The sequence below is a fragment of the Rhinolophus sinicus genome, chromosome 18, assembly GCF_057876585.1.
Source record: "Rhinolophus sinicus isolate RSI-liver-muscle chromosome 18, RSI-T2T, whole genome shotgun sequence".
Lineage (NCBI taxonomy): Eukaryota > Metazoa > Chordata > Mammalia > Chiroptera > Rhinolophidae > Rhinolophus > Rhinolophus sinicus.
Genome location: NC_142518.1, coordinates 106,762,214 through 106,823,161, shown reverse-complemented (window position 1 = coordinate 106,823,161; position 60,948 = coordinate 106,762,214). Strand labels below are relative to the sequence as shown.

The 60,948-nt window shown below is 38.8% G+C and overlaps 1 protein-coding gene across 19 annotated transcripts; it reads right to left on the bottom strand.

The window, feature by feature from the left end:
* Positions 1-894: 894 nt before the first annotated feature.
* On the bottom strand, positions 895-38,957 carry FMR1 (fragile X messenger ribonucleoprotein 1). 19 transcript variants are annotated; one of them, XM_019757330.3, is made up of 17 exons: positions 38,653-38,957; positions 28,567-28,619; positions 25,187-25,280; positions 22,645-22,716; positions 22,222-22,370; positions 20,176-20,269; positions 19,974-20,090; positions 17,585-17,755; positions 17,387-17,465; positions 14,309-14,418; positions 13,372-13,506; positions 12,804-12,866; positions 10,394-10,480; positions 7,716-7,911; positions 5,990-6,172; positions 5,565-5,647; positions 895-3,382 (listed from the first exon to the last, which is right to left on the bottom strand). In XM_019757330.3, the coding sequence occupies exons 1-17, from the start codon at positions 38,701-38,703 to the stop codon at positions 3,221-3,223; spliced, it is 1,899 nt and encodes a 632-aa protein (XP_019612889.1). In that variant the 5' UTR covers positions 38,704-38,957; the 3' UTR covers positions 895-3,220. The 19 variants fall into 19 exon arrangements, with proteins under 19 accessions (XP_019612889.1, XP_019612891.1, XP_019612890.1 ...); XM_019757332.3 differs by having other exon boundaries at positions 895-3,331; XM_019757331.3 differs by having other exon boundaries at positions 5,990-6,136.
* Between the last annotated feature and the right edge of the window lie 21,991 nt (positions 38,958-60,948).

Genomic DNA, 60,948 nt, shown 5'->3' with positions numbered 1-60,948 from the left:
CAGTCATGAAACAAACTGGCTTATTGGGATTCACTTTCGTATACTGACTCTAAAAAGGCACTGGATTCCCAGCCACCACGCACTCTAAGCTCATGATCACATGAGGGAAATGCCTGAGGAGCCAAGTCGAGTCAGCAGCCCGCTGCTGCCAACAAAGGCTGTTCATGCGCAGCACTGAAAACTAGTGTGAAACCAGGAAAACGCAAGCAAGTCTCCTGAGGACTGTTTACCTACCACCTCTAACAGACTGCGTTCAGCTCTTCTGGCTCTACAAGAGCCCAGAACTAGGCAGAAGGGGCAGCAAAGAAGCAGGAAAATGCCAGAATGAAAAACTAGACAAGCAGAAAACAAGGACAAATTGTTCTGGAAAAAAACCCAACATATCAATATAGATGAGACTGCCCTGCATCTCTGGATCATTTGGGATTCTAATAGCAGGTAAAATGTTCAAGCTCGTCTCTCCATTTCTACCCTTTTCTCCAGGCTGTATCAGAGTTCCTCGAAGTGACCACAGCAGCCAATTCAGGCACATCCACCCATAAACCTGTCATTGATTTTATTGCTGAGATATTGACATCAAAGCTGTTTTTTTTAAACTACATAGACACACTTAATATTTTCCAAACGGCAGGGTATGTTCATATGTGGACAAAAGTATGTGTTTAATATTGTTTAGTGGTAGTCTATGTAATGAATGTGCTGAAATCTCGTAACTGGGAATATGGAGAATTATATTGTCAAATATCAACGTCTTTGCCTTTTAAGGGCACATCAAAGATTATTTGCAAGGCATATATGCTTTTGCATGATAAATAACTTTCCCCCTATATATTGTTCATTTTTTTTCGTTACATTTAGAAATTTAAGACCAGGAGCAAACATCTGTCAGACTAATTTTTTGCTTTTTCATAAGTGCAACTTTTTAATAAAAATTTACATCTAGATAAACAATCTTCAGATTTTTGAAACTTTAATAAGATTTTTAAAAACATCATGACTTTGAACTGAAAAACATACACGTTTAGCACACAAATATTGTATTATGAATCAACTCCAACTCCATTTGAAAACATGTGAATCAAAGTACAGTTTTAGAAGTTAGTAATTCACAAATTAAGCTAGCGCTTTGCCGAACTCGGCCTCTGTAAAGAGACTTGGTGTATATTATAATGGCACAATGTGCTTTTGTACCATTTTGTTGGTTTTTTTCACCTTATTAAATAAGATCCACTTCTTGCAAGTTGGTAGATAACGGCTAACTTTCTATAATGTGAAATTTCCAGTGGTAACAGTTACATTTTGTAACAGAACACTTTCTATAGATTTCTTCTCCTATCTTAAAATTTTAAAAGCAATCATTTGTAAGGATTGCATCAACATCAATTTAGCAGAGAAAGATCAAACTTTATTGAAACTGCTTGCATACAAAATATATTGCACTATAACCAAACAAATGTCAACATAAAATCTGTTGTTGCTAATATGTACAGAGAATATTGCCCAAGAGCAGTTACATTACAAGGTCATTCTACCTTGGTTAATTATCTACAGTATTTTAAACCAAACAGCTTACAGATGATGTGTGCAAGGTACCAATTTCTGTTTTCAAATACTATACATTCCCAGAATAAATAACTAGAAATCAACATTAATGTTTGGCAATACTTTTAAGACTTTTTAATATTCTTGAAATCATGTGCAGTTTGTTGCCATTTTATATGCTTATTTGTATGCAAGGAAAAGTAACTGTAAAATGAAAATTCAAAGAAACAAACTCACAAAATACATCAGAGGCAGAACTTCGGTTTGTACGGCTCTGTACAGATTCAGTGGTACCCCGACTTGGAGTTATTTTTTAAGAAAAATATAACATCTTAGAGCGAAGGTCCTTCACATATTTTTCCTCAGTAAATTTCATTCATTAAAAAAAAAAACAACAACAAAAAACCTCAAAGCAAAACCTAAACCCAACACGTCAGGAAGGAAAAAAAAAAAATCTAAAGAAAAGAAGTATTGTTTGTTAACCAATCCTACTCTGTTCCAATTCTGCTTATATGTTAGACCTAATATTTCAAAGTATACAAAACATTTAACCTGCCTCCAATATTTCTTAGACAAAGTACCTGTACGTCACAGGATTATGCACAAATGGAAATGATCTTTCTATCTCCCCGAAAGAAGCTTCAAATTAAAATACGAAAAAGTTCACAAAACAGGGGGGACGACAAAATAAAAAAAAAAAGGCTCTAAGTTAAAACTGGTCATCAGGCCAAAGAGCAGGCAATGTCCTACCAACTTTCGACCAAAAAGATTTGTTCCTAGCTGAAAGCATTTTAGCCTCTCTCAAATGAAAAGATAGTTATTTCTTCTCCTGTCAATACAGAAAACAATTACACATCCCTCTCAATAACACTATTTGTCAAACTTCAGTGCAACAAAACATAAACAAAAACAAGTCCTATTCTTTATACTGCCTAACCTGATGTTTATGCAAGGAAAAAAATATGGAAAGCATGCATATTCTTCTATAAAGTACTAATGTTTGACAGGGTTTGCTACATCTTTAACATTTAGTGTTTCCAACTTATCTTCCCTGAACTCTGCATCCAAATATAATAATCCTACCTGCCAAGATATAAAAAAGGCACAGATCATACAACTTTTGTTTTTTTTTGCTAATGAAAATGACAAACGTCACATCACACACATTTCAGGGTCCACTAAAATACTGGAAAAGTGGACCAAAACATAAACTCACACAGGACATGAAATGACAGTATTTGAATGAGACTGAAAAGAGAAGTCTAATATGATTACTATAAGTGCTATTTATTTTAAAAAAAACAAAAAAACAAAAAAACAAAAAACTGAAATGTACCAGTGAGTTATCACCCAATGCAGGAAAATGATCCAAATGAACAAAGAATATCATTTCTCAGTACTTTAAAAAATAAACCCAACTAAAACCCTGTCTTGAAGTGGTAAGTATACTTAAAAGCAGTGCTCCAAAATTTCAAGGTATCTTTTTGTGCAAATCTGAAAATTGTTGCTTATGGCCAATACCAAAAAAAAATAAAATAAAATTCTTAAACAGAATTTGTGTTCATTTCATGCCCTGTGCCATCTTGCCTACTATTTGTCTTTGGCCTAACAAAGTTTTCTAATATGGAATAAGAATGATGGAAATGGTATAGGAAATGTAACTTCAGAATTATGCAGTTTAGGGTACTCCATTCACAAGTGGTTGTTGACCATCCATGCTGTCTGGCTTTTCCTTCTTCTGGTTACGATCTTTACCCGTGCGCAGCCGATTACCTTCACTGGAGGTATTCTGTAATGTTTTAGTGTGGACACTCCTTTCATTATTGCAGTCAACTCTGATCTAAAACAAGTTATAGTTGTTATATACACAGACCACATCCTATTGTAATCTGTAATTGGCCTGACAAGAAATTTAAGCCTGCAGTGTAAATTCCACATGTTAAAGGGGAAAGAGACTGGGGTGAGAATACAAGTGCAAGAACTGAGGTCAGTAGGATCTTTATTTGGTTTATGATTTTAAAATACTCTTCTTCTTTAACTGGAACACACTGGTCATCTCAATGCATCCAAAGTTAGATAAAAACTCACAATCCTACTGTGTCTTCTTCTAAGCAGAATAAAACAGTGAGAAACAAATAGTTAAAATGAATTACTCTTACTGATTATAATATATACATGGCTATAATACTAGAGTTCAAAAGAACGGATTATTCTTCAAAGATTATGAAACCCAGGAGAAGAGAGACAAATTCATGTCTTACTATTCCAATTTTACCAGGATAATAACTCAGCTAACTCACTTAGTAACTAGCCCTCAGTTCACACCTTTATATCTATCATGGGTGTGATTAAGTTGCTCTATGTTCAGGGCCCCCATTGTCCTACAGTAGAAGAATATGAGCAGTGCTTTCTGGTAGCTTGTATTTCAGTGAGGCAAGTCAGATGGTCATATAACTTGAACTCTGTCTGAAGAGTAAGAGTGGTTTAGGGAAATTTGAAGACACTAATGTGTGGAGGAACTGGAATCCCAGGAAGAGTGTAAAGATGAATGCAATTTAAAAATAATATTCTAAGATTTATGCAATATTTTAAGTGCCAACACTGAACACTTAAAAGAAATACAATTCTAGATGCTATACAAAAGGAAGATAATATTGACTCATGGGCCTAAAACAACTACAGATATTGATCTGCTTCAAGTACAAATACTACATATATCCCAAAATGGTTCACTGTAATTTCAAAGTGTGTTTAAGTGTTGGGCCTGGGTGTGCATTTTAAAGGCTTTGTTGTCAAGGGTTCTGTGCTTTTAGATTTATTTTCATACTTACATAGAAAATACCTTTCTTCCGATAGTCCGTTTTAATTATAAATATAAATATGCATCCTTTTAACAATGGAATTGGATTGCCAATTTCATTGAACATGGCAGTTTAAGTAGGGAATTACAAAATTGGCCCATATAAATGTCTTACATCTTTGTAAAGCACATGTACGTACATTATTTCATCTATCGTTTTATCTAGGTTTAAGGTCTTTTCTATGCTGGTCCCAAAAAACCCATTAGAAGTTTACACCTACTTACAACTGCTATTAAATGTAAAGAACCTTCTGTCATGAAGTTTCTGCTCTTAAAAAATTATCTCTCACTAATCTCAGGTGCTGGTCCCAAACCATTCCATAGTCAAGGAGGGACCCTAACGAGTTGGATTAAGAATTAAGAGTCAAAGAAGTAGAAGAAGAGAACATGGGTTCTGGGAATCAGACACCGGGGTTGGAATATCCCTGCACCGTATGCAAACTTTGTGACCTTGGGCAAAGGACTGAAACTTTTAGTAAAACTTCAGTTTACTCACCCATAAGACAGAATAATCAAACTCATTACCTCAGGGGGCTGCTGTAAGGTTTAATTAGCTAACACACACAGAACATCTAGCAAAGGTGTCTGGACACGCTCAGGGGTAATTTTCAAATGATTTCACAGTGGGTTCAGCACATGTGATGACCAACTGAGATGAGAGTCTCCGAGGAGCGGCCGGCTGCAAACCAACAGGTGACTCGCTCCGCGGTTCTAGCTGAGTATGATCAGCTCCTGTCTATCACAATTGTTATCCATGAGACAAACACCTTCTTTTCCTTACTTTCCCCTTAAAGAGGACACTCGGTCCCTGCTAGCCAGGGGAGGAGGGACCAACAGGGCTTACTCAGGTCTCTCTCTCTCTCAGTACAGTCCGGGATATCCTTTCCTTGGAGGAATGGGAGGGACCACCCATGTGTATTGAAGTCATAATGTGGCCGCCAATGTCTTTACAAATACTCAGACTGCATAGGCTCCAGAGAAATTTTTGCATACTTGCCTGAAGGACTAAGATGGCTCACAACTGTAAGGTTGAAAGAAAATGATTTCTCACAAATCAAATTGGCCATCTTTGAACATGGTTAAACACAAAGTAAAATGAACTCGTAAATCTCATACTACCACGATTCAAACAATTGAGGTGAAAAGAGGCGCACGAGTTTACCTGGAGGGATCCATCTGCTGTCCTTCCTTTAGCCTCTCTGGGGTTACGCGGACGATTATCTGTTCGGGAGTGATCATCATTTCCTGCGGAGACATTTGAAAAGGTTCGACAGTTACTGATTCTAAGAGGCTGATTGGAAGCTCTTTATTCCCATACCCTCCATTTACTTAGACCAACTACAGACTCTAACAGATATTATGGTTAGAATTGCCAGGGCAGCTGAACTCATTATCAGTGTTTACTCATATATTCTACATAAATCAGAGGGAAGGTTGTCGAATGTTCTGTGAACTAATATATGAAGGAAAGGCTGAGAAATGGCACCTTGGTAATCCACCATTTGGTCATGGTGCTTCTTCACACAACTTCAGACAGTTCTTACAATTCACCGTTATTTCTTGACAGATGGAAACCTCTGTCTGTACCTTTGAAGCCGCCTCCGCGTCCCCTTCCTCCCTGTCCTCTTCCTCCGCCGCCGCGCCGGCGCCCGTCTCCTCTGCGCAGGTAGTTCTCCCTCTCTTCCTCTGTTGGAGCTAATGACCAATCACTGAGTTCGTCTCTGTGGTCAGATTCTGTTTCAGAAGCATTTGATGCTTCAGAATTAGTTCCTATCGAGAGTTAAAAGTTATATACCATTGTCTGACTTTAAAAAAAAAAGTTAGGTTAACAGAAGCTTCCAGAGACGTTTCAGGGGTAATCCAATACTCTTCCTAATTTATCGGCCCACCTTCCCTTTTGTAAAACAAATGATCTCAAATTCAAAATGAAGGGTTTTCCAATATTTGAGGTAATTTTGGTTTCAAACGTTTTTGGTGCTTATTTAAAAAAAATAAATGGTACTTTATTAGCCATCTAAGTTCAAACCTGAGTCTGTCATATCATTTAACAGCTGTGCTCCTTTAAACATCTGTGCTCTCTGGAGGAAAAGTTGTCTACAAGAGTGAAATGCAACACCTTCATAAACAAAACCTCTATAGAGTTCCTTTTAACAAAGTTTGGCTAAGGGACAGAGGGGAATGCCCACATTTTGGTCCCCTCTGAGAGGGTGACAAGAAGGCCACCAGGTCAACGGTCTCATGGAAGGGTCTCTTGTGGAATCAGGAACTGGACCTAGCTGAACCGGGATATGCTTATTTGATGCTTGGTCCACAATCTTCCCTCCCTCCCATTCCCACTGGAATCATTTATCATCAATAAAGGAATTATCATCATAAACTCGTTATGCCTCAGGGGTGGCTTCACGACCTAAGGGATGGTAGTGGGGGGGGGAGGGGAAGAGCTCCATCCTGAGCTGGGGCCTCAACGGCAAAGATAACGGCTTTCTGGGAGAGGGGTTCGGGGTTCGGGTCAGGGTTGGTCTTAGGAGTAGGTACGTCTCTCCCCAACTCCAGAACACCAGCTCTACTACCTCTCTCTCTTCCTCTGTTGGAGCTAATGACCAATTATAGCTTCACCATTATAGCTTCATTCCTGTGGATCTTGAAGGCTTTTCCATCTTAAAGAGTTCCCTTTTGAAATGCAAATATTTGTGAGATGGATTATACCTTATACTGTAATTAGCAAGTTACATAGTAGATACACAGTTGAGCGAGAAAGACAGTAGGCACTGGCGGGTGGGGACAGCGTTCAGTGAGAGGTACTGGGAGAGAAGAAAGCAGCACTGACAGAAGAGCTGGGGAGGCAAAGACAAACTTCGCCTGCTTCTTGACTGTGCCTAGGGCTGACCTTGGCCATGCCATTCAAAATCACCTTAGCAGCCACAGGATGCAGACCCCTGATTTACACAGTCCATCCAGCAAGTATGACCAGCACATGCCTGACAAAAAATGAGCCACAGTACACAAATGAAAGAAAGGTTTGGCTATACAGTAATAAAATCAGGAAAGGCCTTATAGAAAGTCATCAACACACAAGGGCTTAAGCAGATTTATCCCCAGTCAGAAAGTGGACAGAACTCATACCTGCCCTGTGAACTCTATGTGTTGTTATCAGGTTTTTACTCTATGTCTCTTGCAACACAATTGGACCCACTGTCAATCGGAAACCATGTAGTGAGAAATTGTTATAACGGGGTTCTAATGAATATTAGAGATTAGCAGCTATTAAGTCTAGGAACAGATAAAGTTACTGAGGAAAATGCTTAGTTTGTACCTGAAGTATATCCAGGACCGCGTCTGCCGTGCCCCCTATTTCTGTAAGGTCTACTACCTCGACCCATTCCTTGACCATCATCAGTCACATAGCCTTTTTCCTTATCTGTACGATTTGGTGGTGGTCTAGAACTAGCTCCAATCTGTCGCAACTGCTCATCAATTTGTAATCTCTCCAAACGCAACTGGTCTACTTCCTATTTAAAATATACAAGATAACAGTAAAAATAATTTGACATTTTACTTAATAATACCTTTCTCCTTTTCATCAGATAAAAAGAACACTGGAAATATTTCAATTTCAGTTCTAAATTTACAGTAAACACTGTTACACAGAATTATCAGGAAACTGAACGATCTCCTTAACAAGAAAATTACTCGAGATAACAGATTATTGATGTCCAGAATTAGAGATACAACAAAAATACTCAGCATTAATAGAATTTCAAGTTGTTTCATCTGGCACTATTAGCCAATGGAATCTGCTAACACATGGATATGCTAATTTGGGTACTGCTTGATAGGACATTAAATAAAACAACTCTAAAATGTATGAATATAGAAAAGTGACATTTACGGTTTAACCAGCTAACCCTAAAAAAAAAAAATCACACATTGTATGTAATCTGAATTGAAACAGATTCGCCAGTTATTCTCTTCATTTACAAAGCCTTGAGTTTGGGCCATCTTCTGTTTTCAAAGAACATATACTACAGTAGGTCTTTGGATGTGATTATACAATTGAAGAACGATTATTTTCAATGAACTGAAAATGTTCATATTCTTTATGTGGGGAAGGGGAGAAAACTAATAACTGATGAAGAAAGTTAGGTCTTACATCATGCCTTGAAAACCTCTTAAAGACTACAACTCTGCTAGAACAAGTATGACGAACAGTATAAATTCAGTTGATCAAAATAAATACCTGGGGTCCACTGACAGACCCTTACACACACTGCTTTCAATATGTTGGATTCTGTCAAATCCATATACAGCCTCAATTATAACCCCTGTCCTTCCAATCTACCCACAAACATCTCATTTATAAGCCATCGGGAGCCAGACCCATAACTATAGTAGTCCCGGGCATTTTAGTCTAGTTGAAGCCATCAGAGGGACTGGACTATCTATATGAATAGTCACTGGAGAAGCCCCTGAAAAGCTAAGTTCCTAAAATCTTGGTTGTGGCAACTTCTGGAAGAAAAAGGGCAGTTGAGGATCTAGGTGGGTTTGACTTGTGCTCTGAGCTAGAATTTGTTTCACCAAGGACTTGAGCAAAGGAGAGATTGCAGCTGAGTGAGTGGCTTACTCCAAAAGTATAGCGATAGCTCATGGAATGGGTGTATCTTGCAAAACGTAATGGTAGTCCAGGTAATCTCACTGGGGCAAAGCAGTCACCTTTTGGTGAGAGATGCCAGGCCCAATCAAGAGAAGATCTGGTGATGGAAATAATGGTAACAGGACAGCTGCTGACAACCAAAAAAGATATTCAATTGTGAAGAATAAAGCAAAATATCTAAAAAAGAACATTAGTCAAAGGAACAAGGGATTGATACAATGCAACCCTATCTCTCCAGGTCTTCATAATTAATTTAAGCTAAGAATATGAAGAAAAACACACGCACATAAAACAGACTTGAAAACAAAAACAAATAAGCAAATCAATGGGGAATCCTACCTACGCAAGCCTTACTGGATAAAACCTTCCCACTTTCAAGTATTAACTAACTACCAGAAGAATGAATGACATGCCTAGCTATTACAATTTTTCTTCCTTATTTGCATACAAGTAGAAATTGTTTAATTTTATTTCTTTAAGAAATCAGCAAAGAAATCTTTAAGATAGCATCATAAAAGAGAGTTGGACTACTTTTTAAGTCTTATTTAGTACCAGTTATATTATAATTGATACACATGGATATAAAAAATACAAACGTGACATGAATGAAATTCCATTTCATTGATTTAGAGAACATTTTGGCCAAGATAAATTTTAAACAGCATCTTGTCTAGGGGAAGTGACTTGCCTTAAGTCACAGGGCTAGTTCATGGCAGAAGAAAATAGAAGCAAATCACTGGACTGCCAATCCTGTGCTCTTTCTATTACACCTTCCAGCCTGCTGCTTCCTGCTTTCTTGTTTGCAATCTACAGGAGGCATTAACTGCTACTAACATTAACATTTACAAGACACAAATCATTTCTATTTTGTGTAAAGAGTACAGAGAAAAATACAAAGGGTAAGCATTTAAAAAGACGACTTCACGAAGCGCTGGGATTTCCTTGATAAATGACATAAAAGGGACAACAAAGGCAAGTGTTACACACACAAAATTTGGCCCGGAAAAAACTCACAAAGGCTAGAAAGGATCAATTGAATGAGAAAGCTATGTACAGGATTACCTAAGTCGAGTGTAAGGGATCAACAGAAGAATACTGGAAAATAGGGGAATTTATCGAGAACTGGGATACTGTTTCTTAAATTTATAATAACGACGAAAATTTACTTGTGTTTTCAGGACTATAATAAGCTAAACCAAGTATTTCCTCTATTACTTTTTACAGGTGGTTCATTGTAATGTACAGAATGAATCTTAACTGCTGAAAGGTTTCCTATAGAGTTTTTACATTTTAGTGCAAAAAAAAAAAGGATTAGAAGTTAAAGCTCTTTCTCTTCTCACCTTTAAATAGTTCAGGTGATAATCCAAGAGAACAGTGGCATTAGCGATGCTGTCCTTTGTTCCCACAAAAACAAATGGTACCATACCCTGAAAAAGAAATGGCAACAATGATGATCCTATAAAATTAATGATGGATTAATCTGAAAAAATGCAAATAATGACAATGACAGGGTCTGACAAACAGTAGGTACATAAATATTTATTGAAAATATAAATAAATGCATGAAAACAAAAGTAGTTGGTATATTTTTACACATCTACTGTGAATAAGGACAGATCAATATAGCAACCCTTTAAGTGTATCTGGTTATTATATTTTAATCACTACTATTAAATATTGGCAAAGTCACAAATAATATAATTTGAAACAATACAAGCTTTAACATGAGATGTGTAAACAAAATGAATACTTTAGAATACTCTTAATTCATCTACTATAGGTTTTATTGAGATCAAATTCTTTTTAAAAATCATTGAAAATTAAATACGAGGGTCCAAAAGTAAAAACTAAACCAACTTTGCTAAACAAGTCAACAGAGTACCAAAAAACAAAAAAAAACAAAAAAAAAACACACAAAACAAAATTAGAATACACTAAAATGCACTACTTATTCTGTGAGGGGGAAAAAAAACTTGGCATATCCTCGAGCATAAAATTTAGCATTTCAATAATGTGCTCTGAAAACTGTGAAAGGCTGAATCATCAGGAAAGTTTCATATTCTCTCTATGGTACTACTTTAATATAAGGATAGATTTTTAAAAGGGAGTATACTGAAAATTTGTATTTCCAGCCCATCAGTCAATACAAACGAGCAAAATATCTATTTCTTGTCACAAGTTGCAGGGAAGCCTAGGCCAGTTTTGCAAACAAACAGCTGGCAATTATGTCATTCGAAGTTGAGAATAGTTCAATATTTTGCTGCTGAAGACATACACATGGTTCCTGATATTCACAAGTGACTAAAGGAAAGCATCTTTGATGTGGATATATTATAATTTTCTAGGCGAAGTTTCTAAGGCTTAGAAGCCAAGAAGCTGTCTCTGTAGAAGTATCACTCTTTTAAAAAGAGCATTCATTTCATAGGTGTGGCTACTGCTGGGCTGCTTTTGCTTCCTTGCATTCAGTACACAGCATCTTAAACGCATGTGAGGCTGGAACAGGTTTTTTTCTTTTTCCTTTCACATGAACGTGGCTGTTAATGGGGAAGAAAACTGAACAATTAGGAAATACAGCTTTCAGACTGACCTTCATCTAGTAGGCAAGAAACTGCTTAGTAGTGACAAGCACCTGAAGACTCAGGCACCACGGAAAACCCATGCGCTTCATATGGAATTGTTTTGCATCGAATAACATATGAAGCGTGGAAATAATCAGGCCTATGAATTTGATCTCTTTTACTCTAAAATATTTTTGACTATTGAGTTGTTTCCCCAACCAAGTCTGTTACAAAGCGGTTAGCCATATTATTTTCCAAAATGTCATATGATGAAATGCTATACTCTTCCCTCGGGATCACGTACAACCACAATAAGCTTTGAAACCCTACGTCACAGATTTAATTGGCTCGACTCTGAAACAAATAATTTTAAAACATTTTCTCTTTCACCATGTCCAAACTGTCGGTGTACCTAAGCGTCACTAATTTCAGCACATCGCTAGTGGACTAGAATAGCAAACTAAAATGGAAACCGGTGAGAGTCGAATGGTGGCCTTTCTGTATGGATACCAGGAAAAAGGGATTCCCTGTTCTGGGATGAGAACGGGGATGTCCAGCAGAGATTGATTTCTCTTTGGAAAAATGGCATTTTGGCTTCGAATCTCTTGGGCGTCATCACATTTTCCCCATAAACTCTTCTCACAGGCCACGTAGGGGTCCCTGCACTCAACCTAACTCACAATGTGCCTGAGGAGATGGACAAGTGAATGTCTATGTAGGAAGTAGTATGATTGGGTGAGCACGGTGGAGCATGGGAAGGGGAAAGGCTCTTGGGCCAGTCAGGGGGAGGGGACTGTGGCAAGTGCACACACAACGCTGCAGAAGGAGTAAGGTCAAAGCGGGAGGTCGCAGGAGGGAGAGTGCTCTAGGTGGAGAAAACATTCACATCTGTCTGGAAGCAACAGAGGGTATAACAGTGTTCAGAGAACTCGAAGTACTTCAGTATGGTTCCAGCCTCTCTGGCGAGCAAGGGGGAGAAGTTGTTGACAGATGCTACTAGACAGGTGACCATGAAAGAAAGGCCTTATGAGCAAGAGGGAGCTGAGCTTTCTCCTCAGGACAATGGATCCAGATATCCCCAAACACTCCACCAGCCTCCAACCCTAATGATCATTTGTCGTCTTTTCTTAACAAGGGGAATACACATTCAAATAGAAAATTAAAATGTATGTTTCAAGGAATGTTTTCCTACCTGCCAAGCCTTGAGTTCAGGTTTCTGGGATTCCCCTGCTACAATTGATGAAACCACTAACACCTAAAGCAGTATAAGGAATGCAAGTGATGTCATTAACTATAACAAATGATACACAGAAGCCTGAACGCAGGACTTTCACTGCAGGACTTCTAAACCCAGTTCTAAATAGTTAGGTTCGTTCAGCTAGTGAAAACCAGTCTCTAAAATACGGCTTTACGTAGTAACTAATGCATCTAACAGAAGGTACATTCTGAGCTATGACAACCTCCAAAATTTCAAGAGATACAGCACGAACAAAATTAAAGTCCACCCTCAAAAGAAAAGTGTGACCATTAAATGCAACCCCATATTTTATGTTTATAGCGTAAGATTTGTCACTGTGAATAAACTGCAAAGTAGGTATCCCTTTGATCTGTAGTATCTCATAAGCTAGCAATCAGATTTGAAAAAAAAAAAAAAAAGTAGCCTATAAGCCTAACCAGAGAAAACACCCAAAACACCAACTGTAATATCTGGGTTGAAGAAATTACTTTTAGTGTAATTCAAAGTGATGAATGTAGCTTACCCTCTGGACTTTTGTACTGTTAGGTTGAGAAAAATGTGCGCTGTTTTCCTTTATATCTATATGTTTTTTTTCTTCCGAGGGGGTAGGTCCAACCCTTGAGCTACTGGAAGGTAGGGAATTTGGTGGCATAATTTCCTTGGTAAAAAAATACAAAACACCAAAGAGAACAAAGAATCAATTTTTAAGACTTTATTTAGCTCCATAATTGTATCAGTGATCGCACTTTAAGAATATAAATTATCATGAACAGTTTTGGTAAAGAAAATAAAATACAAAAAGCATGCAGTAAAAACCCCAAAAGATTTAATTAACTTTAGCCAAAAGAACCTTTCACAAAAGAAGGTTAGACAATATGTGAAAATTATGGCAATTTGGGGAGATTTTATTTTAAACAGGACCATTCATTGCACAGAGAGCATGCCCTCACTTCCCCCACCCCACAAAAATACTTTAAAAATTGCTACCGAAAAGCATATATTCAACGAAGATAAAAGTTAGGGTTATAAATTTTAAAGACTGGGGAGAGATGTTATATCCAGATAAAAATTTAAAATATACAAAATAAACACACACAAACTAAAAAAGCCAAAGTGTGAAAGCCAGAAAACCTAAATGGTGTCCCCATTTTGTCTTACTAATATTAAGTAATATTTGAAAAGTGCTTTTACACTTTTTGTTTTACATTTACGACTACCCATTTTCAAGATCAAGAAATAAGACTAAAAGGGGTTAAAGTGACCAATCCAAAGTCACAGCATTAGCGAATAGACAGAGGCCGTTATTTACAACTGTAACATTAACTGGCATGTCTGATAATCAGAATTTTTACACCCACATTACATGCATATTACAGAGGCCTCTAAATTATTATGTCAAATAAAACAAGAAAAAACTTTTACTCTTATTAGGCAAACCAGAAACATGCACTAGAACATACCTCCTCTTGTGGAACATTTTTCTCATTTTCGGCCTCAATTCTCACCCTCACAACTCCTGACTTGTCCACAATCTCCTGAATCAGTTTTCCATTTTTTCCTATTACTTTGCCTAAGTTAAGAAATGAATAATTCACGTTTGGTTTTAAGAACACATACCTCAAACCAGTAGGTATACCCCACTGTAAACTATCACATTATTTTACATAAAATGTCAAAACGAAAACAGACTCTCCAAAAAGACAGTTAAACTGGCTTTCCATTTTATTAGGTCACCATTGTTTAAACTCCATTGGTGAGGTATTAGAGTTGATTAACACTCGTGAACTGATTGCATAATTTTGAATTTTTAAGGCTGTAAAAGATGGGCTATTTTTCACAAAAGGGTGCTTTTGAAACTTGCTGGTCCAGTGGCATGTATTGCAGGTTCTGCCAATTTCTATAAAAGGAATTAAGGGAAAGGATAGATTTCGCTTACTTATTTGACAATCTCAATTCTCTCTGCACCTCATTTAAACGTGCTTCTTCGCCCATGGTAAATGCAGTCATGTGCCACCCAATGATGGGGATATGCTCTGAGAAATGGGGAGCTATGCGGTTTTGTCACTGTGCAAACATCAGAGTGCACGTACACAAACCTACATGGTCTAGCCGGCTGCACACTCAGGCTATACGGTGCAGACTATTGCTCCTAGGCCACCAACCTATACAGTATGTTAGTATACAAACCAACATGCGATTAAATCGAGCACAAAAATGATGCAATCAACAGAGGCAGTAAACACGAGATGTACGAGGCTGCTGCTGGTGTAAGACGGCATATTGTTTACGGCAAACTTTTTTCCTTGTAAGTAGAAAGAGGACACTCTAACACAATGATAAAAGTATAGCACAGTAAATACATAAACTTGTAACAGTCGTTTTATCATTATCAAGTATTGTGCACTGTACATAACTGTATGTGCTAGACTTTACATGACTGGCAGTGCAGTGGGTTTGTGGATATCAGCATCATCACAAACACGTGAGGAAAGCATGGTGCTGTGATGTCACGATGTCACTAGGTGAGAGGAATGTTTCAGCTCCATTATAATCTTATGGGACCACCACATATATGCAGTCTGTTGTTGACCGAAACGTCATTATGCAGTGCATGACTGTATTTTTAGGATTTTATATGGCACGTTTATAAAAGATACTCTTTAAGTTTTCAAGTGGCTTAAGCAGCTATACATTTATGTAAAAAAAGAAGTGCACATTCTTCAAGCCAATGTGTTAACAAAATATTTCTCCTGTGCATTACTCACAAATTGTATCAGTATATTAAAAAGTGAAGGGGTAAGTCACAGAGTAAAAGATTAAGAAATCACACTTTAAGATAACTCAAAACCACAGTGAAAAAGCTCAAAGTCAGTTCAAGATTCAGTCTTACTCCATAACAACTGTTAAAACTCCCAAGACTTCAAATACCAGTAACAAACAGGTACTGGATCCTTACTCTTTTATAAAATTCAGTCGTATGATTAACTGGAAAATGACTGCTTTCATAGCTATCATCACGCATTAATGTCAAGTGACACATTACAAATGTAAGAACTACTGATTCCAGAAATCTACATGCAAATTACATCTGATTCCAAGGGCTCTCCCTAGGTACCTAAAGCACCCTTGTTTGTACAGACCATGTTCATCATGTGCTTGCCCCACCATCTCATCTGAGGTAGAGATGGGGGAAAAACTGGAAGCCAAAATTTGTTTTGAGCCAATCCTAGGTAAGAGCCCAGGGAAAGCCTTCTCAAACAGGATCTTGTGGCTTTCGTATCAGCACTGCCCTGGCACTCTGGCTCTGTGTGGCAGCCTCACTCACCCTCATTACCTCTTTTGACTGGTCAGTGGTCAGGGAACAGAACTGACACTGCTAAATCAGGACACCTGATCTAGGTGCTTTCACCAATTATTTCTGCTCTTCTCTTTAAATGTAAACGAGTGGGAGAAGTTACATGGAGTCTTCCTATAGTTTGCTTTTAATCTATAAAAAATTTAAAATGGAACTACTATACAACCAAGCAATCCCACTTCTGGGTGTTTATCCGAAGAAATCCATAACACTTATTTGAAAAGATATGTGCATCCCTATGCTCATTGCACCTTATTTACAATGGCCAAGATATGGAAGCAACCCAAGTGCCCATCAAGAGACAGTTGGATAAAGAAAATGTTGTATGTGTACACACACACACACACCAGGGGGTGCCAAAAAAATGTATACACATGACTTCTATTCACCTTTTGTTATCGGTATATATTATCACAATTTTAATAGTTTTTTCCTTTCTTAAAATGTGTATACATTTTTTTGGCACCCTCTGTATATACACAAAGATATACACAATGGAATATTATTCAGTCATTAAAAAGAATGAAATCTTGCCATTGGTGACAACATGGATGGATTCACGTTATGCCTAGTGAAATAAGTTAGACAGAGAAAGACAAATACCACATGATTTCACTTACATGTGGAATCTAAAAAAACAAATAAATAAACAGAACAGAAACAGAAACAGGTCCGTAGATACAGAGACCAAGCTGATGGTTGTCAAAGGGGAGAGGGGTTGGGAGGTACTCGTAGCTTTGAAATGTATTAAATTTAGGAAACTACATTCAGATCTTTGACTCTGAGATAATTAAGAGTGCTATCGTTTTATAGACCCATAAGAGGGATCAGGTATTAATGTACTCGAAATTATTAAGCCCCCAAATTCCATTCATTTTGAAAAAATAAATTTAATTTTAATATATGTAAAATATACAGTGAAGAGGCTATGCAAAATTTATCTTTCCGGGCACTAGTAGGTTTGAACCAACAAAGCAGTATCTTTCGCACACCTTCTGAAATGTACTCTTTGAGTATCACACTCACCAAATATTTTCTGTACACTATAGCAACAGACCATATTTCAAAGATTAAGCTTCAATTAAATGATGCCTCGAGTGAGTAAAAATGAAATTCTACTGGCATAAATTATTTACCTAACTTTTGTTTTTGCAGTGTATGTCAACAGCAATTTCTGACTCACCTACTAAGTTCCTAGGAACTTGTATGACATCTTCAGCAAATTCAAGAAAGCTTCTAGCCTTTTTCACTGCATCCTGATCCTAATAAAAAAGGGGCAAAATATTTAAGGCAGAAGATGAGCCATCTGAAACACTGTCTTTTAAGGTAGGAAAAAAAACTACGTAAAAAAACAAACAAACAAACAAACCCATATATTTACCTCTCCATAAATATGAAATGTGCAGGTATCTTCATCTAGATCTATGGCAGTGACCCCAGGTACTTTTCTAGCTTGCTGAATATTAGCACCATGAGTACCAATAGCTAGACCCATCAGATCTTCTCGAACAATAAATTGTTCATGAAACCTGGAGGCAAGCTGCCTTGAACTCTGAAGAGAAATGCACATCTGATTAATATCCTTTATCAACTATGGAGAACTGTATTTAGGTCAGCCATGTAAATTATCTTGACCCTATAAAGCAGGGGCCTATGAATGATAGTTTTAGTTGGAAACTAACAGGTTTTAGAAAATATCTCCCACAGCATAAGTTCTTTTTAGGTTAATGAAGGTCTATGCAATTTGATATATTTTTGTTAACAGGAAAGGGCTTGTTGACAATTTTCCAAGGTAACTTTTGAAAACCTGTTTGCAAGGCTGCCTTCGTTGACCAATGACATCAATAATGTAGTGATTAAGAAGCAGATCAAATGTTCCCAAATAAAAACCAGGTCACTGGGCCTGACAGACTCGATGTTATTTAACTAAAAAAGAAAAAAATTTACGTACCGTCTCTACAGAAAATTGCATTCACTTCATTTTTATTAAAGGATATCGGTATGTAGACTTTTTTTTTCCTGGAAACAGTGCCATTTGTAGAACTCATCACTAGATACTATGGTCTAGACATCCCTCTGATGAAGAGATGACATTAAAATGACATCCTCCCACCCCAGCCCCCAACCTGAGGAAAGGAATCATACAAATGGTTGGCATAGTGATTAGACTGAATGATCACAGAATGTCAAAGGTTTAAAGCTTATCGCACGTATGAGCCTGCAACCTCAAATGAGATCAGAGTCTGTAAGACCTTGTGATCTGGATCCACAAGTGCCATGAATTCTTTCGAATATTCAGTGATGACTGAATGAAGTTCAACTGACACCCAAAACTTGTGGATAATCATTCTCTTTAAATAGTATTATCACAATTTAATATTTAGTTCTAGCATGCCATTAATGAAAACCAAACATATTAGTGGCTCATGTTGAAAAATGGAAATTTCTTATCTGAATATGTGGATCTCTTTAATATTAGTAGTGAGGAAAGACAGGCATGCATACTAGTTTCTCATTATTCAACACACCTGACAATTTGAATGAATGAGTGTAACTACCGTATATAATTTTAAAAGTATAATATCCTTTTTTGTAGATTAGAGTAACAAAGTGTATCATATATTCCTAGGACTTTTTAAAAGTCATGTTTTTGAGTCCTGGTTCATTCTTTCACCTGGTTCATTCTTTTCAGTGCTAATTCACTGATAAATGTTAAGCCAAAGGTATGATAACAGATCATTTAAGAATTAGATGTTTAAGAGGAGGCATATGAGTATATTTCCATAATACTCACAATGGAAGTAAGGAGGCTGTTCTGGCCTGAAAGTTAGGAGAGAATCGCTAAAGAAACCACAAACTTGTGAACAGAGGGACATCAAGAGAGAATGAGAGTCAAAAACAATTCAACAGACCTCCATGGCCATAAGAAAAACAAAGTAGCAAAAGGAGATACAGCAAAAGGAGATAAGAATGTCTCCTCTCCCGCTAAGAGTTCAGCAATCGCACATCAAGCTGGAAGGGTTTTACAAGAATACAGCCCTGACTTTTCCCTTAAAACATAGTTTGGAACTCCTTTTTCTCTTTGCTATTTCAACTCCACTGCCTTTTCCCTCTAATGAAATGAATAATGATGAGGAACTCTGGAATCTGACAATACTATACTTCAGTTGGCACATTAAACTCAAGTCCATCTAGTTTCTATGGCAATGGATGGAAGTACCAGATAGTTATCAATGGAAACAAATGTATGGTGATGGAAATTATTGGAGGATTAATAAAAGTAGATAAAATGCACCTTAAGAGACGAAATAGTAAGTTAGGGAAATAGCCTCTGGCAGGAATCTGAAGACAGGAGTTTTAAAGAGTGACAACCAATTAGAATGAAGAAGTTCTATACCCTTTTAAACAGAGATAAACATACATAATGAAAGGAATATGATTAGATATTTAAATACTCTCTAGTACTTTAATGATAACATGTTATTTGGAAGAAGCATTGCCTCATTTTATTAGCAGCTTTGACAAACTTCTAGTAAAAGTGAGTTGACCAGAAGTTCCTTAATATACATAACTGCCACTTAATTCTAAAATCTCAGGCACGAAAACTTTAGTATGACTATGCTTTGTACAATTTAATTTTTAAAATATAGAATATAAGGAATTGCTAAGAAACAACAAATAAAGGACGACCTGTCCACATTTAAGTTTTGTAACTGAACAGTTATCATTTCTAGATAGCCTTACAAGCAGCACGAGGAAAAGCCACATACCTCTAGTTGCTTACTGGCCTCTTCATTTCTCAGTATCAGGGACAGCTTAGTGCGCAGACTCCGAAAGTGCATGTCAATCAGCATGTGTGCTCGCTTTGAGGTGACTTCATTGATAGACTAAAAGGTATAAATTAACTCCATTATTATCAAAGCAAATGCCCTAAATGAAATACACCAAAACAGGTAACTCAGAAACACTCACCAAAACGACAAGCTGAAAATTTTCTGGATCATAAGTTACAGAGAAGGCACCAACTGCCTTTTTAAAGTCCTTATGTGCCGATTCTTTGGCACACCTGGAAATAAAATAAATATTCATTGTGAAGTTAAGATGAATGATTACCAACTACTGGCATAAATATATGCAAAGAGACTTGCAGATTCATACTAAACTTGAGTTATACAAAATATGCTATATCCACTTAAAAGTTTAGTTCCTTTCCTGTACATCTCTGAAATACTCAGCTCAATCAAGCAATTGAGATTACAGAGAAAGTGAAAAACAAGTTATGCTCTTAAGGGATTACGGATGGACTCAGTTTACCAAAGGTGACATATTTAGGGGAGCCACTCTCCTCTGCAGGCTTCCTCATTTCAGTGACATGAAATTCAGTAGTTTTCTTCTGTCAACTGTTGAAAACTTTGGGGGGATAGCTACAAGATGTCCGACTTTGTTGTTTCTTTTCTAAAGAAAAACTTCTGACCAATTTAAGGGACAGAGGGAAATAGAAATGAATCACAAGGCACAAAAATGTACATGCCTACGCAATCTCTACAATCAAAAAGCAAAATTCCTATGTATTTTGGAATCCAAGTTAATGTTTATTTAAAGTGCAACATGTCCAAATCAAGCTTACTATATCCCCTTGAAGAAATCTTTTTAAAAAAATCTCTTATCTAAAAAAGTCTTTAAGCATTAGTGCAGATCAAGGATTGTAAGAGACCTAACCTTTTGAAATTTCTTTTGCTCTAATTACATATTTATCTAAAAATATTGGCTAAAGGGAAAAAACCTGGAGTAATCTTCATTGTCTAGAATTTGATTTGTGACTTATGACAGAAAATGTGTATTAATGTTTCAAAATCTTAAAAATTATGTAAAGTTAGTTTATTTTAGAAAACAAAAGTACAAGGTGCGATCACAAAATATAGTGAATGTTTAAATAAAAAAATTTATTATAGTAAAAGACACATGGCCATTAATCCCCCTCAAAATACTCCCTGTCGCTTCGAACACATTTATCCCATCGTTCTTGTCACTTTCTGAAGCAGTTCTGGAAGTCCTCTTTTATGAGTGTCTTTAGTTGTGCTGTTGTGGCTGCCTCAATGTTCTGAATCGATTCAAAAAGTTTACCTTTCATGGTCATTTTGATTTTGGGGAAGAGCCAGAAGTCTCACAGCGCCAGATCCGGTAAATAAGGTGGATGAGGACACAAGGTAATGTTTTTATTTGACAGAAATTGGCATACCAGAAGCAATGTGTGACACGGAGCCTTTCTGTTGTGATAAAAAAAAAATATGGTGAATCCTGCTGCCGAGTGCCATCCAATGGAAAGGTGGGGATCTTCAATAAAGGAAGAGGCACGTGGAACAGTGGGTGACAAGTTTCAACTTGTTTGGTGCAGTCGGGTGTGAGGTAAGGCTGAAAGAAGGCACGTTTTAAAGTGTGCCATACATCATCCTCCATCATGACAACGCTCTGTGTCACACATCACTTCTGATATGGCAATTTCTGTCAAACAAAAACATTACGGTGTGTCCTCATCCACCTTATGGACCAGATCTGACACCATGTGACTTCTGGCTCTTCCCCAAAGTCAAAATGATTCAGGACATCGAGGCAGCCATGACAGCACAACTAAAGACACTCACGAAAGAAGACTTCCAGAACTTCTTCAGAAAGTGGCAAGAATGATGAGATAAGTATGTTCAAAGTTGAGGGGGATTAATGGCAATGTGTCTTTTACTGTAATACATTTTTTATTTAAACATTCACCGTATTGTTTGATCATACTTCATATATTAGCTGTGTACCTAGCCCAGTAAGTTTAAACACATGTGATGCTGGCTTAATTATATTACTGGAAAAAGCTAAATAGTTTTTTTTTTTTGTTTTTGTTTTATTATTTTCACAAATCAGTTTAACTGAATTTAAAAACTAATTTTTATTATTTTAAAATCTATATTCTTTTAAACTAATTGCATATCATCTGTTAAGTTCACAGCTGTTTCCTGTATACCAACTTACATCTGTCGTAAGTCTTCTGGCACGTCCAGTTTGATTTTGTGGAAAGTATCTTTTGTGGCAGGTTTGTTGGGATTCACTGACCGAAGACGCTCAACTGTGACGATTTCATTGTAAGTGGCATCACATGCTGCATATTCTATCACGTAAAACTGAGAGAAATAAATAAAAGTCATTCCTGGTCAAAGTGTTTAAAATAAGAGCAATAAGCTACACCTATTTAGTTATTTTTTAATTCGCTAGAGGGAAAAAAAAACCACCCTGTATTTGATCAACTAACATGAAACATACTGAACATGTAGAGAAAACATTTTAATGACTCGTTAGATATTACTTTTAAAACAGAAATCCAGACTGAAATGTAGTACCTGGGTTTAGAAAAGGGAAATAGTATAAGAAAAAAAAATTAAATTTGCATTTTCCTACCTCACCCTTTATCATCCTCACTTTAGCTAACCACCAACAGCAAGGCTCTTTCTCATTTGCTCTGGAATAAACCTACACAAAAAATTACAACAGAATATTTCATGATTAACATCATTCAGAAATCTATAGATTATCAGACATTGAAGAAAATTTCGTAAAAATGACTGTACGTGTCTTTCAAACCCATATGCAGTATCCTTAAACCAGATTATACCCCTACGGCTAGACACACTTAATCAGAAACTACTTGATTACCCAGGAGAGCCCTGTAAAAAGTGCTTTCCTATTTCTCTGTTCTACTTCAGTAATAATTAGTACTCTGAATATGAATACTCAAGAAAAGTTGTTCATAAACCTGGGCATACTTTCCTTGGGTACTTTGAGAGCTATGAAAATGTATCTAAAAGTGCACAAATGTGTTTTTGTTTTATTCTAATAGGCCAATAACTGGAAATTACGGCCAGGATCACAAAATGGGTAAGGCCACTGACCACTCAGCCCACTAAGAACACCACTTTGGCATTATGTCTCCTGGGGACTAAGTGGACAAATGTTTGGTTCCTCTCTGGTCTCCTGTCCCCTCTCCACTAAAATGGACAACTCCATGCTAGCCAAGCCTCTGGATACCACCTTCCTGCTCTTACTGTGGATCAGTTCTTCTACCCAATCTCTCTCATGACCACTTCAAAGTTCACTTGTGATGTACAGCATGGAACCTTTTGTGAAGACACGAGCAAATCAAGGTTACTAGGAAAAGAGACAACACAGTATACATGGAGAAGGAAACAAACAGAAGCAGAAAGACAACGGGGATGGGGAGAAGACAGAAGAGGAGAGAAAGGGTTACAGAGCCTGACGTTAATAACAGACTCAAGGCTCCAACGATCGTCTCCCTTTTACAACTGAAGTTAACAGTCATATAACACAACAACTAACTACAACTTAACCCAACATACCTTTCCTTCCTACCACCATAACTCCCTGCCAACTATGCTCTAGCCAGAGAAATAACCTGGCAATTGTTATGTAATATAATGAGGTCATTCTGGCAACAGAGTGATTGGTCCCCACCTGTCATGTGACTAAGTTGGGGGGAAAAAGTCCCCTTTACCCATCACTATTATGAGCATTCCTGATATAGACAGACCAAAAGACCTGATCGTCTTGCCTCTTTTTTATAACCTAACTCCATGGTTATATAATACAGTAACTACATACAACTTAGTTGAACCTACTTTCTCCTCTTGCCATCATCAATCCCTTTTAACTCTGTTCTAGCCAGAGCAATAACCTCAGTTATGTATTATTGTTAGGCAGTACAGTGAGGTCACCCTAGCAATAGCGTCTCATTGGTCCCCACCTGTCATGTGACTCAATTAAAAAAAAGTTCCCTTTATCCATTCAAACACTACTCCGAGCACTCCTGATATAGACAGACCAAAGCTTCAGGAAGCTTGTAGTCTCCTGGGGGAAGGGGACAGTGTAAGGTCCTCAAGCATAAACAGTGTTTGGGATCCCTCACAAAACCAAGCCTAGTTCTTTACACCCAGTAGGTAGTGAGTACATTTTTGGTAAATCAATAGTACTTTATCCTATTTCTACTTTAAAAGTGTAGAGCAAAGAACACGGGCCTGGACATCCAGAGATGTTCCCTGAGCACTCTGTAAAACAGCACGATTGCCCTTACCTCACCTCCCATTCTCTTACAGTTTTTTTCTTTCTAGGACTTACACCAGCCATAGCTATCCTCACTAGAATGTGACCTCATCAAAGGCAGCGGGTTCTTCTGTTTCACTGCCCTGTCTGTACCTAGCATACAAAATAAGAATTCAAAGATCTAGGACACTTTACTTTACAAATGTCTACTTAGCCGCCGTCAGCATGCCATAAATGTTCTGAAGTTGCTACTAACAAGGCATTATGGAGAAAGAAGAAGTTTAAAATGGAGTGTGTGAAAGGGGAGGATACAACATAGAGCCAAGTCCAAGTGCCCTAAGCCCTCCTCCCCCAATTTTCAGTGGCTCGAGAAATCCCAAACACAATGCTTTTGTGAATGTGTTACATCTTCATAGCACCTTTTGGTCAAAAACATCAATGGCACATGAGCAGGTGTTTTACCTCTATGTGCAAATACGAAAACTTGTAGGTGGCTTTTTAAAAATATACCAGGAGGATTTACTGCTACTTAAACAAATTCTAGGATCACATTCTGTTATAAGCTATGAGGTTCTCTCCTTTGTCAGACTAACTTTCCTCATCCAGAGATTCAGAGATTGAGGGAAGCGGGCAAAGGAATACTAGTGGGCAAAGAATATCAGTGGTGACTTTAAAGACAGATGTGCCCGGAGTGCTTCTCAGGCAGCCGCATTTTAACATTATGCATTATTTCAAATCATTATTAAGATGGCTCAGTCAAAAAGCACATGTCTAGCACGGCTAACATCCTTAAGGTGGCTGAAATAGTGTTACAGACAAAGGGTACAAAAGGCACAGGCAACTTAAATGCTCCGACTCCTTCTGGGCTTAGTAACTCGAAACTTACCTCAACTTCATCACTTTCATTTATATCTTTATTATAACCTACAGGTGGTGGGAATCTCACATCATGGAATGGAATCTGCCTCTCCGGCTGCCAGCTGCAAATAAGCAAACACACAATTATTTAACATGCTTTTCAGTTTAATGGAAATAATGACCATGCTGCCATCAACTTTTGGTTAAGCGTGACCCTCTGCTTTTCTAGTTTCAAGAAGCAAATGCTTTAAAACTATCAGTGTTTTGCGGAGTGGGGCATCATGGCAATAGAGAGACATGTCAACGAAGTCTGCATGCAGCACAACACCTTGGTCGTTCTAGCTGGGCTATTTCACTAAATACAACAGATCAACATTATAATTTTCCAAACAACTCTTTTTTTCCAATAATTTCAACCTCTACAAGTTCTAAAGGTAAGGCCACAACAGCCATTTCCTTTGATGCTCAAATGAAATGTTAGAGTCAGTCAGTGTTAGTCATGTCATTAGCAGACTTCGACTTGCAAAGGAATTTTAACCCCATTCCAATGACCACAGAAACGGGTCCTAAATGCCCTCTAATTCCCAAGCAAAATGGGGCAGTCAGCACATTAGCAATTCACAACTCACTTTTCCCCCTTTAAATTTTAGATCCCACGAGGTGGTCAGTTCTTGCCATGGATAGCTGGCTGCTGATGCACTGGCCTGGTGGGGTCTCCTAAACCACAGAAACCCAATGGAGACAGCCTATAGGAGTTCAGTAAGGTGCCTATGTTTTTTAAGTTAAAATGATACGGAACAATTTTGAAAAACACCCAATCATTCTTTTATATCTACAATGATATAAAATATTAAAAGACAAACTTTGCAAAAACATTGGAGGCTTCAACTGCTGGAGAAGTCACTTATTGAGAAAAGTACTAATTTTTTTTTAAAGAAGAGCTATTATATAAGAGAAGGGTAGGTAATTAAGTCATAATTTGTGGAAATCTGATTAGGGCATATATTAGACTGAACCCTTTGTCTGAATTATTATACACACTTGAAAACTATAAAACAATAAAAAACTGTCTACTTCAGAAAAGCTTTTTTATACTTACTGAAAAATAGTGACTTTAACATGTTACAAATTCATTGCTAAATTTGATTTGTAAAGGAAATAATACTTTTTTTTTTGGTTCCAAAGAAGGAAGAATTATTTTAAGTCTTAAGTGTACAAAGATAAAAATTCAAATTCAAATTCTTTATTCAAAAAATGTGACATATGGAAGGTAAAAACAAAGTATCTAAAGTAATTTGGTATTATAGTAACAGGAGTTCCTTTATGGTTGAAAGAGGAAATACAACATTACACAACATTACTTATACAACATTAGTTTTTTGTTTTTTGTTTTAACAGAAAAGAAACAGAAGGAAGGGCAAAAAGTCTGCTTTGGTAGGGACCTATCGAATCCTGGCGATGTGCTCAAACCCGGCATTTAATCTCAAATATACTCCAAGAACACAAGGAAAAACAGTTGGTCTATTTCAAATTCCAGGGATGGCAGATAGCTTCAAGAGAAACTATTACACAGCTATGGTACACGAGAGAATCAGGAGGTCCAAAGATATATTCATGCTAAGTTTGTAGGAGAAATCTGATTGCAAACAAAAGAGAAGTGATCTGAGAAATCAGTGTGTAAACTAGACACATTCTTAAATACCAAGGAAATGACTGTTTGCTTAATACTCTAGATTAAGGACTACAGGAGAAACTAAGAGTGGCAAACAAAGATAACTCTCCTTTTATGGGAAACAGTGTTTACCTAGTGATGGGAACAAGCAGTGAAGAGCACAATTACAAGACAAAAAATTACTCTTCAAGTTATCAAAGATTCCCCTGTGAGAGGTGTGATGCTGTTTTCCAGTGTATAACCATGGATACTAAAACATCGAAGAGGCAGATTCTGGAACTTCTGGCTCTTTGTATTCAGAGAAAGGTATTCGATCATTCAAACTATAATTTGGACAGAGATTATTAGTCTAGAGCTGAGAATAGGGCGGGATATTCTAAATCCTTTCATCTCTGTCCCCTTATATGTGTTTTACGCATCCGAGAATACTCTGTCCTGTTGATAGCTAAAAGAATCTGAGAACAGTCTAATTACAGTAAGTCTGGGTCAGATACTACCGTGTTTCCCGAAAATAAGACCTATCTGGACAATCAGCTCTAATGTGTGTTTTGGAGCAAAAATTAATGTAAAACCGGGTCTTATTTTACTATAATATAAGACCCAGCCGTATATTAATTTTTGCTCCAAAAGATGCATTAGAGCTGATTATCTGGCTAGGTCTTATTTTCGGGGAAACACAGTACTATATTTTAATAGATTTCTTGAGATACAATTCACATACCATATAATCTATTCATTTAAGTATATGTACAATTTAATGGTTTTAAGTATATTCACAAATATGTGCAATCGTTACCAGTCAATTTTAGAACATTCTCATCACCTCAAAAAGAAGTCCTATACTCTAGCTATGGTTCCTATCCCCCCTGCCCCCGCCACCCCCACAGTCCTAAGTAACTGCTAATCTATTTCTTCTCTCTCTAGATTTGCAATCTGCTTTTCATATACTATTAATTCTCTTGGCACATAAAAGCCAAAACATTGTCATTGTTGACCATTCTTCAGAGTTCAGTAAAATCCTAAGATCATGACCACATGTATACTTTGGCTAAGGAGTTTATACGTACTTTGGATCCTGAATGGCTATTCTGAGAATAGCCTTTATTAGAATTCAAAAAATTTAGTCAAGAGACTGGTCTGCCCCCTCCAAAAATGTTAACATCTATATTATTGATGACTTCATGTAGCTAATGTCCCTAGGCCTGTAAGTCTTTTTATTTACTCATCTAGCAGAAGAAAGCAGAAAAGGACAGTTACCACTATTATTGATTATAAATATATGAAACAGATCAAAAACAAGTTAATAGGTAAACATGACTATTTCCTCTAAAATATACTAGAAAACGAACAGCACTGATTTTCGATTTAATATTACAAAACTCACATTGATTTTACCAAACACCTGGAAATCCATTCATTTTCATGTTTTAACAATTACAAATATTCCTATCCAAACTCTCAGTTACTGATACAGAACAATCTGGTTTCTTTCTTCACATTCAAGGAAACTGAGATGCAAGGATCAAGATTAAACAAAAGGGATCTGTGAGCTGATTAGCAGAACACTGTCCACTGGTTTACTACTGAGTGGTTCAGGAACTTCCTGGTCAGTAACATGATGATCCATTTCTGAAAAACACTCAAACTAGACTTCAATTTTTAAAATGAGGAGTAAAAAGAATAATTAGCATAAAACATTAAAGAACCTAAACACTAAATTATATCAAGACACTTACTTGTTTTCAAATGCAACTGTTATTGAATCTTCATGAACATCCTTTACAAAAGCCTGTAAAAAAAACACACAGTTAAATTAACTTCTAAGCTTCAAGATCATTTGTTTTTAAATTTTACAGCGATACCATTTTATTTAAGAGTAGAATGGAGCTTCAAATGCAAGTTTGTCATTTTGTGAGGCTCACTCATGCACAAATCACACCTGTATTTAGCCACCTACTATGAGCTAGGCCCTAGGCATACTGGTTAGTTGAAACATGAAAAAAATCACTCCAGAGTTCAGCAGCTAATAGAAGAGGGGGAGAGGAAGGAGAAGAGAGGGAGACAAGCAAGTTGAAAATTACAATGCAGGTGGTGAGTGCAAAGCTGGAGGTGTACTTTGGCCAGAATTATTGGAAACTAAGAAGCTTGTTCCAGAGCCACACGCCAGCCACTACAGATCTGCTGTTACCTACCTTTTCCTCCTTAATAAAATTTTAGGAGTATAGAATAAATGACTAAATATAATCACAAACCTATGTATATACAAGTACACTAAAATTTTCTTTAATAACAACACTCTGCTAATACCACTACTGTGTTTCCCCCAAAATAAGACCTAGGCGGACCATCAGCTCTAATGCATCTTTTGGAGCAAAAGTTAATATAACACCCGGTCTTATTTTACTGTAAGTATTTTACTAATACTTATATACTAATTTTACTTATAGTTATATCCTTATTTTACTTATATACTTAGAGTAAAACAAGACCAGGTCTAATATTAATATAATACTGGGTCTTATATTAATTTTTGCTGCAAAAGACGCATTAGAGCTGATGGTCTGGCTAGATCTTATTTTCGGGGAAACACAGTAAAAAGTCCAATTACCAGAGTTTAATTAAATTCTCAATCTCATGGTCACTTGGAGAAAAAAGCAGTAACATAAAGTACAGAGATTTAAATCTTTTAAATCTGATGACGCAATCGCTAGTAATCTGTAGAGAGACATAACAAAATAATAGCTAATTACTGAGAATTCTTTAATCAGCAAGCTGTCTGTAATTCTATAAAATTAAGTTTTTAACAGGTGCAGAAAAGGAGGTTTTGCTTTTGTTTTGACAATTAGAGGGGTAGGCTAAAGCACAAAGGAACCCAAGGGGCTTTATATCTTAATTCATTTTAAAATGACTTGAGAGATTTCAACTTCTTCCTCGAATCTGTCCTGTACATGTTTCTCTCCTTCTATGGCTTCTCCTACCTGCACGGCAGGCTGTAAAAGACCCTTCGTGACTTGGCCCCACCTGCTCCTCTCACCCAGCTTCATCTTTCACATCCTTGGAGGAGGTGATCCAGCAGCGCTAAAATACGTGGGCCTCTCTTCCTAAAGGCTATTTATTCCTTCTTTCCCACTGTCCTTCCCCTCTTTTCACCCAGCTATCACCTACTGGTCTTTTAGGTTTCATTTCAGATGTCACCTCCTATGTATGAGAAAACCCAGAAGACGGTTAAATTCTGCCCTCTGCATTCTCAGTGCAGCCTATGCTTATCCCTACCAGAAAGTTACTTCACTGTATTTACGGTTGCCTATTTTCCCACTAATAGGAAACTTCCTGAGGGTGGGTGACAGGTCTTATTCGATTTATGGTTGGACTTCAGAGCACCTACTGACTAAGAACCCAAGGAATAGTTAGGAAGTGGGTCATTGCCTAAGGGGTTCCTATTCCAGCCTTGAAGGAAAAGTATGTGTGTGTGACAGCGATGGTATGTTGATCAGGGAAGACTTTAAAGGTTGAGAGAATTAGCCCCACAAAAGGGAGTGGAGGATGGGGAGGCATGCCAGGAACAAAGGCTTAGACCTGGAGAAAAAGGGGTGTGGGAGAAAGAAATCCATTGTGGACAAGGGAGACACTACAAGTCAATGCGAAGAAGCACAGTGTTTTCAACCAATGGTGATGAGACAACTGGATGTCCACATGCAAGAATAAATGTTGACCTTAACCACATACCATGTACAAAAATCAACTAAAAAGTGCATCAGAGATGTCAATGTAAGAGCCAAAACTATGAAACTGTTAGAAGAAAAGACGGTAGTAAATTGTGACGATTTTGGATATTGGGAAGATAGATAGTTTGGATTAAGACATTCTTTAACTACGTCTCCTGACTAACTGGCACCATTTCTGGCATATCGTAGGTGTCCAATAAAAGTGTTAAACAAACAAATGATTCAAATGTAAATGTCTTGGTAAATAAAAATGTCTTTAAAAGCCTGAAGTTAAAGAATTTTTTTAAAAATTGAAACTTCCCAAAATATCAAATTACAACATATCAGTCACGTATTAGTTAGCTGCTTCTAAGAAAAGCAATGGCAGGTGAGGCAGGGCCCTGGGAAATTTATATCAAAGCTACATAAAGAGACACGAAACTTCTGCAATTGTGCTTAAAGAAATAAAAGCAAAGCTATGCTAAAGGAAGTTTACTTGTAAGACTGAGGTGGATTATAGTGCAATTCAGGTGTTCTGTGATACTGAAGATGGCTAAATTATCATTTTAAGTTAAGCATGTGTATATATCTGTATAGTTGCTGGTTTGAACAGGGGAAATCCATTTTCTTCCTATCATTTTGATCTTGCTTAGTTTTCCTCAGCTACAGTTAAATCACGAACATTTTCTATAGCATATTTTGAGGACTCTAGTTCAATACTGACCATGATGGTTCAGACTATACTAGCTTTAATAAGGGTGCATAACCCAATGCTCTAAGAGGTTGTTTGTCTCACTATTACTTTAGGAGCAGAAAGGCTTGATTTTGAGATAAAACTGCAGGAACTGGTGGCTCTTCATTTTATCGTTAAGTCTCCAAAACTATGGAGAATGGGAACAACAGACCTCCCCCACTGCTCTCTTCACATCATGGCTAATACCAAATTACCAATCTGCTTTTGGGGGTTGGGATTAGATTAAGGCTCCTATTAGGAGGTGATCTCTTATTTATCAAGAGTGGCATTGCTTCAGGCTTCATCCTTGTCTAAAGTTTTATGTTTGCATGTCTTGGTGGTACAGCTGACCCTTGAACAACATGGGTTTGAACTGCGCATGTCCAATGACACGTGGATTTTTTTCCCCACTAGATACCTGTACTGTTGTCGACCCAAGGTTGACAGTCTGCGAATGCAGAGAGCCAACTCTAGGCATCGATCTACACAATTTTATACAGGGGACTTGAGCATCTGGGCATCTGGGTATCTGCGGGGGTCCTGAAACCAAACTCCTATGGATACCAAGGGGCAACTAAGTTTTGGGGGAGTCAAAAGTTATAGGCGAATTTTCGGCTGCACAGTGTAGGGGGAAAGAGTATGGGACCCCCAAACCCCACGTTGTTCAAAGGTTAACTATAATTAATATTAGTTCCTTACTGTATATCATATGCTGAAAATGTCAAGCCCTTTAGTTAGCTAAGAGTCTTTGTTACAGCTGCATGGAGAACTGTTCTCATTGAATCAGGTGTCTTTCCAACACTATTGCCCTTGTCTAAACCTGTGCTGTCCACCAAAGCAGCCACTGGTCATATGTGACTATTTATATTTAAATTGATTGCATTAAGTGAAGTCAAAAATCAGTCTCCCAGTCACTCTTGCCACATTTCAAGCGCTCAGTAGCCACACAGAGCTTGATGCCTCCTGTAGTGGCCAGCGCACAGAAAGACAATTTCCGTCATCGTGGAATGTTCCACTGGACGACACTGATTGAAAACGTTGGCAAATGTTGGGGACTGTTTTCAAACCCACATTAAAAGCACTGTGAAAGTCACTCTGACTTCATTGCTATACATCCTGGGGGTGCCAAAGAAATACATACACATTCTAAGAGCTGTTAACACTTTGGTCAGCATTGCTCAAGCAGTAGTTCTCCGTCATCAGAAGTGTCTGGACGCTGATGGTAACCACTTGGAGCACCTCTTGTCATTCCAGAAGTCAAATGTCACTTGTGTTCATCTTTGATATATTAATGCCGTTTCTTTTCCTTTCTTAAAATGTGTATACATTTTTTGGCACCCTCTGTATTTCTTCTATTAGCCAAGAGTTATTGCTCAGTTTATTCAGTCATTCGTCACATTTGCCTACTTCCTAAAATCAAAATTCCCCCAAAGGAGGAAGAACTACAACTGTTGTGACTATTAAAAAAAAAAAAGAAAAGCTTTCAAAGGCTCTGAAAGCAATTCCGGATGTAGTGTCAGAAATGGTTTGAGTAATCCTCACAGCCTACCAGGGCCACTGCCTTACAGTTAATGAGGCTTATCTGTATATGGACCCTTGCACGATTGTTCCAAAATCAGTCATTTTTTGGGTCACTGTTTGCATACTAAGTGAATACAGAAGGCATGTAATCAGTATAATAAATGAAACTCATCAGTTGCTTCTGGCCCACACTCACACCAAGGACAAAGGCCTCCTATGACTTCCAAGGCCTTTTACCAAACTGCCACTTTCAGCAAGGCCCCCATCTCCCTGCTTCTCGTTATACTTTCGCCAATAAGCCTCCTTTTGGCTCTGCCCCCCCGTACCCCACCACTCATGCCCTCTCTTCCCTGGCCACCTCCAGAATACCACCCCCCCACCCCCCACCAATCTGGAGAACGACATTTTATTTTGATCCCTACCTATCTACATCAAGCAAAGTTGGTGTTTGGGGAGGGGGATCCTGAGAGGTTACCAAAGAAGAAAGACGGAGTGGGTCTGGATGAATTCACTGGACTGAATGAGAGCAACGGCTCTTGTAAGAGTTAGTAAACTTAGCGGTTAAGAGTTTTGCAGTGAATGAGACCCAGGTCCACATCATAACTATGGGACTCTCCAAAAAGTGTTCTCTGGGCCTCCGATTCCTCATCTGCCAGGGACAGATGGGTGCAGGGGGACGGCACCTGCCTTCTAAGGTTATGAGCAATTTAATGAAATCACACATGTCTAGTGAAGGTCTGAGAGGTGAAGTAGAAGAGAGGCCTACTTTATAAAAGGTGCAGAACCATAAGTGCTCTGGCATTTGAGAAAATTACACATCAACAAAAGCACACTTTTAAAAAGATTTAAAAATTGGGATAGAAAAAAAAAAGGCTGTTTCCTAAACAACCTCTAAAAGGTTATTTAGACTCTGAGAAGGGGGAAAAAAGTGAGGAAAATGTGTGGGGTCTGAGAAAGGTGCTAAAGTGCAGCTACAGACAAAGGGTCCTTAAAGGGGGGGGGTAAAGAGGAAATCAAAAAATCATTATGGGATCTGCAACTTTCTGGCAACTGGGCCAAAGAGGCAATCATAAAATCATACTTACCAAAGTGTGTAATGACTAGAAATCCAATTCAAGCATTACATTACCGGGATTGATGAAACTGAAAAGAAAGTCCATCCCTATTTGGGTGAACTCTTAATCTCCCAACTCCTTAGTTTAGTAAACTCTCTCACAGATATGAATTGCTGGTCACAAGAGAGGTTATTGTGTGGAGAAATTTCAATGATATGACCACCACTAAAAACATCCACTACATTATCACTGAAGAGAGCATGTAATGCAATGTAATTCTCATTACAGAAAACTTCAAGCACTGCAAAATAATCCTCCTAAAGAAAACCTGTAAGAGGTAGAGGATAGGGTCACATGAAATGTGATAAAATATGATTCAAACCCAAAGCCTCATATACAAAGCGGGTTATCGCTTTGTCACCCTTTGTATGTGGGCACTAACAACATAAGAGAATGAACAACGAAAAGGGAAAAGTACAATAAACCTCATCAACAAGTGTTCCAACCACAGCACACGTCCAGGAATACTTGACTTCACTTGGGCATTTACCACAAATTCTGAAACAAATGACCTCTTTCTGATTCACCCTGAACCAAAGACAACACACAAGTGCAGAGAGAATAATATTAAATGAGTTATAAATTTTCCTGTGTGTATGTAATCTAACTTTTGCATACTTTAGTTTTGATGTGCTCCCGATGTAAGAAAAGCAAATTTCATAGCATGGTCAAAGATTTCTCACTTTACCTTTCCTTAATAGACACCCATATGAAGAATTACAATGTAATGTGTCAAAGTGCAAGAGTTAATAAAAAGGAAGCTGATACAAGCTGAATATTTCTCAACATCTTTGTATCAACATTAAAAAATTTCACATCTTTGTATCAACATTAAAAAAATGGTAACATAACCTTTGCAACTATATTTACAGAACGGCTAAGGCAGTTATAATAACAAATACAATAAAAGATTACAATGAAATCGAAAAACGGGCAGGAAATCAAATTCAATTCATTTCTTCAAGCTACATTTCATCATTTCAGGAAGTCAGACTACCTGATCTCAAACCCTGGATCCGATGCTTACTAGCACTGACACACTTACCTAATCTGTCTGTCCATCTACGTCCTCACCTATAAAATGGGAATAACGACAGTACCTCAGGATTGTGGGAGAGGATTAAATACATTAAAAGAGGGAAAATGCCCAGAACGGTGCCTGGTACCTAGAAAACTCTCAGCACCTGTTAAGTTATCATAATCATGGGCAGGCATCTCAGGAAGCACATTCCCATGGTGGGCAGTTATCAGAAACCCAATTATTATACCACTGAACTTTTTATTTAATGAATCATTTGGAGGTTTTCAGAATGGGTGAGTATGAAGTTGGAAAACACACGGTTTAAAGGGGGAAAATGTTGCTTCCACAAAGATACGAAACACTAAAAAGGCTATTTAGATTTGGGGAAGAAAAAAATATGTGGTTGACCTAAATAATTCACTTACTCGAAGTACAGTAATAACACCTGTATGCAAAGTTAGACCTAGAGACTTCAGCAAAAACATGAACAGTGCCTTACACAAGTTTGTTGTAGTAAAAACAGTGATTTCTAGCAGGCTATGTAGCTGACATGTTGGGCCACTTGAGTCGTCATGAAAACAATTTCGTCCTGATCGTACATTTTGTCGTTATTTAGCTACTAGTTCCAGACTACTACTCACCAAATTAAAGTGTGTCCTCAGATCCCAAACTTAAAAACATAAAACAGTGAAATATAATCTAACAATAAGAATGCAATTTATTATATTTATCCATATTATATATCGGGTAGCATATTTTCAGAAAATGAAACGGTGTATCTTGTGTTTCCAATGTACGATTTATCCATCTTTAATAATTTTCATCATAGTATACAAAACCCAGGAATTTATGAGTATTGGAATGACATTCTCGATCTAAAATGGAGTTAATTCATTACCATTCTCAATATATCAAAACTCGCAATCAAAAACAAACAAACAAAAGCCTACTATACTATTTTAGGCAGATGGCCCTAGAAGAAAGACCTTGCTTTAACAGTATTTGTTTAGGAAATGTTTCGTAAAGATTTTGTGAGGTATAATTCCAGTGTCTTCATGTCTTAAATAACATAAGGCTCTATAAGTTGTACACGTGACTACCTTTTTCTAAGTCAAAGAAATACTTAAGTATAATAGCAGTGGCTCTGACAATTACTAAATTTAACTTACAAGTTTTAAAGAATAAACACCAGAGGGAAAAATAGAAAGGAGTTGTTAAACTCTTAGGGTTCAGGTTTCATGGTTCTGTTAATTCTGAATCCTGAGCTTGAGTTATTTTTTAGAGAAACAATCCAACTGTTCCCAGCATATACTCTATCCAGTGAATATTGCAAGGGTGACCATGTGCTCAGAAGATGGAGAATTGTCCTTTGCAATATGGTGGTTCTGTCAGGCAAATCAAAGTCTGAATTCAATTATACTGAAGTCGTTTGAGTTGTTTAGTTTTTAAAGGCTTTTCTATCAATTTGATGAACCAAGTTCCTTTTTTTTCATAAATGTAACATTTCTTCATAACAGTTCATTTTTTTATTGGTCTTTATTTCTCATCTTTTCTACCCATCCCACTGGACAAGCAACTCAGTTTACTTTTGCAACTCAGCAATATTTTGAGTGTTATAAAATTTTAATCCGTCTTCATTATAGAAACTATTTTTCCACCAATACAGACCATTTGAGATTTTCTTAAAAACAAACCGAATTAAATAAACGTAAGAGCAATTTCTTTCAGCACATTTGTTCAAGTTTCACTTCCCCCCAGCCCCAAGGAACTGCAGGACAACCCATTTTTTAAATTCACCTTTACATTAAGCAACTTTGTTAAAAAACAAAAAGGGAGGACTACTGGCAAAGATAGAGGGCATTTGTTATTTTCTAATCAGTTTGCAAGCAAAATCATGGGGGCAAAGATAGGTTGCTGGAGGAGAACAATACATCCTTCAGATCAGGCTGTGCTACTTGCTACTCTGTAGCAAGCAAACTCCACTAAAAGATACATAGTGGCATGCGATCTAAGCTAATGTCACAGATTAGAATACTGTTCAAACATTAGCCCTGCTCGTATTTATTAATAGTGTCACAAATCTAGTGAGCAAAACTACCAGTCTTGGAACCAGAATAATTCTACACAAACTTAACCAGCAGAAATTATGAATCACTGAAATAAACGCAACCAAAATTTTGACTGCCGAGTCCACTGGAACAATTTTATATTGGTGAGAGTGTTAAGAACATAAATGCTGGATTATTTCTTCCTCCTTTTACAGTGAAAGGTTTTATCTTTTTGCAAACTGTATGGTACATGCTTCACTCACTTATGAAATATATTAATTTGCAAATACTTCCATAAAATTGGTAAACACATACATAGTTAGTAAGTCAATTTTTGTTACTTTCCTTTAGCGAAAGGGGTCTCATCTGAAATGTTTAAGTGATCCCATAATAATGCTAAGAATCGTGTTGGACAATGGCAATAGCTAATTGCCATGCTTCCTTCCATATGCATCTTCTATTGATAAAAGACTGTAGTAAGGTGAGATAATACTTACTGAAGTTATAGAGGGACATTGAAGAGGAAATGAGAATTTATAGATTAGTAGATCTATGGTATGTACCAACAGATCCACTGCCGATATGTCAAAATATTTTTAATCCTCTTTCTAAAAATGTAATATATTAGTTGATCTGCGGTGGTGTAACTTGAAAAAGAAAAACCCACAGTAAACCATGTATGCCTATTTAAAACCCCAACAATACAGTGCACTGCAACACTGCACATTCAGGGAAGACAGTCAAGTACTTAGAGTACGGAAACAATTGTTTCCACTCACTTTAAAAAATTCCCTAGTAATAACATTTAGTTAATTTCCTGAAGTTTGATAGCATGTATCCAGGTCTTTGGAGGGTTAAAATTTTGTTTTTTAAGTAGCAGAGTTGCTAATGATTTTAGATACTGAAGCATCTGTATTCCTGAATTTGTCCACATTATAACAAGGGAGGGGGCCGAGAACATTGAAGATTGCCAACTTCTTTAATGCATTACTCGGATAAGTATGTTCCGAAAAGTTTTGGGTCTAAAAATCTCTTCTGAAATCCACAAAGAGAGGGCACTAAAAATCAGTTGCCATTGTGATTTGGTACTGACTACGGCTTCTTACTACTCTTTCTTCAAACCCCTTGCCCAGAACAGTGGAGCTCTCCGAAGTCCCAATGCTGGACTGGAAAACAGAAGCCAAAGGAGATCTCAAACCCTCTGTGCAAGGCAGGAGGCGGCTCGACGGAAGCGCCCCCCGCTCCTCGGCAACTACCCACACGTCAGGCCCGGAACCCACTGGGAGAGAATATTTAGGAAAAGAGAAATAAGCCGTTGCCGTCACTTCGCGCGGATACCGGCCCTTCCCGCCGGGATCTCGATCGCGTACCTGCCGCCGGCCCTTGCCCATCCCCAGCTCTGCCTGGCAGGGATCGTCCCCCGAAAGGGCACCCTCTTCTCCTTGCCGCTTCTCATTCCGATAGGCGCCAGGGCCTCTTGTAGGAGAGGCAGCGGAGCTCGAGGGGCTTTCTACAGGCCCCAAGTCCGGTCCTTCCCTCCCAAACAACATCCCACCTAGCGCGCCCTGGACCCCGGGTGCGGCGCTCGGGAAGAGGGCCCCAGGCCTGCCTCCCTACGAGGCCGAGAAGAAAAGGGAGGGAAAGAAGGGCGAAGATGGGGCCGGCCCTGGAGCCAAGTACCTTGTAGAAAGCGCCATTGGAGCCCCGCACTTCTACCACCAGCTCCTCCATCTTCTCGACAGCCCTGCTGGCGCCGGGAGCCCGCCCCCGAGAGGTGGGCTGCGGGCGCTCGAGGCCCAGCCGCCGCGCTACCGCACGCCCCCCGGTAGCGGCGCCGCGGTCACTGCCTCCGCCTGCGCTCGCCGTCGGCTCAACGCCCGCTCCGAGGCGGCCCTTCACCGGAAGTGAAACCGAAACGGAGCCGAGCGCCTGACTGAGGCCGAACGCTCCAGCCGCTCCGCGTGTAAACAGTGAAACCGCATCACGTGACCGACGCCGCCCCTCCCCCCGCGGGTTCGGCCCCTCGGCCCCGCCCTCTCTCTCCGCGCGGGCCCTGGAGCGCACGCATGCGCGCTGCTCATAATCGGCTGAGGGGCCGGGCCCAACGTAAGGCGCGCGGGCTTGGCGTGCGCAGACTTAGAGGAGGGCGGGAAGGCGGGAAGGGCGGCGACAGGTCGTACCCGCTGGCAGAGGTCAGGCCGCCTGGTGTCGCCAGGCGAGGGCTAGAGTGCCCGTTCCTGTAGACCTGCAAGGGGAAGCGTGGGAAAGGGCCTCCCGTAAAGATCAAGTGCATTCATTTATCTGAGTCCTGGCTGGCTTGGTTTGGAGGGTTTGTTTTTTTTTCTTTTTAAGTGGGGCAGAGCCTGATTGAGGTGGGGCTGGAGTGGGGGACAAGAATAAAGGTGAAGAATTAGATTGAAGAAGACAAGACTTTGAACTAGTAACAGTGGCAACCACTGCGACCCCGGCCTGTGTGACCCTTAGAGGCAGAAGGTGAGAGTAACACCGCTCCCTCCCCCAAGACATTTTGGGCTTTCCTGTGGATACATCCTGTGTCCTCTGAGAGGCAATGGAGTTGTGTCCGGACCTCTGGAAATGTTAGTCCTGCCTCAGAGCCAGCACTGATCCATGTACTTCCCTTCCCTCCATTCAGTTTCATAGCTTTACTTGACATACGTAAAACATGTGTTAAACACTTGTTAATTTAGTTAGTTTCCTTCTAGTTCACTTATGCCTCCCCTGTACCAGAGGGTGTAATGGGCATGTGGATAGCAGTCAGGCACATCGACAGGGGCTCAGGCACTTGTTTCCTTGCAGCTCTCCCCCTTTACCCTCCACAGAAGAACAAACCCCAACTCTTTCTCATTCTTGCTTCTGCAGCCTGCTGTATCCACCTTGACCTAGGTTTCATTTTGAAGGCTTGTATCCAACGGAGAAGTTTCTTGAGCCCATACCACTGCCAGGCACTGGGCTAAGTGCTAGTGAGACCTTGGTGAAGAAAAAAAAGGAAAAAGACTGTCAGCATTGAACTTGGACCCCCGAGGCCTAGCTGGACATAAAGCAAATGATCAGAAGAGTTAATATGGAGTTGCAACTGTGATAAGGGCTATGCAGGATAGGTACACCTATGACAGTGAGACGGGGCCCAGTCTGGGGTTGGGGAGGGGTGCTCACAGCTGGGAAATGACTCTCGTTGGAATGTGACCAGTGAGAGTTCACGGGCAGCACTGAGTTGGTGGAGGCAGGGTGAACTGCCCCAGGCAGGTGCCCCAGAATGAGAGGCATCCTTGGGCCTCCAGTTCCCTTCCCACCCCATTCCTAGCGAGAGCAGCAGTGTTACCTGCTGGGGAAGCTCCAGCTTTAAAGCAGCAGATCAAGGGTCACATTCCTTGAGGCCACCGTAAACAGGAATGCCCCATTGGACTCCGGTTTCTGGAGTAGTCACACGATGTGAAGACCCCAATTGGGCTGAAAGAAAATCTCACCATAGGCTGGATGGGAGCACAGCGTGATCTTTAACCCCAATGGAGTAGAAGGGGATTGATGAGAACCATAATACCTTCCACGTGTAGGCTGTCGTGCACTTTACCCAGGGCTTTCAAATATCATCGCTCTTCACAACCAGTACAAGGCGCACTCAACCGGATGCCGTTCCCTGAACCTCCGATGCACTTTCATGCCTTCATGTCTCTTCACACTCTTCCTGCCCCCCAGAAATTCCCTTCTCCTGAGGGTTATCAGCTGGATTCCTATTAGCTAGTTATTTTACCTAAGATGCCTTGTTCAATTAACTTTGCTCCTCAATTCTCAGCACACTGTCATCGTCAGTCCCTGCAAGACCCCTCCCTTATCTATATTATTTTATATTTACATTATTTTCCCTTGACTTTCTCAATCCCTATGCGCACTCTTTTTCTAGACACTAACTACACTATGTTTGCTATAGATCCTTGATAATTTAAGACATGTAGTGTTTTGTGTATGCCTTTTACAATTAGAGATGGTATTGGACCATAAATCTGTTTCCCACTGTTTGCACTTAACACCACATTCTTAAGCTAACCCATATTGCTGCACGTACACCTGTTTTTTTGCTTCCAACTGCTGCTGAGTATTCCATCGATTTTACTGATACATTTCCCTAGCGAAGGGTGTCTAGGTTACTGCCAACTCCCTGATGTTACGCTGGTGAAAACCCTTGTGCATGTCTTTGCAAACCTTTGCAAGAATTTATTTTGTGCTCTTATAGAACTTTCTTCACAGCCCCTGCTTCCTCACCATACCGCTTGGCATAGAGCAGGGATTCAGTAAGTGTTGAATAGCTATACGATGATGCTTAATGTACTAGAATCATTTACTTGTATTTCTTTTTCCCTCGTTGGACTGAGTTCCTTCCATTCAGGAAAGATGTCTTTCTTACTTTTGTGTCTCTGGCACATACTAAGTGGTTGATTTTTAGGAAATCGTCAGTCAATCTACATGCCTATCCTATCTCCCAGGATGTACTGTGACTTTCTTGTCCACTTAAATCTGGGTTTCAGCCTCAGCCTCGCTCTGACCTCTAGCTCTTGAAATGGCCCCTTTCAAGACAGCTCAGCTGAATTCAAACATGGGCCCAAGCCTGCTCATGAGCCTGCTCCTCCCATATTCTCTCTCTCACTCACTGGCAACCCCTTCTTCGAGTTAGTTGCTCAGGCCTGAAACTGACTCACTCTGACCCTCTCTTTCTCTCGCACGTCTAATCTATCAGCAAATCCTTTCGGAGTCCACACTATTGCTCACCGGTTGCACTGCTAAAACCATGGCATAAGCACCCATCTTCTCTTACATGTATTATGACATCAACTTGTCTGGTCTCCCTGCAGCCACTCTTATCCATTATTCTCAAGGCAGAAGAGAGGGTGACCCTATTCAGGTGTCAGTCAAGTCACTCTGCCACTCAAAACCCTCCAATTGTTCCCTAGAGGCCTTAGGGTAAAAGTCAAAATCCTTATTTATTCTGGCCTCCCTGCCCTACACACACTGACCTCTATTATCTCCTTTATCTCACCTTTTCCCTCTCTCCTTCATTCCATTCCAGGCATTCTGGCTTCTTTGCTGTTTCTTAACACGAAAACACCAGGCAGGTTCTGTCTCCTGTCACTAAGACTGGAGCTCAGAGATTTTTGTTTCTTTCTTTCACTACTTGTCCCCGGTGCCTCCTACCATGTTTGTAACGAAGTAGGAGCCCACTCAATGTTTATTGAATGAATATGTGTTGAGAACCCTGCTTGGGTCAAGTCTGCTGCCACGCCTCTATTTATGCTTCAGTACTGGTAGGCTCAAGGCCTTGCCTTGGCCCCTAGTTTCCATTAAATCCCTGCCTGTCTTTGCATCGATTTCTTCTGTGTTATTTCCTGCTCCTTCGCAAGTTGAGCCCTCTGAGTCTTTTTCATGCCTCAATGCCAGCTGAAATGCCCTGTCCTTTCTAACTCTAGAAATCCTATGTACCCTCTAGGACCCAGCTAAAGCTTCTTTCATGACACATTTTCTGACACTTTCACCGCACTTTAGTTTCTCCTTTGAATTAGATGTTAGAAAAAAAATAATTGTCTTTATGTTTTAGATCTACAGGGAAACTGAAAAGCTAGTTTAGCGTTCCCATAACAGTTCCATGATACCTCCCTCTGAGTTTCCTCTGTTACTAATGTCTTGCATTACTGTGGTGCATTTTGTATCATTGGGGAGCCAACACTGTTATTAACTACCGTGTTTCCCCCAAAATAAGACTGGGTCTTATATTAAGCTTTGCTCCAAAAGACACATTAGAGCTTATGTTCAGGGGATGTCATCCTGAAAAATCATGTTGGGGCTTATTTTCAGGTTAGGGCTTATTATCAGGGAAACACGGTAAAGTCCGTCATTTACATTAAGTTTCACTCTTTGTGTTGTACACTCTATAGGTTTGGACAAATGCATGATGTCATGCATCCACCGTTACAGTGTCATACAGAATCGTTCCATCTCCCTAAAAATCCTCTGTGTTCCACCGATTTAGTCATTAGCTCGACCCCCTCATCCCTGGCAACCACTGACTTTGTACTGTCTCCACATTTGCCTTTTCCTGAATGCCGTATAGTTGGAATCACATTACAGTATGTAACCTTTTCAGATTGGCTTCATTCACTTAGCAATATGCATTTAAGCTTCCTCCATGTCTTTTCATGACTTGATAGCTCATTTCTTTTTATTGAAGAGTAGAATTCCATTGTCTGGTATACCATGGTTTGTTTATCCATTCACCTATGGAAGGATATTTTGATTGCTTCCCATTTTTGTCGATTATGAATAAAGCTGCTGTAAACATTAGTGTGAAGTTTATGTGGACGTAAGTGTTCAACGCCTTTGGTAAATGCCAAGGAACATGACTGCTGGGTCGTATGGTGAGAGTATTTTTAGTTTTGTAGGAAACTGCAAACTGTCTTCTAAAGTGTCTGTAGCACTTTGCATTCCCACCAGCAGTGAGTGAATATGAGTTCCTGTTGCTCCACGTCCTCACCAGCATTTGGTGTTGTCAGTGTTTTGGAGTTTGGCCATTCTAATAGGTGTGTAGTGGTATCTCATTGTTTTTGAGTTAATTTTTTCATTGTTGCTTTAATTTGCAACTCCCTAATGACTTATGATGTTAAGCATATTTTTATATGCTAATTTGCCATCTGTATGTCTTCTTTTATAAGGTCTCTGTTCAGATCTTTTGCCCATTTTTATATTGGGTTATTTTCTTTTTCTTTAATTAAAGTTTATTGGGGTGACAATGGTTAGTAAAGTTATATAGGTTTCAAGTGTACAATTCTGTAATACACCATCTATATATCACATTGTGTTCTTATTGATGAGTTTTAATAGTTCTTTGTATATTTTGGGTACCAGCCCTTTATCAGGTTGTGTTTTCAAATATTTTCTCCCAGTCTGTGGCTTGTCTTTTCATTCACTAGCAGAGGTTTTTAATTAAAAAAAAAGTCCTATTTATCCATTGTTTTTTCTTTCATGGATTGTACTTTTCGCATTGTATCCAGAAAGTCATCACCAAACCTAAGTTCACCTAGATTTTCACCTGTGTTATTATATTTCCTAGACATTTGTAGTTTTGCATTTTACATTTAACTCTATGATACATTTTGAACTAATTTTTTTTGCAAGCTGTATATCTAGATTCTTTTTTTTTTTAATTTATTGCGGTGACAATTGTTAGTAAAATTACATAGATTTCAGGTGTACAATTTTGTATTACATCATCTATAAATCCCATTGTGTGTTCACCACCCAGAGTCAGTTCTCCTTCCATCACCATATATTTGATCCCCAGATTCTGTTTTCTTTTTCTGCACTTGGATGTCCAATTGTTCCAGCACCATTTTTTGAAAATTTTTTCTCCATTGTTTCTCCATTGAATTGCCTCTATGGAAAAGATCAGTTGGCTATATTTGTAAAGGTCTAATTCTAGTCTATGTGTTCATTGATCTATTTGTCTATTCTTTCATCAATACCACACTCTTGATTATTGTAAGTTTAAAGTAAGTCTTAAAGTTAGGTATTGTCAGTCCTCTCGCTTTGTTCTTTTCTTTTAATATTGTGTTTGCTATTTTGAGTCTTCTGCCTTTGCATGTAAACTTTAGAATCAGTTTGTCAATATCCACACAATAACTTGTTGGAATTTTTATTGAGATTGCATTGAATCTATAGATCAAGTTGGGAAGAAGTGACATCTTAACAATACTGAGTTTTTCTATCTATGAACATGGAATATCTCTCCATTTAGATCTTTAATTTCTTTCATCAAGGTTTTGTAGTATTCCTCATATAGATGTTATACATATTTTGTGAGTATCTCATTTTTTGGTACTGATATAAAAGGTATTGTCTTTTTAACTTCAAATTCCAATTGTTCATTGCTGATTGATATATAAATCTCTAACCACTGTTTTTGCTACACCCCATACATTTTGATGAGCTGTATTATTTTTTCATTTAGTTCAGAATATTTTAAATTTTTTGGAAACTTCTCCTTTGACTCATGTGTCGTTTAGAAGTGTGTTGTTTAATCTCTAACTATTTGGCAATTTCCCAGTTATCTTTCTGTTACTGACTTGTAGTTTAATTCCACTGTGGTCTGAGAGCGGACATTGTATGATATATGTTCTTCTAAGGTATGTTTTATGGACCAAAGTGTAGTCTGTCTTGGTGAATGTTCCATGTGAACTTGGGAAGAATGTGTTTCCTGCTGTTGATGGATGAAGTAGTCTATAGGTGTCAATTAGACCAAGTTAATTGATGGAACTGTTCAGTTTAACTATATCCTTACTGATTTTGTGCCTGCTCAATCTATCAATTCCTGACAGAGGGGTGTTGAAGTTCTCTAAATATACCAGTGGATTTGTCTGTTTCTCCTTTTAGTTCTATTAACTTTTGCCTCATGTATTTTGACACTCTTTTGTTGACTGCATATACATTAAGAATTTTTATATCTTCTTGAAGAATTGAGTCCTTTATCATTATGTAATGCCCCTCTTTATCCCTGATAATGTTCCTTGTTGTGAAGTCTGCTTTACCTGAAATAAATATAGCTACTCCAATTTTCTTTTGATTAGCAGTGTTAACATGGTTTCTCTCTCTCCATCTCTTTACTTTTAATCTACCTATGTCTTTATAATTAAAGTAGGTTTCTTAGAGACAACATATAGTTATGTCTTCTTTTTTAACCCATTTTGACAGTCTCCATCTTTGAATTTCTGTATTTAGACCATTCACATTTAAAGTGATCATTGAAATAGTTGAATTAATATACCATGTTTGTAACTGTTTTCTGTTCATTACACTTGTTCTTTCCTTTGTTTCTTTTTAAAAAATCTTCCTCTTTTTTTCTGCCTTCTCTGGTTTTAATTGAGCATTTTCTATAATTCTATGCTTTTTCTTGTCTTAGGCTATCAATTATGCATCTTTAAAAAATGTTAGTGGTTTTCCTAGAATTTGCAACATGCATTTACAGCTAATTTAAGTTTACTTTTGAACAACATTCTACCACTTCATGGGTGGTACAGGTACCTTATTACAGAATTGTAGGGACAGAGTCCCAGAGAGCAGTTTCCAGGCTCTCGACCTCACATAGAAAGGTGCTGGCTCGGGTGGGATGGCCATCAGTTGTGATCAGATGGCCACCAGCTGTAACCAGTTAGCCATTAGCCACTGATATAACTGCCATGGCTACACTAGCAAGGCCAGATTGCGGCTAACAAGTGGGGTTAGCAAGTGGATTATGGATTGCGCATTGAGTTGATCCTAATTCCTGTGTCTCGCCCGGCCACCAGCGAGACTGGGGTGCAGGAAGACCCCTCGTTGTGGTACTGGCGGATGTTTGCTTTTGTGTTCACCAGCTGCCATTGAGAATATAGCGGTATGACTCCCCTATCTCTGTCTCCGTTGTTGTTCCTTTTTGGCCTCACCATATACTGTGTTGTCATGCTGGATGTCAGGCGGGGTCTCTCCTGGGGTCTCTAGTCCCACTCCTCACATAAGAAGACAGGACATGGTGAGGCCAAAAAGGAGCACGCACGGAGCCATAGATAGGGGAGTCATACCACTATATTCTCGCTGGCGGCTGGGTTGGAGACACAGAGCAGGAGCCACACTGTTCGCAACCCTCACTGTGCCGCTTGCAGGCCCAGCCACCATCTTCTTGCTAGCCCCCATTTTCTGTTAGCGTAGCCACGGCAGTTATATTAGTGGCCAATGGCTCACTGGTTACAGCTGACGGCCAACTAACCACAGTTGATGGCCATTTACTACCTGAGCCAGCACCTTTCCACATGAGGCCGAGAGCCTGGAAACTGTACTCCTGGCTCTGTCCCCACATGCGTTCTTGTGCGGGGAGTGGAAGCTCAGTCCCTGCATTACAAGAATATTCCCAATTCTTCTTTCCTGTTTCTCCTGTCATTTAATTTCACTTATCCGTATAGTATAATCATCAATACAGTGTTGCTATTATTGGTCTGAAAAGACAGTTATATCTATTAGATCAATTAAAATTAAAAAAATAAGAGTTTATTAATTTATTTCCCCCTTCTTCCGTCCCCCCACCCCCATTCTGGTTCAAGCCGTTGCTTCTCAGTCTAGTTGTGTAGGACACAGCTCCCTGGCCCGTGCCGGTATTTGAGCCTTGTGCTCCCCCTGCTGAGACAGTTTGTTGCCAGTCAGGCACAGCTCACTGGCCCATGTGGGAATCGAACCGGCAACCTCAGCATTAGGAGCAAGGTGCTCCAACCACTTGAGCCACTGGCCAGCCCAATAAGAGTTTATTTTACCTTCATTTATTTCTTCTCAAAAGCTCTTTCTTTCTTCATGTAGATTTGACTGTCATCTACTGTTTACAACTTCTCTCAGTCTTTAGCTGAGAAAGTCTTTATTTCTTCTTCACTTTTGATAATTTTACTGGGTACAGAATTCTAGCCCCTCCCCTTTAACACTTTAAATATTTTACTCTACTCTCTTCTTGCTTGCATGATTTCTGATGAGAAGTCAGAGGTCATTCTCATCCTGATACCTCTATAGGTAACTCTGCCCCCCACACCCCGCCCCAGCTAATTTTCCAAGGTTTCTCTGTCTTTTGTTTTCTTCAGTTTGAACATGATATGCCTAGATGTGGATTTTTTTTTTTTTTTTTTTGTATTTATCATGCTTGATGTGGTTTGATGTCTGTCATTAATTTTGGAAAATTCTCAGCCTTGATTACTTCAAATATTTCTTTTGCTTTCTCTGTCTTCCCACTATGCACATATTACACCTTTTGTAATTGTTGCACAGTTCTTGGACATTCTCTTTCATTTTTTTTTTCATTTTTTTAAATTTCAGGTGTACAAAACAGTGTAATAGAGGAAAAAACTGATGGTTGCTGGATGGGTGGGGAGTTGCACAGTTCTTGGCACATCTTGAAGCTCACTGATTCTTTCAGTTGTGCATATGGTATATGATTCTGACTACTGATCTGTTCTTGTATGTTGTTTACTTTTTCCATGTGAACTTTTTAACGTGTCAATCATAGTTACTTTACATTCCCTATATGATCATCTATAATCATTGTCATATGTAAATCTTATTCCTATGCTTGCTTTACCTGTTCAGACTATACTTTCTCTTGCTTTTTAGCATGCCTTGCAATTTTTTGTTGAAATTCAGGCATGATGTATTGGATAATAGGAACTGAGTTAATTAGGCTTTTAGTTTGAGGTTTTGTGTTAATTTGACCAGGAGCTGAGCTGTGTTTAACGTTGGCTGCAGCTGTAGGTGCCAAATGCTTCAGTTTCCTCTAGTAGCCTTGTTTTGGTCTTGTTTGTTACCTTTGGGTTTCCCTAAGAACTCTTTCTTACATAGTCTGTCTCTCTACTTAATTCTACTCCACTGTCATACTGGAGCCCTGTCGATGAGGTGGCAAGGAAGTAGGGAGCGGATGCATTCTATCATCTTGTGTGTAACCCCCAGATTTTTAGTGGGCCTGAGTCCCTGGGCTGTGATTGTCAGAAGCACTTCTTAGCTTGTTTTCTCCCTTTGGGTGATACAGGCAGGTTAGAAGGGGGCTAGCATTGGCAAACAGCCCCTCTCTCAGGTCAGGAAGGGCTCTGGTAAGGTATTTCCTTTGGAGGGCAGGCCTGTATCATGGAGTACACTGGGTGTATTTCAAAATGGTTGCTTTCTCTCTCTTCCTGGAGGAACCAGGAGGGAATTTTTCTCTGCTCATCACTGTGAGAACATGGTGGGTTTCTTGGAGGCAATACCCATGAAAGGGTAGGCCTCCCCTCAACATTGGCCCCCCAGCAGTTTTGACCTCTCAGCTTAGGCCACACCTAGACTCAAGCAATTTATCAAAACCACCCTTTGAGTTTTCCTGCTAATAATTGGCTCCAGCGGCTTCTGAGTTAATTTGATCTCTGCTGTGATTCTTTGTATTCACCTGTCTTTCCACATTTTGAGCTGGCAGTTTGCCCTGTGACCTCAGTTCTCTGGGTCTAAGAAAAATTACTGCTTTTCTGTTTGCTCAACGTTTTTCTTGTTGCGAGGCTGGGAGTGACAACTTCCAAGCTCTCTACATGTCAGAGCTCGATATTAGACATTTGAGTTGGAATTTCTTTTGTACCTTGGGGTTGAGTGTCATATTCCTGTTCATAGCCCAAGCATCACCAATAAGCCTGCACAAATAGAAGTATTAACTTTCAAGGTCAGTTCGGTATCCACTTCATTATGAGAGAATCACATTATTTTCTGTTTATCTACTAAGAACAAATAAACATGCAATCTGTGGCAGACGCTGGCTTGGGTAACTCCATTCCCAGCCTCATTCTCCCTTGCCTGCCTCTGCCCTAGAGGCTGGAAAACCTAAAGATTCATCTTTCCAGCTACCCTGCAGCTACACTAGCCTGTGACTTTTTTTCTCTTTTTCTTTTTGCAAATAAGATGTACACACAAGTTTATTGGGAACTTTCTGGGAAAGCTGTTGCTTTTTTGACTGATGTTGCCTCTTCCTCTCTAAGGCCTGTCTTCTTTCTGGATGTGATGCGTAAAGCTAGAGAAACCATGAGGGGGGTGCCCAAGAGAATAGAATCACAGTGGCATCTATGAACCATTGCCAGCAGCTACCTACCCCCAGACTTCTTGTGCGAAGAAAAATAAACCTCTTTTTGATTAAGGCTTTCTAAGGTGGCTTTTCTATAACCTGTGGCCATGTGTGCCTCTAATTGATGGTGTACCTAACCTATATGGAATCTGAGGTACAAAACCAAGAAATCAGTCTAATAGATAAACACTAGGAAGAGCAGGAATACGTTTGGCTACAGTGAAAGAGTAATGCTGATACCTACCTATTCAAGGAACTAAAACAAAGAATGTTAGTCTTAATGTTGAAATACCAAGGACTAGAGCTTTGGTGATTGGCGTTTGTTGTGCACATATGTTACATGGGATGTGGAGGGAATGTTGATTCTGTGTAAGTTCAAAGCGCCAGTGAGTGACCAGTAGCGTGGGAAAAGGGCAATTTTCAAGGAGGTGGGTGGGGGCTGTGGCAGTGTCCCAGTGCTGCAAAGATGGAACCGATCCAAGGATAGATTTGTCATGTTTCTGAATTAGGGCCAAGAGGCTTTCCCGTAGCCAGTCTTCTTGGGCAGGTGATTTGATCTATGTGCGCTTCAGTTTCCTTGCCTGTAAAATGGGGATCATGATAGTATGCACCTCGTTGGGGCACTGTGAGCATGCAGTGAGATCGTCTATGTATGAAGCTTCACCACTGCGCACAGTAAGTGTGGTTTATCAGCTGGATTGCGGACCTGGCCCTCTGATTGCGTTGCCATCACCAGCCACAAACTCACACAGAACTTTGCTCACTCTGGGGAGCAGCACATATCACTGCCTTGTTCTTCCCACACCAAGGAGCCCTCCAGCAAGGGCCCTTCATGCCTTGCAGAGAAGGGTTTCTGAGCCGCAGTGGACTTTGGTTTGATCGTTCATTCGGGCTCGATAAGCCACCAAAGTGCAGTGAAGTTTAACCCGAAGAGCAGTAAGCAAAGTTGTCTGGAAGTGAATTTGTTTAGCAAGAATCATGGTTTGAGTCCCTCCGGTAATTGGCTAAGCTCGGAGCTCCGTATGTCCTTTTGAAATGTGGAATATCGTCTATCTGCCATCTCCTGGTATTTTTCTTATCTTCTTGACTTCTCAGAGATTATCTAGCGTGGTTACTGATTGTCACTGGCTCCAGCAGTAATGGGTCAGTACATGTTGCAAGTGTGGCTCTGTTTATCAGCAGGATTGAATGGCACTTAAACCCGACAAATATTGACTTAAGGAAAGGGTTTTTTATATTATTTTAGTTGAGTCTGGAGACAGGCAGTGTGGAGTTGGTAGGAGAGCTCCTTCTGCTTCCCACCTACTGTCCTTAATGCCCTCCTGCAGGAAAAAGGGAGAAGAACAGAGCAGAAAACGCCCATGACAGCTGCTCCTTATTTCAATCAGGAAGATGCTAGCTTTTTCAGAAGTCCCATCCAGTAGACTTCTGCTTTGCCAGAATGATGTCACAGGGCCACACATCCTGACGATTGCCCTTTTGGAGCCAGACACATTGCTGCTTCACACAAAGCTGGATATCTTGTGGAAGATGAGACTGGTGTTGGGTACGCAGGTGGCTGTGAATACCAGGCTCTGCGTCTATGGTGTCGAGTGCGGAATGGTGATAGCTGGGGAGCCCCGGCTCACAATTGCAAACTGGTCGACAGAGCAGAGGGTGTAAGTGTAGGGATGTTTGCTCCTGGCCTGTATGAAAAGGTTGCCTGTTTTGAAGGCATAAAGGAAAGTCCATCCTCAGAAATGTAACTTGTGGTTGTGATAAAGCAACATTCTAGAGCTTTCTTGTTCTGCTATTGACAAACCTGTCTTTTCAGAATTAATGGGAAGAAATATTTTCCATATCTTTAGTACCTAGACAGAGCAGGGCTCAGACTCTTCCTGTAGAACTGACATAAAAATATTTCAATCATTTAAAAATGCAAGTGCCAAGGTCACAGACCAAAGGAGACTAAAAAGACATGAAAAATGCAGTGTGGTATCCTGGATTGTGTCCTTGAAGAGACAAAGCAAGGTAGCAGAAAAACTAGTGGTATCTGAATAAAATCTGCAGTTTAGTTAATAAACATACAGAGTTGGTTTCTTAATCGTGACAAATGTAGCAAGATACTACGATATGTTCACACGAGGGGAATCTGGGTGCGGGTTATATAGGCACCATATACAGTAGTCCTCACTTAACATTGATAGTTTCTCAGAAACTGTGACTTTAAGCGAAATAATATATCATGAAACCAATTTTACCATAGGCTAATTGACATAAACAAGAGTTAAGTTCCTACGGCATATTTCTGACCACAAAACATCATCAAACTTCTAAATAAAGACCCAAATCACTTCTAATATTAACTACTGAAATAAATGTCAGCTATACATCCATTTGAAAAAATTAACACAAATGAAACAGATCATGATTTTCCAACCCGCTTATTCCAGTCCAGGGTCCCAGGTGGGCGGAGCCTCTCCAGGCAGCTCAGGGTGTGAGGCAGGAGCCCATCCTGGACAGGACGCCCTTCCATCGCAGGGTCACCCACACTCACTCAGACTGGGACAGTGTAGACATGCCAGGTGACCTATTGGGCACATCTTTGGGATGTGGGAGGACACTGCAGTCCCCAGAGAAAACCCATGCAGACATGGGGAGAACATGCAAACCACACAGACCGTGGCCTGACCCGGGGAATCGATTTTTTTTCTCATTGACATAATGAAGTGACGTGGAAGGAAACATTATTCAAGGACCTGCTATATTATCATTGTAACTTTTCCATAGATTGAAAATGATTCCAACATAAAGCGTTTATTAAAAAATTAAGGATCTGTTGGAGGAGAAAATTGTTACACGACAAACTAAGGGTTTCCATGTAATTAACAGCAACTGTAACTACTAGAATGAATGGGATCCAACTGTCCTGGTAAGAGCCTAAGGTATTTTCACAGCTGGGATTTCGGCATGTCCAGAAGATGGATGGGAGGAAGGCCCACCGTGAGTTTGTTTTTCATGAGGGGCAAGGAACTTATTAGGAAAGAACTTCTGTTTTGAGGAGAGAGATCAAGCAAATGTGGTTCAAGAACTGGGGCCACCATGGGGCAGGAGGACTGATTCTAAGTACATATGGTGTCATTCAGATTGTGTCCCGGCTCTAGAAGCCCTGGCAGCATGCCGGAGTTCTAGTTAAAAGGGAAGCAGTAAAAGAGCTCATAAAGCTGGACTACTGAGGATATAAGCTATCAGCTAGTCTCTCTGATCTGGTGGACCCTGCCTGCATGGAAAGTGTCACCAGCAGCTGCTCCCCCAGATGGAATTTAGACGCAAGCAAAAAGCCATGGCAAATTCCGCTGCATCTGTTTCCATGCTGTGTTAGCATTACTGCTGTTTACGAAATCTTTCTAGCTCTCTCCCGTTTCTGGGAGCATGCCAATATCTTAGGTTTCTGCCCTCTTTTTTGTTTGTTTGTTTATGTGAGTCTATTTTGTTTATTTTAACTTATTGTTTCTATTTTTATTTATTTATTTATTTTTATTTATTTATTTATTTTTTGCAGCAAAAGGGAATTGGAAACCTGAAGGGAGGCGTGAATAGGTGTCTCAGATAGATGCCCCAGGTCCTGATCCTACAGATGGTAACATAGGAAATTAGCGATGTCTGGAGGGCTACCTTGCAACCCCAACTTATGAGCAGTTGCTAACTTTTCAGGTGTGGATTTCATAGCCACCAGGGCTCTTACAAGTGGGAGGTGGTGATAGCAGAGATGAAAAAGCTTTGACTTTCGTGAAGCTGTAACACTCATTATAGAAATGGTGTGAAATACAGAGATTACAAAACGGGTGGGGGGGTGTTTAAATGGATACCTGAAGCTTTAAATATAGGAGGGGTTAATAGTAATGCCAATTAAGTTTGAAAAGCTTTGTTTTTATTAACTTTCCTTGAAAAGTGGCTAAGGAGGAAATAGGTATCAAGTTAAAGTTTTTTGTTAAAAGTAACTCTTAAAATATGTACTAACCCTTTGCCCTTTAAAGGCAGCTGGAATCTTTGAGCTCTGTGATTTATGTTAAGTGAATTCTTTCGTTTTTTAAACGACGGTCAGAGGATAGGATTTAGAAATGATTTTCTACATGGAATGTGACCCTCTTTAAAAAAGTATATGTAAATGAGACATGCAAGTTCCATTGGTTAATGGCACACAAAAAAAAAACAATTTCTGTTTGACATTTTGCTTAAAAGATGAAAGAGTGTATATGTGCATTTGGGGCAGGTAGATCCGACAGTGTTTGGACTTTTAATGGGTTTGATCTCTAAGTTTCAGCATTTCCGTGATGGTCTGCGCTCTCCAAGTGTACTGAACTGAAATGGCCTTGAAACAATTTACCTAAAGGATTAAAATAAGTATAACTTTTAGAAGTTAAGCACTTTGTTTATTTGACATCGGAGGTGATTTTCTTTTAGGGAGAAGATAATCTTGCTGGGGTGGGATGTAATGGAGATTGGGGGGAAGGGGGTAGTTGTTCATAAACCCAGAGAGTTCTTCAATAATTCCTCTTCAAGGCTACAAGTCTTGGGAAAAGAATAGTTTGTTTGCTTTTCTTTTGTTTTCTGCCTCTTGGAATGTGTTTAAAGCTTGGCTTGAGGCTGAGGTATCTAAGCTGGCAAACAGAAAATTTGGACCACCCCTTTAGTAAGTGTTGGGGAAAGACAGATTGTAAAAGACGGGAGGGGTGTTAAATGGATGGTATTGGACAGGATGGAAATCTACTGTATTCATAGTGCAGTAGTAGTTCTGTCATTAGGCACCAGAAAAGGAGAGAGTAGGGGGAGGAAATCCAGCAAGACATCTGAGAACCTCCACGTCCCCACCCTGCCAGGTCACAGTGGGCTCTTCCACATGGCCAGCCTGAGCCAGACAAGGGAAAAGAAGGCAACGGGAGTCAGGCAAGACCTGGTGGAAGAGAAGCTGCACTCCACTCCAGAGCTCAGAGAAGAGCGTGAGCCCAGGCACAGGGAAGATGGAGAATTAGAAGGAAAAAAAAACCCCAACTTCAGAAAACTGAACTCGAGGGAGACAAGTTTGACTGAGCCCTGCCCCCACACCAGATTGCTGCTGAAAGCAGGTGCTGATTGGACATGCAAAATGAGAACTGTTAGTATTACCGGCCCCTGGAAAAGGGAAAAGGGTTCATCTAAAGTAGTTAAATTCCTGAAGAATACATTACTGGCCCTGGTCCCAACCAGGAATTGCAACTCCTGGTTGGCCTGTTATGGATCTGGCAAAACCATATCCCATACCCGAGTCTCTAATGGGTTGTAATTCACTAGACTATTTGCAAGGGATGGACTTTGTACTTTATCACTGTTCTGATCATGAGATAACCACAGAGTGCAAAATTGGATTTTGTTTCTTTGGGTGGTTTTTATTATTGAAGTATAATTTACATAAAGTACATTTTACTCTTTTTAGTGAATCATTCTATGAGTTTTGACAAACGGTAACAGTTGTCTAACCACAACCTCTCCCTCTCACAGCCAGCCCCTGACAACTACTCCGATCTGTTTTCTTTCTCTAGGGTTTTACCCTTTCCAGAATGTCATATTAATGGACTCATACAATACGTAGCCTTTGGAGTCTGAATTTTTATGCTTAGCAAAATGCATTGGAAATTCATCAGTGTTGTTGCAGGTACGAGTAGGTCATGACTTTGTAATGCTGAGTAGTAGCACGTTATGTGCATAGCTACACATACCAGTTTGTTCAGCCATTTACTACTTGGAGGCCATTTGGGTGGTTTCCTGTCTGGGGAGATTATAACTAAACCTGGTATAAACATTTGTGTAGAGATATTTGTGTGAATACAAGTTTTTGTTTCTCTCAAGTAAATACCCAGGAGTGGGATTGCTGGGTCATATGGTAAATGTATACTTAACTTTATAAGAAATTGCTAACCTGTTTTTCAAAGTGGCTGTACTATTTTGCATTTCCACCAGCAATGCATGCTGCTTAGCATTTTTGCCAGCACTTGGTAGTGATATTTTAAAAAATAGCCATTCTAATAGGTGTGTGATGATATCACATTTCAGTTTTAATCAGTACTTCCTGATGAGCAGTCGCATCAAGTTCATATGCTTATTATCCACTTGCGTATCCTTTTTTGGTAAACTGCCCCAAAATCTTTTGCTCATTTTTAAAATAGGATGTTTGTTTCTCTTATTATTCTGAATATCTGTTCTTTGCTACATTAGTGTTTTGCAAATATTTTCTCCCAGTCTGTAGTTTGTCTTTTCATTATTTTAATATGTCTTTTGAAGAGTAGTAGTTTTTAATTTTGATGAAGTCCAATTTATTTATTTATTCTTTATAGATTGTGCTTTGTTTGTCCTACCTAAAAAAAAATTCTTACACCAAGGTGGCAAAACTTTTTCCTATGTTATCATGTAGAGGTTTTATCGTTCTAGCTTTTAGATTTAGATCTACCATCCACTTCAATTTAACTTTTGTATAAGCTGGGAGGTATGGGTTGAACTTCAACTTTTTTCAAATGAGTATTACATTGTTCCAGCACTAACTGTAGGGGTTAGTCTGGAAGATAGGAGGTAAGAAAAAATAAAGGCCTTTCAAAGGGTAGGGAGAGGAAGGTAAAATAGAGTGAAACTATTCTAATTATTTCATCTTACTGGCATGGGGGATCATGGGGAGGAAATGGAGCATTTTTATGGAGGCAGCATGTAATACCTTATTTTAAATAAATAGTAAAGAAATATGTGTATTAGAGGAAATGAAAAATAGCAAATGATAGCACAAAATAAATAGTAAATATAAAGCAAGATGCAAAACACAAAATCAGGCATATACGAGATGTGATCAAACAATATGGTGAATGTTTAAACTAAGAAAAAAAATTTATAGTAAGAGACACATTGCCATTAATCCCCCTTGAAATACTCCCCCTCAACTTCAGACACACTTAGCTCATTGTTCTTGCCACTTTCTGAAGCAGTTCAGGAAGTCCTCTTTCGTGAGTGTCTTTAGTTGCACTGTCGTGGCTGCCTTGATGTCCTGAACTGATTCAAAATGTTTAGCTTTCATGGTCATTTTGAATTTGGTGAAGAGCCAGAGGGTCACGGTGCCAGATCCAGTGAATAAGGTGCATGAAGACACACCGTAATGTTTTCATTTCACAGAAATTGCCATATACCAGAAGCAATGTGTGACATGGAGTGTTGTCATGATGGAGGATGATTTATAGCACACTTTAAAACACACCTTCTTTCAACTGTAGCTCACACCCGACTGACTGCAATGAACAAGTTGAAACTTGTCACACACTGTTACTAACATTCGACATGCCCCTTCCTGTATTGAAGATCCCTGCCTTTCTGTTGGATGGCACTTGGCAGCAGCATTCACCATATTTTGTGATCACAACAGAAAGGCAGAGATCTTCCTTTCACATAAATAAAGTGATAAAGAAAGATTGAAAGGCGATGGGCAAAAAATATTTGGCAAATACAAATATGAAAGGATATAGGAAGAATTTAAAGTTAAAAGCACCAAAGATGACAAAGAACGGCTTACGTAATTATAAGAGGCAAAGCTATAATAAACGTAAACATAAGCCTATATGCAGTACACAACATAGCAGCTAAATACATAAAGCAGGGGTGGTCACTGATCTATAAATAGAAATCATTGGATGGGGGTTCTAGGAAAGCTCTCTAAAGAAGCCTGACTCACCTATAAGCTCTCCTTTTTTTTGCCTCATCCCTTTCCTCCTCCTGTCAACTTCAGTGTTAGATGTGATGGCTGAAACTGCAAGTTTTGGGGCATGAAGCAAATTTGGGGAGGGAAGGTAGAACTCAAAATTGCAACACGGAAAGATAAAAGGAAATCAAAACATTAGTGCATTAATAATATTATAGAGCTTCCATATCAGTTCTGGGCTACTTATTGCCAAATTTTCTCTTTTTTGTGAGAGAAAATAAACCTCCATCTTGTTTAAGCTACTGTTGCATTGGTTCTCTTTCTAGCAACTGAACGCAATTCCTGTTTGATACATGGAGGACTTGTATAACAATTAAATAGACTTGAGTTAATAGCTATGTGTGGTTTGGTAATCATACTATTTTGTGGGGGTAAGGTAGGAAGTAATGGAATATTTAATACCATCAATTATGAGTTGGTCCAAAAAGAAAGTTGAAACACAATTTTAAAAGTAATTCCTTTGCAGATTATGTTCACTGATCCAATTTAAATAAAATCTGAAATGAATGATATAAAGATGACTCTTATCTCCTTAGATATTAAAAATCATTTCTAAATAGTCTCTGGCCCAAAGAAAAAAAGAAAATTGAAAGCTATTTAGAAAGTAATGAGAGTAATTCATACTAAAATATATATTCTCAGAGGAAAATCCATGGCCTTAAAATATCCCCATTTTAAAAAAGAATGATGAAAAATAAAGAAGCTAAGTACTTATCTAAAAATATTAGAAAAAGAACAATGAAGGAAACCAGAAGAAACTAGGAAAAGGCAATTAAAAATAAAAGCCACAATTCATAAATTAGTAAACAAAAATGGTACCGTGTTTCCCCGAAAATAAGACCTAGCTGGACCATCAGCTCTAATGCATCTTTTGGAGCAAAAATTAATATAAGACCGGGTCTTTATATTATATTATATTATATTATATTATATTATATTATATTATATTAGACCCAGTCATATGTTATATTAAAATAAGACCAGTCTTATATTAATTTTTGCTCCAAAAGATGCATTAGAGCTGGTGGTGCAGCTAGGTCTTACTTTCGGGGAAACATGGTAGTAGATAGGCTGAAAATCCAAAAGCTTGTTCTTCAAAAATAGCTGTAAATTAGATAAACACTGTGCTAGACTGATCAGGGAGAAAAAAAAGTAGAAAAAACAAAAAATTGGTAAAATTCATAAGCAGAAGAAAGGAGACAAACTCACAGGAAACATATAGTGATAGAATTATGTCAATATTATTACATACATGTGTTTGGCAGCAGATCTGAATGAACACTGAGGGATTACTGATTACTTTTTAGTATATGATGACCAAAGTAGAAGTGGAAAACTGGAAAAGATCAATTTCATAGGAGAGATTAGCAGTGATTTAAGATGTACCATGGCAAAATCTACCAGAGAATGTTGGATAAATATCATCAACATTATCTCAAAAGCATATCTGAGCTCAAGAAAGTAAGGGCAGTTCCCAGATAATAAACCAAACGGAGCTGAAAACCAGATGGGTGAACTGGAGCTGAGGCCAAAGCCAATCTCAGTAACAAAGGGTTTAGAATGCAATGCCTGTGACAGGACAGGAGATAAATCCAAGGGAATGCATAATGTGGACAGTGGAACTGAGACTCCCACATAAAGCTGAGGCATTCCGAGTGAAAAGTGAACTAGAAATATTTCATCTTCCAGGAAAAGGGGAGAACAAGAAAACTTGTCTGTTTCATCCAGGGCTCTGGGTGGTATATCCACCTATGTTCTCTTTCCCTCTTCCATCTTCAAGCCTTATCCCCGGAAGTAGCTATAATCTTAAATTTTGTGTTTGTGTTTACATAAATCTCTGCTTATTTTTGAGCTTTATAAAAATGAAATGCTGAAGTAGTCTTGTGACTTGCCTCTTATTTTTTCTTTTTTACTAAGTATGGTGTTTATAAGATCCATTTCTTTTGTTGCATGTAGTTACAGTGAATTCATTTTCTCTGCTGTATATTTCATTGTCTGAATTTATTTATATAATACCACCCTTTTTCTATCTTTATTTTTTGCTATTATGAACTGTGTAGGTATGAGCATGGTGCACATATGCAAGAACATTATATATACAGAGGGCGCCAAGAAAATGTATACACATTTTAAGAAAGGAAAACTGTATTAAAATTGTAATACTCAGTATATACCGATAACAAAAGATGAATACAAGTCACATTTCACTTCTGCAACTACAAGAGGTGCTCAAAGTGGTTACCATCAGCATCCAGACACTTCTGATTACGGCAAACTACTGCTTGAGCAATGCTGGCCTGAGTGTCCACTGTATACATTTTTTTGGCACCCCAGTATATCCATCCTAGGAATGAAATTGCTGCTTCACAGAGTAAGTGAATATTAAACTTTACAACCCAGTGCCAAATTGTTTTCCAAAGTGCTTGTACCTATTGCTACTCCCACCAACAGTTTTCAGTGAATTGCATCCCGACAAACATTTGGTGTTACCATATTTCTTAATTTTTGACAACCAAGGGTAAATGAAATGATATCTATTGTGGTATAATTTATATTTCTCTGATTATCAATGAGGTTGAACATCTTTTTTACATGGTTACGTGCCACTCATTTTTCTTTTGTGATATATCTGTTTATGTCTTTTGCCCAGTTTTCTGTTTGGTTGGTTGCCTTTTCTTATGGATTCATAAGACTTCTTTATGTAGTCTAGATATTAGTATTTTGTCAGGCACATTTGTTGCAAATATCTTTTCCCAGTTTACCACTTGTCTTCTCACTTTCTTTTTTGATGAACAGAAGTTAATCATTTTAATGGAGTCAAATTTATCAGTATTTCCTTTGTCATTGCTTTATGCGTCTTATTTAAGAACGGCTTCCTTTTGAGCTTATAAAGATAGCCTCCTATACTATGTTTTAAATTTTTTAAAAATCTGTTTTTTACATATTAAAGCTTTCATCCACCAGCAACTGATTTTTAAGTATTGCTTATGGTAGGATATCCAATTGTCCCAGCAGCATCTGGTGGATAATCTGTCCTGTTTCTGTATTGCCACTCCTGGAATAGAGCATTGCTGTATATCCATGGATCTATTTTTCCACACTCGATTCTGTTTCATTTTTTCAGTTCTTTATCCCTATACCAACGAGTATCACATTCATGTTGCTTTATAATAACTTTTGGCATCTGATATAGCAGAGGCAAACCTTGGATATTCTAGAACATATAAATTTTAGAATACCCCCCGTTGAGTTCCTGTAAAAAAATCTGTTGGGATGTTAGTTGGAATCACATTGAATTATAGATCACTAGACCGTGAACAAGGTATCCCTTTTCACTTTTAAGATTTTCTTTCATATCTTAAGAATTTCAAGAAACTGACGGGTGATCACTAAACCAAGCACTTAGCACACTTCTAGGCTCTGTGTGACTGCACAAGTGGCATGCCCAGGAAGCCACCCGTCCTGTCCACATTCTACCTTCTATATTGTCAATATTGTTTGTATTTACCTTCTGTCCAAGAGACACCATCAAAAGTTGATAGAATTAGAAACGGAACTTTTAAGTACAGTATTTAAAGTTACCAAG

What these genes read in the sequence shown, in the direction of transcription:
- FMR1 (XM_019757330.3), bottom strand. Translation starts at nt 38,703, where the DNA reads ATGGAGGAGCTGGTGGTAGAAGTGCGGGGCTCCAATGGCGCTTTCTAC. An exon ending in AAAATGTTCCACAAGAGGAG is followed by an intron (nt 13,507 to 14,308) that starts GTATGTTCTAGT and finishes TTTTTTACCAAG; the next exon opens with GAAATTATGCCACCAAATTC. An exon ending in ACGCGGAGGCGGCTTCAAAG is followed by an intron (nt 5,648 to 5,989) that starts GTACAGACAGAG and finishes ATGTCTCCGCAG; the next exon opens with GAAATGATGATCACTCCCGA.